At 27.8% G+C, this 72089-nt stretch overlaps 2 protein-coding genes and 1 long non-coding RNA gene across 5 annotated transcripts in view; 1 reads left to right on the top strand and 2 right to left on the bottom strand.

Annotated features, from left to right (window-relative positions):
• LOC100200068 (NADPH:adrenodoxin oxidoreductase, mitochondrial) overlaps nt 1-6839 on the top strand; it is a 44427-nt gene extending 37588 nt beyond the window's left edge. For 2 of the 3 annotated variants that reach the window (XM_065803622.1, XM_065803621.1), the window contains exons 14-15: nt 2063-2116; nt 6692-6839. In XM_065803622.1, coding sequence (XP_065659694.1) covers nt 2063-2116; nt 6692-6831 — 194 coding nt within the window. In that variant the 3' untranslated portion in view covers nt 6832-6839. Of the gene's footprint in view, nt 1-2062; nt 2118-6691 lie in introns of those variants that run through there. The other variant, XR_010640111.1, reaches the window with a different exon arrangement.
• A 10132-nt stretch (nt 6840-16971) lies between these two features.
• On the bottom strand, nt 16972-19917 carry LOC136083806 (uncharacterized). Its single transcript, XR_010640109.1, has 2 exons — nt 17463-19917; nt 16972-17151 (listed from the first exon to the last, which is right to left on the bottom strand). It is a non-coding gene; the product is annotated as an uncharacterized LOC136083806 (long non-coding RNA).
• Nucleotides 19918-33123: 13206 nt separating this feature from the next.
• LOC100212021 (eukaryotic translation initiation factor 3 subunit L) lies at nt 33124-67693 on the bottom strand. The gene is made up of 16 exons (XM_065803620.1): nt 67374-67693; nt 58034-58116; nt 57920-57954; nt 53369-53448; nt 53200-53261; nt 51403-51466; nt 49965-50368; nt 39469-39639; nt 38698-38760; nt 37105-37275; nt 34716-34789; nt 34493-34550; nt 34323-34361; nt 33523-33615; nt 33316-33396; nt 33124-33211 (listed from the first exon to the last, which is right to left on the bottom strand). Exons 1-16 carry the CDS (start codon nt 67393-67395, stop codon nt 33173-33175), a joined length of 1539 nt encoding a protein of 512 aa, XP_065659692.1. The 5' UTR covers nt 67396-67693; the 3' UTR covers nt 33124-33172.
• Nucleotides 67694-72089: the final 4396 nt, after the last annotated feature.

The following is a 72089-nucleotide window of genomic DNA, read 5'->3' as shown; positions in this document are numbered from 1 at the left end:
CCTGTTTTACCTCGGCATGATGCTTTACTACATGTAGATTTCAAAACATTATGGCAACACGAGCGTTCTTGAAGTTTATTTGCTGCCCAAATATTCTTTCCACATGTACACTCTTCCTTACATTTATAGAATGCCTCAATTTGTTGTTGTATCTTGGATTTCCTTTCTTTATTTGCTTTTTCCTTTTTGGCGTTGTTTTCCTTGATTAAAGAAACCGTTTCCAATATTTTTCCCCCTCCATTGAGCCATGAACCTGGGTAACTCTAACATTTTCTTTTTTCAATTTAGGTGTTACTTTGGTTACAGGCAACAAGTTAGGTATTTCTTCCAGTGATATTGGTTTATCAGATATTGTTTGATAAGCTTCCATGGCACTTTCATATTTATGTTTCCAATATCTTGCTGAGCCACAGCAAACATCTTTTGGAGATGAAACTGTTACTGCTGTTGATATATGATCTTTTTCGGTATTTTCATAAATTCACAGCTCAGCTCGTAAAAAGAAAACAAAGCAAACACACTAAAGTGTGTTTTGAATGAGGTTTCGTGACAAAACTTTAAGCAGAATATTCATTTCATAACGTCGAGATGAAATTAAATGCAAATAACTTTTCTTTTTCTTTTTTTTTTATTAACTTTTGTTTTCCTATCATTCTGAGGTCCCTTAACCTAGCATTGTGTGGTGTAATGTAAAAAGTATAAAAGATAAGTGAACCAAATATTTAAAAATATATTCAACATGGAAAATAAATAATTTGTGTTGAAATTCATGATTACCTAAGCAATATTGCCAACAATATTACCTACTATTTAACCTGATATTCTGAAGTCCCTAATGAAAAAATAATGTCCTGAATATTTATCTAAAGACATATGAAAACTATAGTATAAAATTATTAAAACATTTTGGCAATCTAGCCGAAGTATTACTTTAACTCATAAAAGTGAAAACAAAGTATATGCTCAAATATTTGGAGCTTAGCAGGATCTTAAAAAACACCTAACATTCTGAGATCCCTTTACCTGTACAATCGCAACTTAATCAATAGGTTTTTTACAAGAAGACAATTGCAACTATTATTGCGCTAATATTTATTTAAATGATAATATTTTGCAAAAAATCACAGCAATCAGAGCACAGAGGCAGGAATACTTATTTTAGGGGCAGAAACCTTTATCTTAAATCCAATCATAAATTGTAATTAGGTTTTAAATTTTATTAATATACATTTTGGCACTCAAAAGATACAACCAAATAAAGTTTAGGACACTCTCATTTTAAATGTTCAGAAAAAAGATCAAAAAATGAAAAAAGATGCGGTTTTTAATTCATTTTGAAAAGTTTCAATTTCATGTCAACTTGCTGAAAAGAGTGGTTAAAATATTCTGAAGTAAAAATAACTTCAACTGAAAACCTTTAAAAAAGAGCAGTGTGGTATATAATAAGTTATTTTTTATATAAACACTTCTACAACTTGTGGTAATGGCAACATTCCTGTCACAGACTTTCAAAATTGTACCACAAGGTTATATTCTAGGTTCCATGTTGTTTTTGTACCTATAGTATTATTTACCTATATTAATGATCTTCCCAACAACCTCTAAACAGCCTACAACAACCTTACCTCTAAACTGGCTTTGTTAAAGATACAACTATATACTCCAGTGTTGATAAAAATTTATCACTTTTTGATTGGTTAGAACAGGCAGCCAATCAATGTGATTTTTTTTGGTGTTAGCAGTGATTGGTAAATTTTAATTTTTTTTTGGTCTTACTAAGTCCTCTACTTTACATTTTTTTAAATTATTTTTCTATACTTCCAGGTGCTTAATACGAGATGGGGTGGGGAAAAAGGGTGTGTGGGAATTTTGTCCAAATCTAAAAAATGGGTGAGAGGGGATTATAGGTGGTCTTAATAAATGGATGGGTGCAAATTTTCCGATTTTATTTTGATCAGTGATAATATAATTGTTTAATATCATAAAAAATATATAAAATAATATCATAACATTACTAATGATTAATTATTTATAGTTAAATGTTTTCTTTGTATCTTATAAGGAATAATACAAGATAAATTTGACACCAATGTTGAAGAGTATATGAAATTAAAAGGTTTGTGTCTTTTTTTTATTATTATTAAGGTCCTTATTATTTTTAATAAATTTTCTTATTTATTTTTTTTTATTATTAATAGTAATAATAATCATAAAGTTTTAGTTTTCTTTCTTATTATTATTACAGTTTTTTTTTTCTTTTTTATTATAATTAATATGGTTATAAAGTTGTAAATTAGTCCACTAGGCTTATAATTTTGATTGGTAGGAGAAGGAAGCCTAAAAAAACAATTTTTTTATATTGTGGTGCTTGAATAAAATGGCGGGGCTTTTGATATATATATTTTTTAATCACCAAGACAGTTGTAGTAGATTTGTAGTGAACCTATTTAGGCATTTTGAGCGGTTCATTGAAGTTTTGCTCATCAACTACTAAGTGAACCATTAGAGGCATCCGCTATAAGTGGCCAGCGGATAACTTTTCAACATGTGGTATAGTGGCTAGTCATCGGCCAGCTAATTTTAATGCCACTTTTAGCTATACAATGTTTGCTTGGAACATGGCCTATTTCAAATACGCAGTCTTCTATTCTGCTTAAATCAGAAAAAGTAGAAGGCCAGTTTAAAAAACGCATATTTTGTCAGATGGACAATCTTTCTCAAATATTTTAATTATTGAGCTATTAATTTCAATTAAATCTATGGGATAAAATTTTTGCTTTAACTTAATTGAAATATCTACCAAACTTCATTAAACTTTGTATACTTAATTAAAATATCTACTAAACTTTACTAAACTTTGTATACTTAATTGAGGCTTCTTTTTAGTAATAAATAGTAATCATGGCTAATAAATGCTGTGTTTATTGAAAACAAAGCAACATTTATTAACCTTCGTAATTATATATTACTAAGATGATTTTAGAAAGATATGGGTTATATTTTTCAGTAGATATTTTTGGGATATTCATGGACTGAACAAAAAATAAAAATACAAATTCTCAAATCTAAGATTTAAAAGTATTAAAATAGTGAAACACAAAATGATGAAAAATGTGAAACAAAAAATTCTTATTTTTTTCTGTCTTTTTTAAAGCCAACAATGTTATCTGCAGCAGGTTGCATCTTTCTGATGTTATTAAAATAAATATTTGAAATAATAGTGTGTATAATTTCTTTTCCACGATTTTAGTGATTTAAATGGTTGGTAACCTTCTCTACTGCCAAGAACTAACTTTGCTGCTTTACAGCGTTGCATTTGAAACTGATAAATAACATCAAATACATGATCTAGCATAGCAAAACTATTTCTAAATATATACATATTATAAAACATATTCTAAAAGGGATAATGATGGAGTTGTTAGTCCACCTCTGGACAATTTATTTAAATAATTTTACTCATTCATTTATAATGTTACCATTTATTCTTGCCATGATAAGAAGCCAACACTCTCTGATTGCTTGGAGGGGGTATTTGAGCTTGAAAAGGATCTCACTTCTGCTACTGCATGGGGCTCACAGTGGCTGGTGAACTTTAATTCAGATAAAACTCAATTTTTTTCAGCCAATTGTTATCTCAATAATTTAGATCTTTCTATATTTATGAATGGTAATGTACTTAATGAGTCATCTGCCCTTCATCTTCTAGGATTAACTCTTCCGATCTTTCTTGGAAACCATATATCAAATCTGTTGCAAAATTAGCATCTGCTAAAGTTGCATCTCTTTATCGAGCTCGACACTTTCTTACTTTGGATTCTATTCTCTATTTCTATAAATCTCAAATCCGGCCTTGTATGGAATATTGTTGCCATATCTGGGGCGGATCTAATGATACCTTTTCTCTTTTAGACAAGGTGCAAAAATGCATAAACAAACATAGTTGGACCTGCTCTTGCAGCCAACCTCTAACCATTATCACATTGTCGTAATGTTGCTTCTCTTTTTTTTCTTCTACAAATATAATGGACACTGCTCTAAAGAGCTAGCGTCTCTTGTGCCATCTACTAAAATTCATTATCGTGTTACTCATCATTCAATTAAGTCATTTTTCTGTGACTATTTCTTAGTGCTCCAAAAACTCTTATTCGTCTAGTTTTTTTCCTCAAACATCAGTTCTTTGGAATTCGCTTCCTTCATCTTGTTTTCCTGATTCATATAATTTGCAATCTTTTAAGTTGTCTGTCAATCTTTATCTTGCTCTACAATCTTCATCTTTTCTCTTCCAGTAACTTCCAACTCTAATTAGTGGTTGCTTGCAGCCTTGTTGGGAAAAAAAAATTCGACTCCTGTTGACAATGTTGAGTACAAAACAATTTGCAACATATTTTAAACTTCTTAATCAGTTTTTTGGCAATAAAACCAGCAATATAACTAGTAGCTTCACATCTGATAAAGTCACACAATCTAAATCTCTTTCTTTGATCTGATCCATCAACCATCAAGAATCTAGTATGTTGTGTATCTTCAACAGCATTAATATCATTTTCAAAAATTTGAGTTCCTTCCTTTATTAAACTTTTTATTTGGATTATCTTCTCACTATAAATAACATCATTTAAACTGACAAGGAACCTGCCACCACTCATTTGGCAGTATTGTCCAAATCTTCTTTCTAAAAGATCACTTTGAAAATGACCAGTCAATATAAATTGATAATTATCTTCCAACAGATCTTCTATTAATGAAGCTTGAAATGATAAAGTTCTTTGTAGTGCTGATGATGTTTGAGGAGATAATGTATATTTCTCAAAATTTGGAATTTTTGGTGTTTTTCCGTTTATTTAACTAGTCAGCAAAAGCGAAACTAGTTAAATAGTCGAAAAAAACTCAGGTTTTTTATGATTAATAATAGCAGCATTTCCAAGATGGTTATTAGAAAACTGATTTTTTGAATTTGTAATTGTCCACCATTTATTAAAGAGTTAAGAAAGATGCAATATCCGAATGGTCGGGAAAATATGGCTTTATTGCTGCTGCTGTAGTTTCATGGAAGATACCTAAAGCAACATTTTGCTTGCAAATTCTAGGATGGACAACTTTGTTATTTATTTTCGGTGCTTTTTTTAAACATGCATCCAACAGGCTGTCTTTTTCTAACAAATCATGAAATATTTCTATGATATTTCTCCTAGTTGAACGTGAATTTCATCTTTAAAAGCTGAAAAATGAAATTCTGGAAAAACAAACCTTTTTTTTTTTATTAAGTTGTTTCGAATGTCTTTAATCAGATGCACTATGTCAAAGAATAGCTAAATCATTTGTGATTGTGCATTAATAAACATATTATTTGGTTTTTTACTGTGTGTATCTAACAACTTTGCAAAAGAGGAAACATTTGAAGCATGATTGTCATAAACAACACTTCGAATATAAAAGTATTTTTTATTAAAGATTGAATCAAGTTAAGAATTACTAATCACTGTTTAATTTTATTATTGGAACTGCTTTGATGACACAAAATATATATTCTTTTAAAAAAACTACGATGAAAGAAATGAAACTTCTATAACATTCATTTTCTTCAATAATCCCATCAGAATTGTTACATCTCCACCAGAATCGTTACATCTCCATCTACACCAGAATCGTTACATCTCCACCAGAATATTCTGCACATTTTTGCAAATACATTTCATCAAAAATTATTATAAGATCTTTTGATAAGCTCCCATTTTCATGTAACAATTTCAAAACTTTCAAAGAATCAATTTCACCTGCTTTAAGATTGCCTAACAGTGATATAGACGGAAGAGGGAATTCCTTCAGCAGCAAATGATAAGTTTGCAATAATGTGTAATGTAACACCAAGGCAAATTGAAGCATGTTTGAAGAATAAATTTTTTTATTTGGTGATTTTTAAGTTCTTCAAGAATAGAAGACAACTTTTCTTTTTCCATGCTAAAATGTAAATTGAAGATTTTCAGCATACTCCTTCTCTTAAACATTCATTGTGAAGCTGTTACTATGCTAGCCGGATATATTGTAGGAACAAGCTTTGAATTATACAACAAACGAAATTGTTTTGCTGATGCTCCTTAGTGTATCAAATTCTAATCAAAATGTTTTAAATAGATCACAGATAGTTTAGTTACAGTTCAGAAATTCTGTTTACAAACCTAACCCATAACTTTCTTAAGTCATCATCTTTTGGAAAACCAAAAACTGGAACTACTTTACCACCATTATAATTAGAGGTACAACCAACAATACAGCATTTATTAGCCATTATTATTAATAACTAAAAAGTAGCGACAAGTAACAATACAAAGCTCGGTGAAGTTTAGTAAAGTTTATCAATCTAACGCAAAAACTTTTATCCCGTGCCAGATTTACTTAAAATTTATAGCACAATAATCAAAATATTTTGAGAAAGTTTTTTCATATGATGGAGTATACGTTTTTTCGATTTAAGCATAATTGAAGGCCGTGTATTTAAGTAGGCCATGCTTGGAATGTTATCGTAAAAAAAAAATTTGAATCTTTTGCGTACCTGTGCAAAATTTGATATGATCAAAATGCGTTTAAATATTTTTTTATGATAATGGAGGTAGGTAATAATGATTCTAAGCATATAGGCTTGGCAAATTTGTAAATAATTTTTAACGACGATCCCAATTTTTATTTAAAGGTATCAAATATGTTTCATTTGATGGCTACAAGCAGATTGATTTCGAAGAAGTTAAGAGAGGAAACCTAAGCAAAAAACCACGAGAAAAAATTGTTTCACTTAGTGAAATGTTAGATTATGCATTTAAAAATAATAAATAAAAGTTTTAATAATTTTAATTATTTTAATAAAAAAAAAAAACTGTAAAATCGCTTAAGTTCGGTCACCATGTAACTTCGGTCATTTAAGAAAAAATAGAAAAAAGCATGCTAAACTCAAATTTTACAAACTTTTTTTCTCAAATAATATTTGTAATTAGTTCGTAAATATTAATCTATAAAAAAAATAATGTTTATTTGCAAACTGCTGAAATAATTCTTTAGCAAAACATCAATTTGAAAAAATGCATAGTATTAAAATCTAAAATAAGCAAATTATTAAAATAAATGATCATATTTAATCTTAGTAATATTAAGAATCACCAAATTAATTATATTTACAAAAAAAAAAATTTTAATTTTTGAAAATTAATTACTTTTTTTATAAAAATTAGTAAAATTTTGAAGTACTCTAACTTCGGTCATTCACGGATAAACAATGAAGGAGACAATTAGCAGTAATATTTTGAAATGTTAATAAGTGTTGCGAATGTAAAATTTACCGTTAACTTTACCTGTAAATTTACTAGTAAATTTTGACATTTTAAAAATGGATTCACACCATGATATTTTATTTGAATAAAAAATTTGTTCATAATTTCAAAAATAACTGACGGTTCTTTGAGTTCTAAAAAATTTCAGGCTTGTGATATTTTGTTTGGAAATAAAATTACAACTCAACGACAATTATGGATGCGTTGTGAATCCTGAAGCGATTGGTTGTGTGGATCTTGCTGTTCTACTATTGTAAACGATACGTGCAAGAATTGCCAATAAACATACAAAGATTTTATTAACCAGTGGCGTAGCAAATGTAATAATGGTCAAAGTAATAAAATAGTTGACTAATTACAATAAAAATTCAAAATAATACTACTTATATTTAAAAAGATCTTTTTTTTTCGAGCCCGGGGCGACGCCCTCCTTAGTTATGGTATTACCTGAATTTATATCATAATTTAACAATAAAACAACATTTAAAAATAGTTTTCATTACTTGTGATGTTAAGTTTGTAATACGTTATTAGTATTTATATAGTAGTCGAACTTATGAGGTGGTATTGAAAGTTAGGTCAAAGAAGATGTTTTCATTTTAGACAAAATATTGAGCACAGGTTTTCATTTTTTTATTTTTACAACATAAATTATTAATATAAATACATATTCTGTATGTTTCAGGAGAAAAAAATTGAAAATTTTTTATTTATGTGTGATAAATGTTCAAAGCTTAAGTGACCGAACTTAGGCGATTTTACGGTAATACTTTTATAACAACAATTATAACACTTCAATAAACCGAATTGATATAAAACGTTATATTGACGCCAGTATTATGTCGGGTACCGACTGAGAGGTTTTTACTTGTCTGTTAATATGATGGGTAATACAATTAAATTCATTAAATGACCTGAAAGCTTTAGGTCATTTTGATTATTGCGTATTATTTATTGTATTATTGCGCGTTCCTATAAACCGGACAAAATGTCTATATTTTTATCTCGTCTCATATTTGTTTCAGTAAAAAGAGAAAGTCTTTCTCTTTCTACTGAAACAAATATGCGAGGAGAAAAAAATGTTTTTTAAAACAAAGTTTTCTTCTCAGATACTTGCTAACGTGTAAACAAATATCCGAGAAAGAAAAAACATTTTTAAGGTTGATATGCAAATCAACCTTAAAAAAGTGACACTAAAGCAAGCGATAAAAAAAATTAATAACGTTTCAAGAAAAGCTCAAAAAATTGGTGAATCCCTGAAATTCAACTGAAAAATAAATGATTATTGTCTATAGGTATATAATAAATAACTATCGTCTATATTACCCATGGGTAAAAACCGTTCAAGTTTTAATTTAAAGGCGCATGTTTAAAAGGTATTGGGAAACTCAAAAAGTTATTTTTGACACTGCATTTTAATTTTAAAGTGTTGTTTCTGAAATCTTGTAAAAGCACCCCAGATTAATTTTTTTTTTAATTTAGTTAAGAATTACTTTAGTTGAAAAACTAGGAAATTCACTAGATTTCATAATAATGTTAGCATTTTCTGATTAGGGGCTGTTTGTGATCAATATGGCTCAAAGGTGTACTTCTTTTTGATTAGGGGCTGGCTATGATCAATATGCCTCAAAAGTGTACTTCATTTTAAAGGTGGTTTTTTTGGTGCCTCTAGTCAAAGTACCTATAAACAAAGATGTAATAAAGCTCTGAATAAGGAAGTTCACAAAGCTAGATTGAACCATAAAGCAAAAATATCTAGAAAGAATGTTATAATAAACCAGAAGTCCTTATGGTATTATCACAGAGTACTGCGGAAAAGCATTTAACTAGGAGGTTCACGTTTCCTTTCTTACCAATATCCTTTATTGGGCTAGAGCCGGCGTCGAACCGCGGACCTTTGGGTTCTGAACTTTAACCACTGCGGCACAGCTGCTCAAGTTTTGTCAGTAAAAAAAAAAATTACAATGGAAACTATGCTGTTATTCATTTTAATGAGTATTTTTAATGAGAATCCTTTGGTTATTGTTTATAACTTTTGACTTTGCTTTATACACAAAGGTGTATAAAGCAAATTCAAAAGTTATAAACAATAGTCAAAGGGTTCAGTTATAGATAAAACTCAAATGAAACTATTCTTGTTTCTCGTGTATAAGATTTTACTTAAGGTGGCTCATATATAATGGAAAGTCAATTTTTTTTCAAAAAATGAACGTAAGATGTTATATAAAATTAAATTCTTTTACGTGGTATAACTTTTATTTTAGAGATTATTTACTCCCTAGCGATGCCCTTAGCAACCTTTATTATTATTATTATTTTTTATTGAAAACTTGTAAACTTTAAGTCATTTATCTTTTGTATCCTTGAAAGTTTGTGTCATTTATCTCTATTACTTTTTTAATGTTGCCTTATACGTCCAAATTGTTATATATTCAACTATTAAAAGTGTCGTTGATAATGCACATAGAAAGCTTTTTTATTAATTATTTTTAACTATGTACTAGTTGTTTTTTTTTATTTATAAAATTATTTAAAATTTTATTCAAATTTGTTGCAATTGTTTTTATTTATAAACTTTATAATAGTCAAAGAAATGATAACAATATAAAGCAAATGCCAAGACAGAAGAAAAAATGTCACATTATTTAATAGATATAAAAATACCTCTTCACCATTTGGTGGAGAATGAAAATTGATAACCAATTCTTTAAATTAATTAATTATTACTAGCCATTTGGAGAAGTCTTAAAATAAAATGTGCAAATGATTAAACTATTTACACAATGGAAAAGTCAATAGGTGCTACCCTTCATCATTGCACAAACTTTTTAAACTCAAATGAGCGATATTTGTTCTGCGCACCTGGGGGAATTCGTGGTGTAGTTAAAAGAAAAGTAAAGATAACAAACGCACCAAAAGGATTAATTTACTTGTGTGGATGTATTCTATATTACCAAAGGTTTTTCAAGAACTTTCAAATAAAGAGCTGCGCAAGGGCATCCATGGGGAAACACAAAATGCTAATATGTCCCTTAATACTATTATCCAGATGAAATGTCCAAGACAAGTATTTGTAAAATGTTCTACAATTACATATTCAAAATTCAATAAAAAGAGCCTCAAATAAAAGCAAAAAACCGAAAGCTATAAAGAAAAGTTTATTAGATTAAAGCAAAAAACTGAAGGCTATAAAATAAGGCTTATTAGATAAAGAGTTCATAAAGAGGAAGGAGAAAGTTATTTTTAAGGAGGATTTTAGCAATAAAAATAAATTCTGTTTCTTTATTTTTAATTTTTTTGCACTTCATTTTTTAAGAAAATTTTAGCAAGAAAAGCATCGTAACTTAAGAAATACTTGCGATAATTGCTTGAGATTTTTAGGGTTCATTAATAAATTTTATAATTAAGAGTTTTTTCAAATAAAAAATATTGCTTCCACTAAAAGTTACGCTTCAGAACAACTGTATTTTGTTTAAACCTGCTATTAAGCTGTTACTTATCAGTAATATTGCTAGGATCTGAGTTTTTTTTTTTTTTTCAGGTTATTAAGGTGCTCCCAGAAGTCCTTACGGTCTTTTCGCGGAGCACCACGGGAAAGCATGTAATTAGAGGTTCACGCCTTCTTCCTTATCAATATCGTTTATTGGGCTAGAGCCAGCGTCGAACCTCGGTCCTCTGGGTTCTCAGCCAGAACTCTAACCACTGCGCCACGGCTGCTTACCAAGCGTTGCTATGATTGTGAAAATGGCTAATGAAGGTTTTCAGGTTTAAATAAAAACTCGTAAGTTTATTTTTTAAAATTAGGATCATAAGCTTAATAGCAAATTTAAACAAAATAATTAATTATTTTAGGTGCCCCAAGAAGTCCCTACGGTCTTATCACAGAGCACCACGGAAAAGCATTTGAAAGGAAGTTCACGTCTCCTTCCTAACCGATATTATTAAGTTTGCCCAAAGGTGGCGCACTGTGGAAAATAAAGGTCTGTTCCGATCAAAAATCAATAACTTTTTGGTTACGAAAGATTATATGTTGGAATTTTTCACAAATGTAAAGGTGTATAAGACGGTTCTAAGGAAATATTTTTTATAAATAAAATTTAAATTTTTATAAAAAATTTAAATATAAAATTTGTATATAAAAATCAAAAACTTCAAAATTGTCATTTTTATTTTATTTTTAACTAGACATGTTTTTTTTAATTATATGAAAAAATTTTAAAAGTATTCGAAACAGCAAAAAATACATAAAATGTTTATTTAATTTGAAAATATATTCATATTGAATTTATATATATATAAAAAAACATTCGTACGTTATAATCTTTACGGGATTCTTGCGCATCTTCTGAAAGTTGACTGATAGGCAGTACTGCAAGATGTTTTATGATATTTTTTTGGTGAAGTAAAATTTTGTATACTGAAGAAGGCATGTAGTACCAGTTATAATTACTCACATAAATGTAGGAAGCTTCTGTAGCATATGTACCAGAACATTCAGCATTTATCATAACACCTGAGGAGCGAGCTTGTAAAATTATGTGAAGTCGCTTAATCAAATTTTCATTTACTCCAGTGGTTTCAGAAAAGCAGCTTACATGGTAAAAAAAATCTCCTTGCAGTATTACCATCATTGGTTTTAACACTTACTTGTTTTGGCTTGTCGACGATTAACCCTAGCTGCTCACGAAAACGTTTCTGTACAAAGGTCTTCTTCTCTTTCTTTTGTGTTTTTTTTCCTTCACTTTTAGCTGACCATGTTTGGAAAGACAAGTTGTAGGAAATATGTAATATCATTTCCATATACTGAATTCAGGTATGTCGACAGTCTGTTTTGAGACGAACTTTCATTTTCATGCATAGCAGACTCTTTAGTCAAATCTTTCATTTATTGTGGAGTAGCTCCACATATTGCGCATATTGTACAGAAGGCATATCCGTTAATACCTAAGCCACTTTTCCATCTATCATTATTAAAAAAAGTTCATTTTTCACTTGTATTCCTTTACAACTTTTGTTAATTATAGATGGCCGTAAAGAGTATATTTGGCTTTTTATTTCGTCTACAACAAACTTAGTTTTTTCAGAAGTCTCTTTGTAAAATTCTATGCATATAGGGCGACAAAAACGTACGGACGAAGGAGCCAGATTTTGCCAAACAATTGTGCAAGTTACCTCATCAACTAATCTGATCAGCACTAAATAACTAATAAATAAATTTGCATCAGAAATCAGTTCAGAATCTCTGGAAGTTTCTGCTTGTACTCGCTTTAGCCAGAGGAGCCATAACAACCCCATTTACCATACAAAATTAAATGTTTAAGTTTATTATTGTACATGGAATCTATAGTCAAAAATTCTATCTACAGTTTGATCCAATAAATCTTGCAGTTCCATAATTTTTGTATGTGTGTTTGTAATTTCTATTGCAGAAGATAGTGGATAGCAGGTCTGTTTAATTTCTTGTAATTTTTAATATGGTGGGAATAATGAACATTTTTTTTACGTCTGTCAACTTCCTCCATAATTAGTATAAATAGTAAGTTTTAGTTAAATCTAAATCAACAAACACTCTGAGTGCTTTTTCATCCGTTAAACGTTTGTGTTTTCCATAAAACTCGAAACAGAGATCTTTTTTTTTTTTCCGCCAATCTTTATTGCTTCCACGAGCTTTTCTTCCATTTCTTCTCCTATTGAGCGTAATGCCTGAAGATATTCATTAAAGATGTGCTCGAATCCAATTTTCTTAACTAATGTGGAGTTTTTACTTTTTTTATTGGTCTCTGATAAATCTCCATAAACATGCACGGTCTCAAATGGTCACATTTTTCAAATGATGTAGATGGCGTGGGGTCTGTTATTGCGTTTTTTGATTTCGGTAAAAATACAATACATTCAGAATCTAACCAATACATACACTATATATATCAGAATATAACCAATTACTGTTGTTAGATAAAAAAAAGCTTCCACTTTCGGTGACGCCTTGGTCCATCCATAAACCGACGGAATAATGTCTTTGAATATGATGAAACAAAAGCTACCCTGAGAAAGTTGATAACTTTCTTTTAAAATTATTGATAGTGTCTCAATTAACCTTCATCTATCAAAATAGGAAAGTAACAGTTTACGTTTTAAATACTTAAAAGTTTTCATTTTAAAAAGTAACCGAAGTATTTAGTTTCGAATGTAAATTTGTTGCAGTGATATAAATTTTTCAACTCTTTACATATTATTATTTAAATGATGCAGTGTTCAAAAATTGCGGATAACAGTTTCACCGCAAAAATGATAATAAAAAATAATAGAATGCATGTCCATCAAAGTTAATTCTCAATATAAAATTAACAAAAAAAAACTTACGCAAAACTATTGTTATAAACAGATATGGTCTAAAACCACGATAAAAAGAGGTTTTCTGTTTTCACTTTTTTATCAAAAGTTTGACATTCTAACACCTAGTGTAATACTGTCCGCTGTCTCTATGCCAGCCTTCTAACTCGACTTCTTTTAACTTTCTCTCTAATATCCTTCATTCTTCTAAAAATCACTTACCTTTGGTCTGCGAAGGGGTTGTAATGCTATATAGTAAGCTGAACTTGTCTTCGTGGGCCTTGGTATGTAGCTTCTATATGGCAATTATTCAAAGAAGGATAAACCACATGGAGGGAAAACGCATGGAAAGAAGGTATTAAATAAAATAGTATGTTAGTTGTATTTTTATATTCACTTTTTTGCAGTGCAGTCTGAAAAAGCTTTCTTAATTATTATTCTCGTTATATGATCTATATTTAAATTATTTGAAATTGTGGTTTTTGATCTGTAAAATGATCTGTAAAATAGAAATTTTGATGTTAATAATTGTTAAATTACTATTTAAATATTTATTTTTATTTATATAAATTGATTAATTTTGATTGTAACTTTTAAAATGAAATACTACTACTGAAAGTTTTCCTCAGGTTCATGCCTTGGTTTCGGTTTCAATCTAACCTTGAATTTTAAATGTACCTACATCTGAATCTTCCAGTGCTGTGCTGGACGATTGGATAGATGTTTTCAAAGTTCCCTGGAAAAGCTGCCAGTTAAAATCATGAATTTACTCCTCAAAAACGCTCCTCTTTTGCCACAAAAAACACAAAAATATAATGATGAGGGTCATTTGTGATGATATACTTTCATACTTGTTTATAAAAAATCTATAAAAATTCAAAGTTTTTTCATATTACCTGCAATGTACTCTTTAACTTTATCTACTTCTAACCTACACTTTCTTTTATATCACTACATCCTGATTATCTGTAACTGTATACTCTACATGTTCGCTCTATAGAGCGAACTTGAGAGTATACAGTTGTATCTCTGAATGAAAAATTGTATGTATACATACAATTTTTCAACATTACTTTCTTCTCTTTTTTTTTTAACTGTAAATAATGATTTATTAATCTGATCTAATTATTATTTAGATTTATCGCAAAAATGAACCCAGAAAAAGGAAATTAAATCGAAAAAAAAGATGCAGAACTTTCTCCATAAAATTCACGGTTTCCGCATTTCATTTTTTTCATTCAAATTAACGGAAAAACTCCGTTAATTCAGCAAATAGACAGTTATTTAACTCATTTTTTACAGAGTTTACGCGAAAGTCAAAAATAAATGAATATAATTTATATGTTTTTATAAAAATGTAATTCTAAAAAAGTAAGAAACTACTCGTATTTTAAATGATAAAAAATTATAATATAATACACATTAAGTAATAATAGTTATAATAAATATAAACAAGTTATATTATTTTATAGTAGTTACTATGTATATTATATTTTATATAATATTTATGATAATAAATACTATTTTATTATGACAAATTATACTATATTATAAAAGTTATTATATATATTATAAAAGTTATTATATATATTATAAAAGTTATAGTAAATATAAACGAAACGTTTATTGATGCTCTGTCCTCTCAAACAGCGCTAGCTCGTTTACAAAACTCAAAACTTTTGGGTGAGGTCCGACATACTGCTTTTTCCGTTGATTTTTACGGTAAATAGAAACAACGAAAACCGTTAATTTTTACGAAGAAAGCACCGTCACTTTGTTGCCTGACATTCTCCGTTGAATCTACGGCGAATTTTTTTAACAGTGTAACTTTTGTCCTAAACAACTAAACTAATAACTTTTGTCCACATCGTATGCATCATTAGGCATTAGTTTTTGACATTACTTTTAATTCCTCCCATAAAAATCCGATAAGAGAAAGTGATCTTATGATTGGGGAGGCTAAATCGTTTCATTTAATGTTTGATCGTTTTCGAACTCAGTCAAATAACTTAAACCAGTTTTTTAAAAATATGTTTTAGATTTGAGCATCAATTCATTTTCTTTTAAATAAACGAATAGCTTATCTTTAACCCATCTTTCCGACGGTGCAACATTATTTTTAAGTGTACAAGTAAATTTTTACAAGTAAATTTCATTTATTTTTTATTTTTTTTACAAGTAAATTTTTGTTATTACTCCCTCTATTTTCACAAAGCCACCTGTGTCAATCTAACCAAAACAGCCACACACCTTAATACCACATCCACCATATTTTACAGTCGATAATACACACTATTTTATCATAAATACAACGATATTTTTTTTCTAGACAAACCATCTTATTTAAAAACCAAAAATTTAAAACTTTGACACATTGGTCTTTGTTTATGGTCCACTTTTTCTGTATTATTATTCTTGTGATTTTTACCAAAGCATTTTAACCAAATTACTTTTAAATTATTTAATAGTGCAAAAAATAAACATAAAAAATAGTTAAAAAAAAATAGGTTTTTTAAAAAAGTTAACAACATTCGAATTATTATGCACGGTAGTGTACAGTGGCATTGGAAGGTCGCGAAAGTTAGGGGGGTGGGGCTAAAAACATATGTTAAGAAGGAAATCAGTTTCGTATGATACAGCAAAATAAACTAAAATGATCTATTTATTCAATTATTTATTACACGCAACATGATTAATCATCTCTTTAACGTGATTAAAAAATAATTAGTATGCGATAGCCCAGTGAAAAAGCGCACATGGGATACGCGTGGATTTTTTCCACATGTAACCCATGTGGGGATTATTATTTTGTCCCATGTGGGTTTCATATGGTAAATCCCACATGGATTCCATATGGTAAATCCCATATGGGATACGCGTGGGTTTTTACCACATGTAACCCATATGGGGATTATTATTTTGTCCCATGTGGGTTTCATATGGTAAATCCCACATGGGTTTTATGTGGTAAATCCTACATGGGATATAGGTGGAAAATACGACATGTTATAGATCTTAAATGCCACATATTTTAATCCAAATGGTATAAAAGTAGTCAATACTAGACAAATGAAAGTCCGAATGCTTCTATGATAATTTTAAAAATTCTTTCAATTTAAAAATTACTTAAATAGTAATTTAAAATTAATCATCGAAGCTTTCAGAGAGGCTTAACTTAATCTGGTATTTGCTACTTTATCCCATTCGGTATTCAAAACGTGTAGCATTTTTGATCTTTTACATGTGATGTTTTCCACCTATAACCTATGTGGGATTTACCTTAAACTATTATGACGAAATTTTATAAAATTAAAAAACGTGTTGCAAAATGAATTTATTTAAAAATAAATGCTATTAATCAATACATCCAAAACGAATATTAAAAATATTATTTTTTCTTTTGCGATTTACACGCCGTTTTTTGTCAATTGAATTAATTAAATCGCTTCGGCTTATATATATCGGTTTTTAGTATCTTCTAACTTTCTTCAAACATTTTCTAAAAAAAAAAAATATATAAATACAAATATATATAAATATAAATATAAATATAAATATAAATATATATATATATATATATATATATTTATATAGTGATATATTTATATAGAGAGAGAGAGAGAGAGAGAGAGAGAGAGAGAGAGAGAGAGAAAGAGAGAAAGAGAGAAAGAGAGAGAGAGAGAGAGAGAGAGAGAGAGAGCAATTTTAATAAGGAACCTTATTAGTCGAGCAATTTTAATTATTAGCCAGTTTGAAGTCATTAATGACTACAATATTTCACAAATAATTATTTCCTAATTTATTACTTACAATGACTAACGTTTATGCGTAATTGAACACATATTATGCGTAATGATCTTGAACCCATGAGGAGAATCCTGAAAAAAAGTGATCAATAAGGAAAAGTAGTTAAACAAAAAAACGAAAACAAAAATGTAAAAACCTACTTTTTCAATGATGTAGACTTCTATAATAACAGGCCTTGACATCGCGCAAAATGCCGTAAAAACTGAAGGCCGATTAAACTTTCACTTTTACTTATATTGATATATTTTTATATTAGGTAGGGTGTAATGGCAGCCTATGTTTTCTAATAATAATCTCTAGTAAAAACGGAAATATAAAAAGAAAACCAAAAAATTGTTAAAAGATAATCATATTTTTCGTATTTCAAATTTCATTAAGAATATTTATGTAATATTAAATAGTATCAATAACAAGCAGAACCATAACAAAGTATATATCTATATATTAGAAAGATAACTGTATTTTTAATTTTTTTTGCTAAAAATGGTAACAATAAAAATCACCAACAATAAAAAACACCAATAAAAGTTGATTCAAGCAAAAAAAAAGTTTTATCAATATATCTCAACAGGGTTAAAGTCCTTATACTTGGCAACTTGTAGTCAATACACATACAATCATATAAACTTCGTCGCATAGCAAAATACTCACATATGCTCTACATATAATATCTGAAGTATATAAAACTTCACCAACATTAACTTTTCTCATAGCATTAAGGTGTTCGAATAGAATATTTGATTGAAGCGAACTTTCTTTATTTTTTAAAAATCTAACTGCTTCAAATAAAGCTGATTTTGTTTTTATTAACTTTAATTTGTTTACAGCTAAATATGAAATATTACAAATTGTGCCATTATGGTTAGCTACAAATGAATAATCATTGAAAATTACTAAAATAAATAATGAAACACCAAGTTTGTACATTTTTGATTGTATGTGTAAACTTTTTTTATTAAGCTGGAAAACAATAACATCGTTATTATCACTTAACAAAGATTGAATATCGTCAAATATAATTTCATCCTTTTTTAGAAAATCATTTAACTCATCTGGTAAAATGCTTCGAAAACCGCTTGAAGTTACATTTTTTCTAACTTTACTTGCTGGTGTGGCTAAACAACTAGGCGGAATATTTTAAAAACAGATGGTGGGTTTAAAGGTCGTTGCTTTCCATATTTGCTTTCAAAAGGTGCTTCATTTGGCCAATGCAGTTGACATAATGCTGTATAGTCTGTAACAATAAAACCAGTTCTTGGGATAGCTTCACTACATCTTTTTCTCTCCTCTAGATTCTTCGGGAATTTATAAATTAATATTTTTGTCGTAGTTGAGTATTGATATTTTTGTTGTAGTTGTAATTGATATTGTAGTTGTATAAATTGATATTTTTGTTGTAGTTGAGATAGTTCGACTTGCAAAGAGATACACAGCATTTTAAAGGCATTTTTAAGGCATTTTAATTATTAAAAAAACTTATCGTTAGTTTGACAATATTATTACCTTACAAAGTTAACGCCTTGAACCTTACATCAACATCAAGACAATAACAACGTTATTGTCTTGATGTTGGGCTATCTAATTTATAAACCAATCACATTTTAAAGATTTATTAAAAAAGCGCGAACACAAACTTTCATCTAATGTTAAAAGATGAAAATGTTAACACAGTATTAGGAATTGGCCTTCAGTTTAACAACTTTGTTGCGCGATGTCAAGGCCTGTTATTATAGAAGGCCGCGGTCACACATAATATAATATTCTGAAACTAATAAACAAACATCTAAATTTCTATAAGTAAATTTATTCTTTGATCATTGCCTTCATATACTATCTTATTTTCATATCATAATCTATTATGGAATTATTTATATAACATATCACAACAATATTATTAAATTTGTGATGTTCAAATATCATATGAACATTCTCTAACATGTTCATATGATATTTGAATCTAGTTCTTGAGTATATTATCTGCAAACAATTGACTGATGCAAGTTCTAATGTTGTCAAAAACCAAGCATGCATGCATGGGACACTGCAGTGTCCCACAAAGAAATGCAGGTTTGAAAGTCAAATTTTCTTTATTAAAAAAAAAAAAAAAAAATAGGGAGGAGATAAGGAGGTTTCTGTAACTTTTTTTAGGCTCCAAAACTTTTAACTTTATATATAATAAGGTTCATAAAACTTAAGGGACTAACGAAGTACATTGAGGAACAAAAACAGGATATTTACTGAAACTTTTAAATTTTTAATCTGGAGTACCACAGTGTAATTGGGAATAAAGTCTTTGGGTCCAGTATTCAAAGTAATATGATCTAAAGTAATATATAAATTAAATAAAATGCTTTAAAATGCATGCAGTTATACATATAACTCCTGATAGTTAACTATATGTATAACTAGTTATACATAAAATTTATTATATAAACTTATTTTTTAAGGTTATGCTTGAACAAATTAGAACCAATTAATTCAAATTCAAGATTTAGTTCAAGTTCAGGTTATTTGTTCATTGTTTTTTCACTATTTTATATTTATTTGTTCAAATTTTTTAACTAGTACTAATTCTTACTACAGTAAGAATATTTATCATTGTTGAACGTGATTTTATTAGTAACTTAATTTTACTATCAACATATTTTGACAACACCCTTTAAATTTGTCACCTTAAACCCATGTGGGTAATCCCACATGGGTTACATGTGGGTAATCCCACATGGGTTACATGTGGGAACCATATGGTATTTACACACATGGGAAATCCCACGTGGGTTTCCTGTGGGATTTGCATGGGAATTAATTTAAAAGCTGGAAACTAAAAAAAAACTAAAAAAAAAATTTTTAAATCGACATTGCATTGCGTTACGTTTATTTTGTGAGAAATTATTTTATATTAATAAAGAGAATGGCAAGCAAGTATGTAAGTACCGCGAATAATTTTTATCTTTCCTTATAGAAATAAGATTAAGATTTGTGCAAATAGACGTATTATTAGGATAATATTATAGTTATTTGAATATAGATCTTGAGTAAATTATTTGCAAACAAATAACTGATGCAAGTTGAAATGTTGTCAAAAACCAATCTTGCATGCATGGGACACTGCAGTGTCCCACAAAGAAATGCAGGTTTGAAAGTCAAAGAATTCCTAATTTTCTCTATTAAAAAAGAAAAAAATAGGATGGGTTTCTGTAACTTTTTTTATGCTCCAAAACTTTTAACTTTAGATATAATAAGGTCCTTAAGACTTAAGAGACTTACGAACTACATTGAGAAACAAAAACAGGATGTTTACAGAAACTTTTCAATTTTTAATCTGGAGTACCACAGTGTTATTGATAATAAAGCTTCTGGATCCAGTTTTCAAAGTAATATGATCTAAGTAATGTTTAAATAAAATAATATGCTTTAAAATGCATATAGTTATACATATAACTCCTGATAGTTAATTATATGTATAACTATTTATACATATAATTTGTTATAAAAACTTATTTTTTAAGGTTATGCTTGAATAAATTAGTACCAATTAATTCAAATTCAAGATTTAGTTAAAGTTCAAGTTAATGTTTTTATTTATTCATTGTTTTTGTTAATTTTATATTTATTTGTTCAAATTTATCAGTTAGTACTATATTTTACTACAGTAAGAATGTTTATCATTGTTGAACGTGATTTTATGTTGTTATTGATGTTAAATTTATTACGTTTCCATAACTCAGATTGAATCTTAACTGAATTATTGAAAGCTTTGTAGGGGTTTGTTGTATATCAAATGGTGTTGTAAATAAAGTAAAAGTAATATATATATATATATATATATATATATATATATATATATATATATATATATATATATATAAATATAACATTAAAACAATAAAATTGATACAAAATTTCACTTTAAAACGAATACCATTAACATTGTGATGATAATAGCATTAGGAAACTAGTATTTATGTATTATTATTATACTATAAATAAATAGTTTTTTAATTCATTTTATAAAATGGAGACTGACAACTGATAATTAATGGAAATAAATACAAATTATAAAAATCATGTATTTTTACTAAATACTATATTAATGCTAGTCTACAAAGTTAAAATCAATTTAGAGCATTGTTATTAGTTCTTTTGCGATTCGCACTTCCACTTCTGTCTCTCAAATTTGTAAAATAGGTGGTCAAAGCTTGCTCAATAGGTAGGTTCTCAGCATAACAATGCTTTTTTCTTACACTTTCTAAAGAGAAATATGGCAAATTGATTACTTATTTTACTTAAATTGTAGGGTCATCTATGCATAATGATGTCAGATGATGACCCGGTTTGTTGAACAACTTCACCCTTTATCAAACTCAGTCAATTTTTTGCCATTTCCCATTGAAAATGATGTCAGTTTTTGTTATCGTATTATGATGGTATATCTGAATTTTTAATATAATATAAAAAATGCATATACCATCAATTTTTTTCTGGTTCAGTTATACATTTATTCTCAACAGTACTAAAAGTAAAAAAAAAAATGCGTAAATTGTTCTTTCAGATAAGCAAGCTAATTTCTGAATTTAAATTGTTTTTCCTATGATCCTCTACAGTTTTAAGCAACAAAAGCAAGAAGTTTTTAGACCACATTGTTGGTGTAAATACCTCTAAAACCTGCTCATAGCTAGCATAAATTGTTTTACTTTTTTTTAAAATAAAATATTTTACTTTTTTTTTTAATTCAATTTTTTAATTGACATTATTTTGGTCTCAACATCTCCTCCCCATTGTCAATTATTGTTAAACTCACACTGCCCCTCTATCTACTGGCATCATTTATGGATAATCCCATAGCCTAAATACTATATATATATATATATATATATATATAATATATATATATATATATATATATATATATATATATATATCTCTTTCTCTCTCTCTCTCTCTCTCTCTCTCTCTCTCTCTATATATATATATATATATATATATATATATATATATATATATATATATATATATATATATATATATATATATATATATATATATTTATATTTATATTTATATTTATATTTATATATATTTGTATTTATATTTTTTTTTTTTTAGAAAATGTTTGAAGAAAGTTAGAAGATACTAAAAACCGATATATATAAGCCGAAGCGATTTAATTAATTCAATTGACAAAAAACGGCGTGTAAATCGCAAAAGAAAAAATAATATTTTTAATATTCGTTTTGGATGTATTGATTAATAGCATTTATTTTTAAATAAATTTATTTTGCAACACGTTTTTTAATTTTATAAAATTTCGTCATAATAGTTTAAGGTAAATCCCACATAGTTTATAGGTGGAAAACATCACATGTAAAAGATCAAAAATGCTACACGTTTTGAATACCGAATGGGATAAAGTAGCAAATACCAGATTAAGTTAAGCCTCTCTGAAAGCTTCGATGATTAATTTTAAATTACTATTTAAGTAATTTTTAAATTGAAAGAATTTTTAAAATTATCATAGAAGCATTCGGACTTTCATTTGTCTAGTATTGACTACTTTTATACCATTTGGATTAAAATATGTGGCATTTAAGATCTATAACATGTCGTATTTTCCACCTATATCCCATGTAGGATTTACCACATAAAACCCATGTGGGATTTACCATATGAAACCCACATGGGACAAAATAATAATCCCCACATGGGTTACATGTGGAAAAAATCCACGCGTATCCCATGTGCGCTTTTTCACTGGGAATGGGGCTAAATGCAGTGTCCGCCCCCCCCCGTGTTTTAATTGGGGGGGGGGGGAGCTATCGCTCCTTCCGCCCCCTTCCCCTCCCTATTCCTACGCCAGTGGTAGTAATGTACATATATATTGATAACATTCGATGAAGTTTCAAAAATGCAATGCAATAGTATCTTGAGCCGAAGGAAAACTTCGAATAACTGACGAAGTGTTTGACAACGGGGGAAAAAAATTACTTCGAATAAACAAAATTTCGAATAACTGCTGGTTCAAATAACTGATGGATATCTACATGAGTTTGTTAAGGTGGTAAGGCTATAAAAAACAATTTTTTTAAAAAGTCATAGGGCCCTTAATTTTTTGTGTGTAAAAACGGTTATAGAGATTAAGGCCACGCGATTAACCGAACCGAACCGTTCTTTCGGTTAAAACCGAACTAAGAAAACCGAATCGAACCGAACCGATAAAAATATTTTAAATAATCAACCGAACTGAACCGAAACCGAAAAAAGCTGAAAAACCTATATAAAAATTTTAAAAATTATAAGTAATTATAAATTATAAATTATATAGTTTTATATTTTTTTAATAAACTTTATTTATGAAAGTTTAATATTATTAAACCACAGAAAAAAAATAAGTCAAAAAGATGAGATTGTAAACATAACTCCAAAATAGTCGTAAACAGTTGCCGCTAAACTATATCAAATGTTGCGGACCAAGAAGAATATTGGCTATTAACAGTTTTTGATACCATTGTACTGTAACATGTGAGTAAATTGAACTTTTTTTCTAAACTGTTGTAATTTTTTATTTTACTTAAAAATTAAAATATATTGTATAATATTTTTATTATAGAACGTTGCTTTTTAATTTAGATAAATAATAAAACAAATAAGTTTTACTGTTTAACATATATTTATTTTTCATAATAGCTTGACAAACATACAAACAATTGTAAACTTTAAATTTGAATAAGCCTTCAATTAAATTTATTTGTGAATATACTTTAAATATAATTTGTGATTTACTTTGTCTTTAAACTAACTTTAACAATTTCTAATCTTATACTACTTGTTATCAACTTAGTTATCTGTTACTTGACCAAAACAAATATGTATATATGTTTATTTTATTTAATTTTTTTTTAGTCCGGTCATACAAGCAATTTATACTTTATTGAAATTGAAGATGCCGAAAGAAAGTGGTATTTGGCAATTCTTTGAAAAGCTGAATAAATTTGAAGCTAAATGTAAAATTTGCTTTAAATCTTACAAAATAAACTGTGGCAGTACTTCAACAATAACCAGCCATGTTAAAACCAAACATGAAACATCTTGGAAGGAACATCTTTTAAAAACCATAGAGGCACCTAATAAACGAAAGTTTGATATAAAAAAAGACGACAAAACAACAACAATTGAAAGTAGTATATTAAAAAATCAAAAATATGGGTTAAATGATCCAAAGCAATTAAAGTTTGACTTAGATTTAACAAAGTTTGTCTGCACTCTAGGTCTACCTTTTGAAGTTTTGGATAATAAAGGAGCTCAAGAATTTATCGATGAATAAATAATAATAATAAAAAAATAATAAATTCACTGTCAAATCTGCATCAACATTTAGACGTCATAAACTTCCAATGTTGTATGACAAAGTTAAGGAAGGGTTACAACTAGAATTTGTCAAAGATTTTCCAAATGTGACTGGAGTTAGTTTTACAACAGATCTCTGGACAAGTCGAAACAATGATTCCTTCATGAGTCTTACAATTCACTACATTAATTCAGATTTTAATTTATTGAGTTTTCTCATTGCTTGCACACCATTTACTGGTAGACACACTGGGGTAGCAATCGCAGTAAACCTGGGTACTTTTATTGCTAATTTAACTTAAATGAAGAAGTGCACAGAGCCTGCGTTAATGACAATGGCAGCAACATTGTTTTAGCTGCTAAAGAAAGTGATGAAATTAACTCAGAGTTGCGCTGCAACGATCACACAATCCAGCTATTGAACTTTCAAAAGCAATTAAAAACTGCACAGATTTAGCATCACACGCACAAGAATCTCTCTACTGCTAAGCTTCAAGGTGCATGCGAAGAACTTGGAATTAAGGCCAAGAAATTGATTGTTTCGTGTATAACACGATGGAATTCTGAGTACATGTGCATAAAGTCAGTCCTTCAACTCAAAGAAGCGATCAAAACACTTGCAAAATCAAATGAAGAATTTGAAAGGTGATGCCCCTCAGATGATCAATGGAAGACATTAGAATACAGCATGCCGTTTCTTGAAAAAATTTACAACATTTCAGTAGGTTTATTAGCTGATAAAAGACCAACAATCCAAGATGTAATACCTGAATTATATTCCTTGCACCAAGAACTACTTGCCCAGCAAAATCACAAAGACAAAGCAACAAGAATTTTTATAAAAATGCTGATAAGTGAACTACAGGAAAGATATCCTCTCAATGGTGCTGAGCAGCTGATTAATTGTTATGCTAATTTTTTAGATCCGCGTTACAAAGGCCTGCATTTAATTGAATATAAAAAAATTGATGGTATAAAAGAAGCATTATTGACGCAGGAAAAAGCAAAAAAAAAGAAAAATTTCCAATCACAAGTAATAAAATAGACAATGAAAGCAATCCAAATACTAAAGTTAATCACCACGAGTTGCTTAAAAAAAGACTAAAACAAGATATTTCAGCACGCAGCGCTTCGACGACAACTAAATTGAGTTTAGAAATTGAGCATTATTTAGGAGCCGAAACAGCAGACGAAAAAACAAATGTTTTAGAATGGTGGAAAATAATAAAGTTACAGTACCCAATTCTATCTGATTATGCACGAAAATACCTGTGTATAACAGCAACTTCTGCAACATCAGAGAGAGTTTTTTCAACTGCCGGTAATGTCGTAACCGCCAGAAGAACCACATTGGCCATTGAAAATGTCGAGAAAATTGTTTACATAAAAGAAAACATTAAAAAAATAAAAATTAATTTATAATTGGGTATTTTAAAAAAAATTATATTTTAAAGTTGTAAAATATATATATAAATAATTATCTTTAAAACCATATTTTGTTTTTAATCGAACCGAACCAAACCGAACCGAATTTTGTTTTAAACCGAACCGGAAAAAAACCGAACCGATGGGTTTAAGTTTAAAATCGAATCGAAAAAAACCGAACCGAAAAAAACCTTAACCGCGTGAGATAGCATCTTTTTAGTAAAAAGTTTTTAAAAAAATTATTACTACCAATTCAAAATGGCCGAAAAAATACTAAAGATTGCATAGTTTAAATGTTTTTTTGTAACAACATTACTTCATACAGAATAAACAATTTTAATGGCGTTTGGTAGGATTGAGTATCATCATTGTATAAATCATTTAACAGAAGGATTTTTTATACTAAATTAAACTTTAGTTTTTAGAACAGTTTTAACAATACAATAACAATTAGGGTAAAAATATTTTAAAATTTAGACTTTATTACATAAAATTTTAAGTTATTTGATGTTTAAGAACAAACGCAAGACTTAAATTAAGCAACTACTATATGTGAATACATCCTGAAAATTTCAAGTTAAAAAAATATTGCCATGTCAAGAAATCACGTTTTGAAATTAACTATAGAAGACAAAACTTGAAACGGCACCAGTAACCACCAACAACCACCAGCTTTATAAACACCAATAGCTTCCTTTTCTTCCAAATTATCAAGATGTCCTTTCTTTTGGGAGCAGACACCTTTTCTGCGCTGTTTATCATTAGCACTCGTCTTTTTGTTTATTCGATTTATTCGTGAATTATCTAGTTTATTAGCTATGTTTTTCAAAATAACTCCGCTCAAACCGAAATGCTCTAAAACTGTAAGTACACCATTGCAACCATTATTGTAATGAACGTACAATCATTTCAATAATATTTCTGCCAACAAAAATTGTTTTTGGCACGCGTGACTATATGATACTATTTAGTCCTTCATTGAGATTTTGGGTTTTTCCGTGTAAACATTTTTCCAGCAAAGTATCGCTTGTCAAATCTTTAAAAATAGGTTGCAGAAGCGTTTTTTTACCAAAAAGGTATTGTATTGGATGGCTTATAAGCTTACTGTCCTTTGGATCAGTACCTACACCAACTAGTAGCTTCTCGGGGGCAATATTGATGACGTTCATAAGAATTATGCTTATCAGTAAAATGAAACAGAATAGCGTAAATGGCTTTCTTCATTGCATTAATATTATCGATGTTATTTCTGATTGCCATAAAAATTCTACATGGAGTCAATACGCTTATTAGTTAATTTTACTTTTCCTGAAATTGGGATTTTAGTACCCTTGTAAGATTTCACAAGGTCTCTCAACCTAGTTTCAAAACGCATTTGAACGCGTTCAATGCACTCAAGTTTTATTGGTACTATATTCTGAAGCATATAAGGGTCTGATTTGACAACATTATTGAATGTCATTGCTCAGAAGATTTTTCGTGATTTATCTGGCAGTGGTGGTCCAGCTTCCATATCTGATAACCCAAAGTATCTTTCTTTTTTCCCCACAACCTACATCCAAAACAATGCTTTGATTTCACCTAAATGTCTATACACTTGTCTCCAGATATTGAAGTAATGACCCTATGCAATGAGGAATGTCCCCGCTTCTGCCATGAACAGTCGATTGAAACATGAGTGCAAATTATATTTTCAGTTGTCTATTTTTAGAACTTGTTTAGATGCATTTTTCATACTACTTTCTGCTGCACTTTTATAGGCAATCATTACTTTTTTGTTAAGTTGCTTAAAAGGGAAAGATGATAAACATTTTTTTTTTTTAAGTTTTTTTTAAGTTTAGTTTTAGTTTACATTATTTACATGTCGTGATTTACATGTAATATATAAATATATAAACTTGGAATCTGGAAGAAGATCATAACGATCTTGTCGCCAGAACCATATAAAAATTACAATATAAATATAATATAAGATAATACAAGTAGATTATGACAAAATAACAATCCAAAACATTTCAAATAATAAATCGTTAAAATAATATCTCAAAAATATTTCAATATATGATCCGTTGAAAAAATAATATTCTTTAATTTGTTTTTAAAAACAGAAAAAGAGATAGATGAATCAAAATTAGGCTATACAATTTTATTCCAGAGATAAGGTAATCTATACAAAATTGATTAAACTTTGTTTGACTAAAGGGTTCTTTTAAATAGTTTTTATTTCGCAAACTATATTTATTCTTTTCTTTAAAGGTAAATAGATCTTTAAAAACATGTAATAAAGGGTTGTTCATACAACAAAACGTAAAACATAAAGTATTATACAAATTAAGTTCAAAAACGTTTAATACATTCATATCTTTGAATAAAGGTTTTGTATTTGAAAAACGATTTAAAAAATGTATTATTCGCATTGCATGTTTCTGATGGCGGTAAAGACATTGCAATTTACTTTTGCCTGTACTTCCCCAGGCAATATTTGCATAGTTTATATAGCTATGAATAAATGAGTAGTATAGTTGTTTTAAATTATTTTTATTTAAATAATTTCTGGCCTTATAGAGGATTCCAATACTTTTTGCAACTTTTGTTGATATATAATCAATATGAGCTTTCCATGTCATATTTTCGTCAAGATAAATACCTAGGAATTTTAAAACGGAATCTTTTTTTATTTCTACTTCATCAATATAAAGTTTTGGTAAATCATTAGGCAAAAAACGCTTTTTTGTTGAGGAGTGGAAAAGGATCCACTTTGTTTTGTCAATATTTAAGGTTAGTTTGTTGCATTTAAACCAAGTCGAAATTTTTATAAGTTCTCGTTCATATTTAAGAAAAGTTTGTTAATGTCTTTGTTTGATAAAAATAAATTTGTATCGTCTGCAAACATGATGCTCATAAGGTTCGAGGCCTTATTTAGATCGTTGATGTATACTAAAAAGAGAAGTGGACCAAGTATAGAACCCTGTGGAACACCACATTTTATTTCAATTAATGTTTTATTTTGAAAATCAATAGGAAGCAAATCTTCTCCGTGGTAGACGAATTGCTTTCTATTTGACAAGTAGCTTTTATACCATTTGATCAATTGACCAGTTATTCCGTAGAACTCAAGTTTTTTAAGTAGGATATCATGGTTGACTGTATCAAAAGCCTTTGATAAATCGACAAAAACACCAAGTGTATATTGTGATTTAGCAAAAGAATTTGAGACTTCACGCGTAAACTGAATAATGGCTTGTTCAGTTGAACTATTTTTTTTAAAGCCGAATTGATTTTTATATAGTAAATTATTTGAAATCAGGTAGTTGTATGTCTTTTCAAAGATGATTTTTTCTAAAATTTTTGAAAATGTAGGAAGAATAGAAATAGGGCGATAATTATTGACGTTTGATTTTTCTCCGTCTTTATAAATCGGAATAACTTTAGCAATTTTTAATAGGTCAGGGAAAACCCCTTGCTGTATAGATGTTTTAAAAACTTTAAATATAATGTTTTTCAAACTTTCAAAGCAATCTATAATTATGTTCCCGTTTATTCCATCGGCACCGATTGCTTTGTGTCTTTTTAGAGATTTGAAGGCTCTTTCTAACTCTTCAATTGATAAATCTAGGAATAAGTCATGGGGAGAAAGTAAATTATTAGAAGTTGTCAAAAAATCATTAAAGGAAATATTCGTAGAAGGAATCCTATCAGCCAGCCTACTTCCGACATCAGTAAAGTATTTATTAAATTCTTCCGCTATTTCATTTGGTTCATATACACATAAATTGTTTATTTTAATCATTTTCGGAAGAAAATTTGAACAGGTTTTCTGATTCCCCGTTATTTCTTTTAATATTTTCCATATTTGTTTTGAGTCATTTTATTATATTTAGTAATAAGATTAGAGTAATAATTTTTTTTCAGGTTTTTACGAATTTTTTCAAATAGAGTTTTGTAGTTTTTATATATGCGTAAATTAGCATGAGATTTTGTTTTTAAATATTTTATATACAAATTTTGTTTAATTTTTGAAGATTTTTTAAGACCCTTGGTAATTCAAGGACTTTTTAAGGTTTTTGGTTTTAAGGTTATTTCGAAAACGGGAAAATTTGCATCGCACATCGAGAAGAATGTATTAAAGAACTTATTATAGATTACATTTATGTCTTCATTAAAATTTATATGCTTCCAGTTTAACATTGATAATTGATACTTAAACGTTTCTAAATTTTTTTTGTTAAAAATACGTTTTTTTATAGTTTGACTTTTGATAGTGTTAGGAGTTAAAATTGTGTTGATTGTTAGAAAAATGGGAAAGTGGTCTGATATATCTGTTTTTATAATGCCTTTTTGTATGTTATTGTTATATACATCTGTTGTTAAAATATTGTCTATTAGGGTGATTGAGTTTTCTGTTATTCGAGTAGGCCGGTTGATAAGCGGTATTGCTCCTGATACAAATATTTCATCATAAAATTTTTTTATTTTCGCTATATCGTAAGCAATCCATATTTAAATCGCCAATTACAAAGTTTTTTTTCTTTTCTTTGTTACCTTTATGAAAAATATTGTGTTTTAAGTATAAGCTTAAATTTTCTGACGCACCACCAGGTGGTCTATAACAACAACTTAGTAGAATGCTTTTGCTTTTAAACTTATCGCTTTTATTGTTTAAAATTTCAATTGTAACGATTTCTATATCGCCATCAGAAACGCACAAATCATTTTTTTCAATTGTCTTTCTAATAAAATTTCAATTTATTCCAGTTTATTCAATTGTCTTTCTAATAAAATTATTTCAAAACTAGGAAGATGGAAGTTAGAGTTATTATTAAGCTCATTTTGTGAACACCAAGTTTCCGTTAAACAAATAATATCAAAATAGATTTTAGTTTCCTCAATAAAATGTTGAAGATATTCAAAATTTTTGTTCATACTTCTTATATTTATGTGGACGATTCTGATTTTTTTGTTTTCATCGCCATTTTTAGAAAGAAATTCTTTTAAGTCACTAGCATAATGATAAAAACAATCTATTTTTGAGTCATTAAAATAATTAACATCTGGATCTATGTTTTCATCAGATCCAATGTATTTGTTTCCGAAGTTGAAAATAAGTGATTCATAGTCCTCCATTTTACATTTTTTGTTGTTATCATTTTGTGTATACTAAATAAGATTTAAAAGAATTTCTTATACTTCTGAGGCGCGCGTTACAAGTTTGGTATATATAACTTTAGCAAACTTACCCTCAGCTCGAAGTTCTTTTGCTTTTGTAAATAAAAGTCGTCTTTTTTCGATTGTGTAATTGCTATAGTCTTCGTTTATATATATTTTTTCGTTCCATAGTTTTCTTTTTTTATATTCATTTAATACGATTTCTCTATCTTTATAGTTAAGAAACTTTACCACGATAGTTCTTTTTCTTTTTCCAGATTCGTGCTTCTTCCCAGTCCAGTAAACATTTCAAATTCATGATAGAAGAAAACCTCTCCATGGCAGCAAAACCACAACTTATTTCTCGAAATCTAACGATAGCACGAGCGTTCACATCATATCCTTGACGGCCTTGGGTAGCAGCTTTACTTGATTCAACTGTGTTTGTTGAAGTATAAACAGTCTTCATCCTACCACAAATGGAACAGGATATCATGATACAATGTGAAAAACCTTTTCTTTTTTCTTTGATATCAGTAACATTGACATCTCATGCACAATCAGGACAAGCAAGCTCCTTACATATATTTGCTAAGGCATTGAAATGAGTAATAATAAAAAAATTATTTTCATCAATCTCACATTGCATAAAAGGCTTATTGCCTGCATTAAGAATAGAAGAAAGCTTTTTTGCAGAGCTAGATTGATTTTTCAAAGTGTCATAAATACTATCACAATTCACAATAACTAAGGGCGTTGTTATGAAACTTTAGAATAACCTGTTTATTGGTTGAGAGAAACACAAATATATTACTATACGAATTTTTGAATTTTCCAAGCACAAGCACAATGCTAAAAAAAGTAATTCTAAGAAAAAAAAATTATAATTTTTTAGAGCCCTAACACCTTAAGGAAAATTCATGGGCAATGAAAATTGCTTCGAATAAGCGCCAGTTCGAACAACCGGGAGTTTACTATGAATTTTGGTTCGAAAAATAATTTTAAATCAAAATTGTTATATTATCATATACATAAAAAGGTTTAAGCTTTAAGTTCTTTTTTATATGGATTATGTAATAGTTTCATGAAACATAAAATAGAGCCCAGGAACTGCATAAAAAAAAATTGCTTAAAACTAGTAATTGGGAATGTGTTTAAAAAACTTTTTAAATGCAAACAATTTTTATTCAAACTGCCACTTTAATATAAGTCTAGTTGCTGCTTTATATTGCTGCTTTAAGAAAAGTTACTTAAACTATTAACTATGCAAAATGAACCGTTGCCAGACATTTCAGGTGTCACTATAAACCAAATAAAAAATCCATAGTACCACTACATTTGCAGAATAAAAAAAATTCTATGTGGTAATTATAAGAGTAACCCAATAAAACTATTACTTTTGCCAGTTAATGTTTATTAAGGTTAATAAAATGTGTTTACTAGGCAATTTAGGTATCCATATCAACCCAAAATTAAAACTAATGTCACCATTAAAACCGCAATCCTCAAATAAGTAAAGAGTGCAAAAATGGCTCTTAAATCTTTTTTAAAAGTGAATTCTGGCCCACTGTGCGTTTGTGAGTCTGGTAAAATGGCTGTCACTCATATTTTAAATAACATTTCAGTAAGATAGGAACTTTCTAAAGTATATATTTTATAAACTAGCACTTTTAAAACTTAATTCTTTTTAATCACGAGAATACTTAAGATAACTTGTAATAATTTCCTGCAAATAAAAATAAACTAAATGTTTAGAGAATTTTATTTTTTACATTCGATGTTCATTTTTGAAATTCAATTCATACATGTTGCTGACTTTTCCACATACTTTTCGTGAACTAAATTAAAAAAAAAACAACAAATGTTTAAAACTAAATGCCACTGGTATATTAATAAACGCACTTGTATGCTAGTTAAAAATTTAATTGAAATAAAAGTTCACCTCATCGATCTTTAAAATTTGTCGAATAAAAAAATCGCCGTATCGCCGAGCAACTTTAGTGTCTGCTATATGAATCATATCCTTGAATAAAAAAAAATTTACACTATTAATGATAAGTAAATAATAATCAGAAATAAATCATATTAAATATTTTGTATTTAAAAAATTAATATTGAATAATAAAAAAAAACTTTGTAACGGACTCACATTTCCAATAAAAAAGTCTGTTTCTGGCGAAGATTGGAATTCTCCATTTAAAGCATCATTTCCTTTCGTCCATACTAAAGTACGCTGTTTATGCTGAAGAAAAATAAAATTCTCAAAATATTTAGATTTAAATTACTTTCATTGCATATTATATACCATTATTATATTCCCAATGATACCCTCAAATTTTGTAAAAACAACTTTATTTCCGTCAAAAGATTGATTTCCTACTGTTTTTATTTATAAAGCAGCAGTTTTGGAATGTTTCAAAGACAGCCATGAATCAGTATCTTCTAAAAACAACTTAGTATCAAAACGTTTCGAAAACAGAATGGAACCAGAACATTTTAAAACATCGAATCAAAATGTTTCTAAGATACGAGGCTGTATCTTGGAAACATTTTGATTCAATGTTTTAATATCGGAACGTTTTGAAAACAGAATGGAATCAGAACATTTAAAATATTACACGAAAATGTTTCTAAGACACAAGGCTGTGTTTGGAACACTTTAGTTTGTTCATTAAAGCCATTTCTGACTTAAAAAATTAAAAAAGAAAAATTAGTATATATTTCTTGTCTCATGGCAGACTTGTATTTATTAGCTACAACTCAAATAAAAATTTCTGAATTCTTGTTTATTGTATAGCCTTTATATAATTATAATTCTGTATTTTACTTAATTACATTAAGTAAATAAGGTTTAAGTTAGCTGTGAGTTGTAATGCACAGTGTACATAAAACACTTATATCATAAAACAGAACACATACCTTACGCAAATATATATATATATATTATACCTTAAAACAGAGTAGTGCTGTTTGCAATGTACCTTCATCCTACGCATAAATATTAAGTTTTACACAATTCAAAACATTATTGGGATTATTTATAGATAATACTTTGAACTGTGTAAAATATTTTAAAAACTTTCGGTTATTAGAATTTAATTTAAAATTAAATTTCATACCAATTCAGATAGAGATGCAAGTTTAGATAAAGACATAGTAGTGTACAATTTCAGATAGCTAAATAAACAAAGTTTGATAAAGACATAGTAGTGTACAAATTCAGATAGCTGGATAAAAAAAAAATTAAATCTAAAAAAATTCTTATATTTCCATATTAAAACATTGTAACACTTACTAATAACAGATATAATCATATTCAAGCATTTTAATGCATTTTAATACCTTCTAATTACAGGTATAATACTTTGCTGTTGCACTTCAACCATAAACATTCTAAGTTGCAAATTGAATGGATCCTAAAAAAAAGTTCAACTACACCATATATAAAAAAATTTGCTACCAATGGTTATATTTTAAACAACAAACTTTACATCCCTTATGCAACCCTTTGCATCATATATATTACTTTGATACACGATGGAACATTCCCTGATTACAATGGTCAAAAATATCATAATTTTGTTTATGAGCTATTTAATTAAATGTAGTTTGAACTACAATATAAAACTCCAAAGTCTGAGACATCTTTTATATGTTTTATACATCTTTTATAAGATTGATTTGATTTTTTTTTCAGCATAGTATTTCTTAAAATATACATATGTGTAAAACTAATTTGATTCTTTTATAAGATTGATTGACACTACAATATAAAAGTTTGAGACATCTTTTATATGTACTAATTATACAGATTGATTTCCTACTGTTTTTATTTATAAAACATATTTATAAAGTAGATATAGTTTTATATTTAAATTGAATGTGTATTTAGAATATTTTTAATTCGTGCAATAGCAAAGGGTTGCATGGCTATAAATAAATTTTACAATTAAAAAAGCAAAGGATTTTCTGTTGCAGTGCAGACAAACAAAGTATAGCAAAGAAATACAAAGGATAAATGAAGACTGAAGCGACCAATTATTCCATAATAATATATTTTAAGGCAATAGAATTCAAGTTAAAATTGATAGTAATTTGAGCAATCCTGAATATTCTTTAGATATCGATGCTTCAAGTAATATTACTTTTAAAACTAGTGACCAGTCTATTTAAACAATTTACGATAAATATCTGCAAAAACAAGCAGTTAAAATTGAAATTGCTATTTTAAAAAGAAATCTATTTAAAACATTAACAAGTCTTGACAACTGTTTTTGGCAACATCGCCTTCATCATTTGATTTCCCTCATATATAAATTCTTCCAGTTTATCAAGTGTACCACCTAGTATCTTTATGCCAATGAAGTACATTTTAGCTTCTGAAGTTAAAAATAGAAATATTTTATTGGTTTAACACCAGCTCAACTTACAAGCCAACATGATTTTCTTGGAAAATTAAATCTTGCCTACTGGAACAGTTCAAGAAAAGTTAAAACTTCTAACAATTTATCTAAGTAATAAAAAAAAAGTTACATTATTTAAGTTGACTCTTACTCATGTTAAATTATTTAAAGAAAGTGAAGTTTTCAAAAGAAAGTTGTCTTTTAAACATTAAAAAATATTTGTGTTTCTATTGACTGTACAAAGTTTTGATTTGAGGCTCTGAAAAACTATGCTCAACAATGAAAAAGACACATTCATTATACAAGCATCAATGAACAATGAAATGTCACACTGTTGTGATACCCTAATGATGCAGCTTGTTGTGTATCAGACATGTATGAGTGAGCTGACTACTGATGTTGATCTTAAATATGGTATAATGAAACATCTGCCAGGCACATTTCTTGTAAATAATGGTTTTACAAGCAAGCATTGACTTTTACAAAAACAAGCTACCATTATTATTCTACGATTTTTGGATAAACAAGAAAAAATTACTAAAGAAGCAATAATGTTGACAAAAAGAACTGCTAAAGTCAGAAACTATATAGAAAGTATTGACAATTTCAGAAAGATTTAATGATTTCAGAAAAAACTAAGTAAAACTCAGCACATCTGAAACTGTTAAATTTACCTAGAATTGTGCCAATGAAATTATCATTTTTTCATGTGACAGACAATACAGATAGTGAATGTGAATTAGATCAAAAGCATAATGCTGCAATCCAGTATGTCTGCTTGAACTTGATGTTTTGAAAAACTTTTATGAAAATAAGTTTTATGAAATTAAGTCAACTTTAATTTCAAATGGCGAATTGAAAGAAATTTATATTGAAATAAAGCTTTACTACAAAGATCTTCTTAACAAAAATGTCTTTTGAAGTGAATGAAATTAAATTTAAAAAAAAAAAAATTTAAATTAAAATTTTGATAGCTTTTAATTTCATGTTGATTTCATGCTAATAACCATTGCTGCTATTTTTTTGAACAACAATTGATAAACTATATAATGTATAAAATTACCATTATAATTAATAACATGTTGATAACAGCATGATATAATTGACAGATATTTGATACCTCTGTGAAACTAAACCTCACAATATGATTAGTGTACTTACTAATCATATTATCAAGGTATTCCAAATAGTTAAACTTTCCATTCATTTCAAATTCAAATAGAATTTTAGTGGTATATATATTTTTAGAGGATTATAGTGAGTTATATTTTTTTAGCATTTGTATTTTTTCAATAGAGAGTAAACAAAACGAAACTAAAAAAACTTACTAGGTGTGAATTAGCAGGAGAGGAGTCATAGTTTGGAGGTATCGGAGATATGAATTTTGGACAAGAGTATGAAAAGCATTCCTCAAACACAGATGTATCACCTTTTTGCATTTTCAACATTTTATCAAGCATCTTTTCCCGAAGGTATTGGTTAATACTCTCATCAATTCTCTAACAATCAAAGTAATAAAAAAATCTTTACAATTGATTTTATATAAAAAATTCTAAATTTTTTTGTCTACATAATAAAATAATACATGAAATTCAAATTTACTCTAAAACCTAAATAAAAGCAGCATAGTATTTCTTAAAATATACATATATGTGTAAAATTAATTGCATTTTCCAGGTTTTTTAAGGGCCTCAACTTGAAAAAATATAAAAATTTTCAAAATCATTGCCTTCCATATTGAAATAAACATTAACTTAAAAATTGTGATTTTTCTTGATGTTACATTTAACCTTTAGGAAAACTTTTATAGGCCTTAAAAAACCTAATGAAGAATTATCCTATATTAATATAAATTAAAATCATCCCCTCAATTTTTAAAACAAATTCCTATATCAATTAACAATAGACTAAATCAAAACTCTTCTAATGAAAATATTTTTAACTCTTCTAAACAAGTGTATAAAAAACTCTTAAAAAAAGCGAATTTAAAAATTTTGAGCTGAAATTTGAAAAAAATATTGCAAAAAAGCACAATAGAAATATAATTTGGTTCAACTTTTTTGAAACATTGCTGTATATAGGCAAAAAAATCTGTCGTAAAAAAAAAAGGTCATCAACTTCTGAATTTGGGTGGTGCCCAAATAAAGTTGATGCTGTCGAAAACAGTCTAGAATAGCCCTGTGTGTGTGTGTGTGTGTGTGTGTGTATGTATATATATATATATATATATATATATATATATATATATATATATATATATATATATATACATACATATCTATATATACATACCTATAGTAATGGACTTAGATATACAGTTTGTGGTAAAAAATAGATCTTCAATTGTCTGTGGTATTTAAACTGACAAAATTAAGTCAACAGATTATAACAAAACGCATTAATTTAATTGCGGAAACTAATTAGGATTAAAAAACCACAAAAACGCAAATTAAAAGACTATAATGTTTTTAAAAACATTCTGAATGTTTTATTTTTATTTTTTTACTGTAAAACATGCGCGGAAGTGTTGCTACATCGACTATCTTATAGTCAGACTTGCAATGGGGTGTTGCTACATCAACTGAGGGTTTGGTTAGGGCAGACAGTCTATCAAATAATAAAGGTAAAAAAAAAAAATTAAAAAAAAAACTTTTTTTTTCTAGTCTTTAAAATAATTTTTTTTTAAAAACAATCTAAAATTGACATTTTATGGTAGACTATATATATATATATATATATATATATATATATATATATATATATATATATATATATATATATATATTATATATAAAGAATTGAAAATAATCTTTAACAAAGTTTGAAAATTAAATCTTCAAAACAATCTTTTATCATGACAAACTAAATCTTAAACATTCAACTTATTGCTAATAAAATGTGTAACTGAATGCAAAACATACCTGTGGGCAAAGTACCAGACATATGCACACTAAAGTGTACATTTGTTCAGTTTTTTTTTTAATCTAAAAAAGAAAAAATTATTGCCAAAAAATTTATAATTAAACCATATAACTTATTTTATTACTATATTATGAGATAGCAGACAAATAAAACTTTTATTTCAAAAAAAATTCTACTATCTGCTACTAGACTACATTCTACTATTACAAAAAATAACTACTATTTACTACTATCTCTTTATTTAAACCATAAGTTAAATTAAGATTTCAAAAATACTTGATTTAATAATTTTGTTGACATATTAAAAATATGCTATAATCTAAAAACAAAATATACAAATTTATATGAGCATATATATGAATATATATATATATATATATATATATATATATATATATATATATATATATATATATATATATATATATATATATATATATTTTAAATATATATACTTTGCTTGGAACTATAAAATAAAATATAAAAAGAATTTACATAATTTAGTATAAAAAATGCTCTGTAAATTGTAATATATAATCTTTATATATTATTTTATTATTATTATACTAAAAAATTCATTAAATTCAAACTAAATCTTTTTTTACCTAATTGCAAAACATATTTTGTTAATTAGCTTATTTAAAACTTATAGTAAACACTGAATCTATATAATGCAAATAATAATTACAATAGAGATCCCCGAGCTTACCTCTAATTTATGCAAATATTTTAATTCACAATTCTTTCAGACATGAAAATTTATAACTCACTTGTTCAAATTGATAAGACTTTGTTTGTATCACTTGTTTGGCACGTTGAACATAAGAAAGAACACTAACAAAACTTCTAATAGCATCTTCATATCGCCGCATCATCATGTAAGCAAATCCAACATAATAATATGTTGTTACTTGGCATGCTGGTACTCGTGAATACAAGCTCTAAACGGAACAAGTTAAAAATGCTAAAAAGCAACATTTATGCATTTTAAATTATTTTAAATAAATCTAAGTTAGAATTATATTGTAATTAAAATTATATTGTAAAAAAATTTTGATTTTTTTGCAAATCAAACTTCATATTTTTCTTCATTTCACTTATGCAGAAAAAAAACTTGAGTTTATGACAGATGCTAGTATGAATTCTTTAAAATAATAAACATTTTGCTTTTAAATTTTTTTTTTACATAATCACAACTCAATTGAAACTTTAAAACAATTTTATTCTTCCAAAAAGAGTTAGAGCTATAAATAATAGTCAAAATTAATGTTTCTGCTATTAAATCACAGGTTTACAAATAAAAAAAGCATTTAAATTATAAACTATTGTGTCTACAGATGTATATTAAAATTTACAAAGCTTATTGTAAACTTATATAAAAACAAATGGTAATTTATTATTGCAAAACTGTGTGCTGCTCTTGCTAAGCCAAGCCCTAAACTTTTCTTTTTAGTGTTAAAACTCATTGAATTTTTTTTTTAATTTGTAGCCAATGACAACCTAAATCCCCAAAATTGCAAAAAGGCTACATAGAATTTTTTCTTGGCTAATGCCCTAATTACAAAAATGAAAGTTGTTAAACACATTGTAAATTTTGCAAACTATTCTTGTAACCATAAAATAGTAAAAAAGTTAATTCAAAACTTTTGCGAGTCAAGCCCCACATAAGACATATTTCAGATCTTAGCACTGAATTCCCTGCATATGAATTTTTAGTAAACTATTTCAACAACAAATTTACAAAACACTTCAACGATTCATCAATATTATAAAATTAAACTAATAAATATGTCATTTTAAATACAACTGAGTAATTACATGATAACAACTCAATCGAAATTATAAAATTTTTATTCTTGCAAAAATGTTTACTAGTAAAGCTATAAATGATAATCGATACCAGTGATTGTTTTTGCTATAAGATCATATGTTTACATATAAACACACTTGAAGCAACGATAATAAAATTATAAACTAATGTGTCTACAGATGTATATTAAAATTTACAAAGCTTATTGTAAACTTATATAAAAACAAATGGTAATTTTTTTATTGCAAAACTGTGTGCTGCTCTTGCTATAAGTCATAAGAACAAGGTCAGTGATTGTATTTGCATTGAAAATAACTATCAGTAAAACTAAGAGTTATCAATATAATTAATTCAATTTAAAAAAATAATTTAATAAACAATTCTTTAATATTGTTCTTGTTATAGAAATGCAAGACATTTTTTATACTTGTACTAGACTGAGCTAATTAAAGCTCATAGAGCTCATAAAGCTCATCAAATATGATATGGTTGGCAGTGAGAGATCCCTTTAATATATGTAATTAAAAAATAAGAGTTTTTAAATACATCTTAAATTCTAAAAATTAGTCTTTTTCCAATAAAAAGTGAAACAAAAGTCAAACCCCACATTAGACAATTTTTAGATTACTCAACACTGAGTTAATGATTTGCATATGAACATTTAGTTGTTTTTTTTTAATAAAAAACTTAAAAAAAAGAAAAAAGAAAAAATTATTAAACACTTGAATGACTCATCAATATTATAAAATTAAACTAATAAATATGTCATTTTAAATACAATTGAGTAATTAAATGTTAACAACTCAATCGAAATTATAAAATTTTTATTCTTGCAAAAATGTTTACTAGTAAAGCTATAAATGATAATCAATACCAGTGATTGTTTTTGCTATAAAATCACGTTTACATATAAACACACTTGAAGCAGCGATAATAAAATTGTAAACTATTGTCTACAGATGTATATTAAAATTTACAAAGCTTATTGTAAACTTATATAAAAACATATGGTAATTTTTTTATTGCAAAACTATGTGCTGCTCTTGCTATAAGTCATAAGAACAAGGTCAGTGATTGTATTTGCATTGATCAAACTTTAATGACATTTGCTAGTACCACATTTGACCCATTATAAAGATTCCCAACTGCTGAGACATTGTGTTCATATTAAAGTAAATGTTTAAAAAAAAAACGTTTGAGTTAAATTTTTTTGATTAAAACTTAACAATAAATGTATATCAATAAAAACTAAAAATGTTGTTTTATTCAAAGCTCACCTTTCTCCATTTTACTTAGGTTTTCAAAGTCTCTATAATATAATTTGCAATCTACAGACTAGATAATTTTATTCAAGTGCATTTAATTTATAAAATTTTTAGTTTATTATATCAATGTATTTTTTTTATTAAAGATAACAAAGTGTTTTTTCTCTCACAATCAGTAAATCCTAATTATTTGTATAATTTTTTACCCCAAAACATATTCAAAATAAAATAATATATTTAACTTTCAGATTTTAGTAACACAACTTGTTTTGAACAATTTTTTTTTTTAAAGTAAGCATTGTTTATTGATTGTATTTGTAAACAAGATTTTTAGATTGTTATATTTACTTTTTATAGAGTGTTATAATTTAGGTGACCAATGTCCTCCTGTTTTGTGCAAGAGCTAAATGAAATTAGGATTTTATAGATGAACTCCTACACAAAAACTGCTCGCCTTATCATTTATTCCGAATCTTTTTTTTATTTAAACAAAGAGGTTTTTTTTAAAATTTTATGTAGACTCAGGGCTTGTGATGAAGCGAGCGTGATTGCACTCCGCTCGTAAAACGCGCCCATAAACGGTATTTTCAAACATTCTAGGTGCGATAAACAACGCTCGTTCAGCTTATAACAAGCGTATAAAATAACGCTCGTCCAATAGTTCAGGATTATTTTTTTATTTTCATAAAATTTTTAAAAAAGATTTTTTATTAAAGATATTCTATTATCAAAGCACTAATATAAAATATAAAAAGCACTACATCGTTCTCTTTTGCACTAACATAATGAACGAGCAGTTTGAAGTCGTTAATAGTTACTAATTTCAATTATGGAATATGCACATGGAAACACAATGCGAATACAAAAATGCGCAAATAAAATAAGAATAGAAAATTAGAAAACCATTATAAGAAAATTGAAACTGCAGAGTATTTTTAATCTTGTGAAAATATCAAGTAAGATTTATGTGATTTATTGTTTGTAATATTCCACACATCGTTTATAATAAAAATAAATATTATTAATAGAGTAATTTTTAAAATTAGTTTTTGTTCATAGTATAGGTTTTTTATTAACTATTTTTTATTTCAACTCAAATTTAAAATGATTCTGTTGTTTAGAATGTTTGCAATCACATTCGAAAAGGAAACAAAGTAATGATGTAAACATTTATTAAATGGAAAGTTATGATTCTTATTTATTATTATTTCTAATTGTGTTATTTTTTTAAGATAAAAAAAAATGTAATTTTAAAAAGAAATTTTAGAAAAAAATTAAATAATTAAATTTGAATAAAAAATATCAAGAAATATAAAAACCATTAACTGTTAATTAAGTTTACAGCGTAACATTTTAAAATACATATATCAAAACAATGAATCAAAACACTAAATTATACTTCAATACTAAATCAATAAGAAGTTGCGTTTTTGTTTGATATTATTATTTTATAACATAAATAGTTAAAAATAAAATCGCGATCTGACAATAAACAAGAAGTTTAAAAATCTACTTCGTTGAAGTAGTTTCATGAGTGTGATACTAATTCAAACATTTTTTGACGAAAGAACTATGCAACAAATAAAAAAAGATATAAAAAATAAATTAATAAAATAAATTATAAAAAAATATAATAAATTTTCATGATCGCGCTCGCCGACGTTATCTCGAGCGCGCATAATCACGCTTGATGAAAACACATTCTAATTTTACGAGCGCGATATAACACGCTTGACGATTTTCTTCATCACAAGCCCTGTAGACTGTTTATTGCTAGGAATTTTATTTCTCTCATCAAAACAATGTTTTGAATAAAAATTAACTTGGATAAACCACATTACTTATTAGGGATATTTGATAACCCGCTACATTTTTAAACTGTTGATTATTATGTTGATTTTTTAAAAATATAAACTGTTGATTATTATGTTGATTTTTTCTATTTTCACCAATAATAATTTAAGAGAACTAAAGTCAGAACTAAAGAACAGAGCAAAGTAACAATTTTTTTTAAAAGTATTTATTAGTATAAATTTATCATTTAGTCTTAATCAAAACAGTTTAGCACAAAAGCTTTTTTTTAAACATTTTCTTTAATATGAACACAACTTGTCTAAGCAGTGAGGAATCTCTTTAATAATTATAGTTAAAAAAATGAGTTTTTAAATACATCTTGATTCTAAAAATTAGTCTTTTAACCATAAAAAGTGAAACAGAAAGTTTAGTGAGTAAAGCCCCATATAAAATAATTTTCAGATTTTAACACCAAGTTTATTTTTTGCATATGAACTTTTAGTAAAATTTTTTAATGAAAAAAAATTATTAAACACTTGAATGACTCATCAATAATATAAAATTAAACAGCTAAATTTGTCATTTCAAATACAAAAGCTATAAATGATAATCAATACAAGTGATTGCTTTTGCTATAAAATCACATGTTTACATATAAACACACTTGAAGCAGCGATAATAAAACTGTAAACTATTGTCTACAAATCTATATTAAAATTTACAAAGCTTATTGTAAATTTATATAAAAACAAATGGTAATTTTTTTATTGCAAAACTGTGTGCTGCTTTAAGTCTATATGACTTAAATCAGCACACAGTTTTGCAATAAAAAAATTTCAATAAAATTGGAATAAAATTTTCAATAAAAATATTTGCAAATAAAAATAAAAATACAAATAAAAATACAAATAAAAATACAAATAAAAAAATTTGCAATAAAAAAATATAAACAAGGTCAGTGATTATATTTGCATTGAAAGTAAATATCAGTAAAATTAAGAGTTATTATCAATATAAGTAATTCAATAAAAATTTATTACTTTATAAACAACTCTTTAATATTATTGTTGTTATAGAAATGCAAGGCATTTTTGATGCTTGAACTAGACTGAGCAATCAAAGCCCATAGAGAAATATGATATTCTAACAAAATCTCTGTAGAGGAGGTAATACAAACAAGCAAACAAACAAACAAAAAAGACTTAACTTTACTAATAACAGACAATAAATAAAGATTTAATTTAAGGAGAAAAAACCATACCTCTGGTAAAACCTTACAATACCTTTGGTAGAAATGTAAAGTGGTAAAAACAAGAGTGATAAACATTAAGAGTGAAAAATAATTTAGTATTAATATGAAACTTTTTAATAAATTTAATATAAATAATCTAAGACAAATAGAAAAAATGATATCATCAAATGATAAACGATAAAAGAGTGATAAAGTGAAATGTACTTATAACATAAACTAATCTAGTTTATGTTGTTGTTATAAGACAATAAGTAGAAAATATGATATTAGAATGTCAATCAAAACATTATGGCTTTGATAAACTTTGATGCTGTTATAGATACCAATTTCGAATTATGTTAACCAATCAAAATGTAACCGAAAAACAACAACAACAAATAAAGCATTCTGAACGCGCAAAATCTAAAACTAGCCTAAAAATTAAATAACATAATAGTTAAAAAAAAATTAAAATTAGTATAAACATTTAATTAAAGATGGGAAAAAAAAAAAATAAGTATAATGAAATATAGAAACAACAATAAAAGCAATCTAAGTAAAAAAAAAAAAAAAAGCAACAACAAATCTATATAACAAAAACAGAATATCTCATGCAACACAAAAAAAGTTTTTTTTGTAGACCTGTGTAATTGGACCATTTTCTGTATAGGAATTACCTTGGCTACCTTAAAAGCTTCTAGAAAAATTTTTGAAAATATTATTTATCATTGCGCACAGAGGTTTGGAGATAATGTAAGATACCAGTTTTAGAAGAAATGCTGGTAGACAATTGGGACCAAGGCTTTTATTAATTTTTTGTCTTGAATAATCCCAAAATAGCAAACAATAAATAAATAATAAATAGCAAAATGATCTTTTTTTAAAATGCTAAAAAAACAATAGTTTTTATGCAATAAAATTTTGAATAATATTTATATAAAATGATTAGTATTTTTAAAATTTTTATAAAATTTTGCTTCTTGTGAATACCATATTGACTTTTTATGAATATTTATACATTTTTTTGGATAATATAAGGGATCTTTTAAATATTTAAGGGTCAGGGTAACAACATCAGTTTTTACTATATCTAATAACATCTGTCCGAGAACATCTGAAATTTCATTGATGTCTAATAACATCTAGTTGCATTGGTTTGACAAGCTTTTAACTGATCCGTTAGTAATTTTGAGTAAATCAATGTCAAAAACTGCTATGTTCCTACCGTAAAAATTTATTAGTATTAATTGATAATATTCACCCATGATAACATAAGTATTTGCCTTAAGTATCACTATCTGCAACTAAAAAATGTTTCATTCTTCATTGAAAAATAAATACCCCCAAAATGCAGTTAGAACCTTGTCATAGTGAAATGTCACATCTTCACTATGACAAGGTTCTAACTGTGGTTATAACAATAGTTAGCAACATTTTAGCTACTTTTAAATTTTGTAACTGAAGCAATAGTGTAATAAATGGTAATTACCATATTATCTAAAAAGATTTGACCGCTATATTATATTTAAAAACCATTACGTTATGGTTTAAAAGCTTTCATCGCATCCTGTCATTTTATAGGAGAAGAACCACTGGTTAGTAATCTCGGCCCTGGAGAGACACAAAAGAAAATACAGTCTTAAATTGTGCAAGTTTAAATCTTTGATTTAACATTCAAAACTCTAGAAGTTGATGTGCTAGTGCCAGCATTTTTTCTGTTAGGTTTTTTCATTAAATTCGACATTAGCACAAATCATAGGTTTATTTCAATCATGAATAGATAATTTTAGCACAGCAATGTTAGAAAAAGGAACTAACTTGTAGTTAAAAAGCTTTGCTGTTAAGCAATAGTCCTTGAAGTCTTGTGGAGTTATTTGAATATTATATTTATAATGATAAGGATTTTTTCCAATAACTTGTTTGAGGGTCATTATCAATTAAAGTGGACTATAAAAACCAGCTATCTTTGTGAGCTTTTTAATTTAATTATGCGCATGAGCCACATTCTGGACATAGATGACTGGGTGACTGGGAATTAAGTATTTTGAAGTGTTTAAGTTAATGCTAGTAGTTTCCCTTTAAAAATGTAACACTATTTGATATTATACTGTTCTGATTTTGAGGGATGCAGCAATCAGACCAAGTAACTAAGTTGCTCATGTTATCCTCTACCACAACATCCAATATCTTGCAAAAGATACTTATGAAAAGTTAATATTTAGAAAAATGCTTGCCAATATTGCCAACCATTGATTCAGTCCATAATGCTCAGTATTGTTGATCATTTGTTGTATAATATGCTGCCAAGTTAATCACACTTTGCTTACTCTCATTAAAAATAGTTTCATTTCCAACATTGCGATTTCAATTTATAGGACTTTTAAAAGTCATTTAAAGTTATTTTAAAATTCTTTTTTTATTTATAATACAGCTTGCTTTTTAACATTGCTAATAAACATTTCATTACAAAATGTTCAATTTTTTAAATATTACTAATGTATATGATGCAGTATATTAAAATTATATTCATCAACTATATTCAAAATTATACATTTATTAACTGACCGTTAGAGATGGGTTATAAACATGTATGACTGACCGTTTGGGGCTAGACACAGTTAAACATCCTTACATTGACTGACAGTTAAGGATATGCGCAGCAAAATGTACTTACATCAACCAACGACAAGTTTGTGAAAAGACTGAATTGTCATTATTAAATTTAAAAAAAGAGTTTTGCTTCATAAAAGTCATTAATTTTTGTTTTTAATAGTTATTTTAACATTGATAGAAACCAGTACTTTTTTTAAATATAAAACAGTAAATATTAGCGTTTTTGTGATATATATTTTTTTACATCAACAAACTAAAATACTATATGTTAATATTAAAGTCAATGTTTTTATACAATTTTTGATGAGCATGAAATTCTTCATCTTAAACTATTTAACAGAAAAAAATTTGAAATATTCTGCAGTTAGAGTTTACCCTGACCTGTTAGTTGGAACTTTTTCAAACTAAATATTAGTTAACTAAACCTGCAGAAAGAACTTTGGCACATTGGCAGCTTGCTTATTTTATGCTAGATCGCAGTAAATTTTAGTTTATTTTGTTTGTCATGATACAAATAGTCCAATAAAGTCAAAATCTTAATTTTTCGAAAAAATGTCAGTTAGAACCTTGTCAAACCAACATAACGATCTGTGTAAAAAGTATAAAATTACTACAGATTTAGTTACATCTTTTTAATTATCTAAGTATAACAATATCAGTGCAACTACATCTGGAGATTTTACAGATTTAGTTACATCTTATGTCATAATTATGTTAAGAATAACCACATATGTACAACTAGATTTGTGAAGTCTACAGATATAGTCACATCTCTTCAATTACATTAAATATAACTGCAGGATTTATTAAAATATTAAATTATAATGCATTATATTAACCAGATGTAGTTCCATATATGGTTTTTTCCGATGTAGTTACACCTGGAGGAAATTCTTCCAGATGTTATTGGACTATTGGAGAAAAATTACCAGATGTAGTTACATTTTCCTGAAAATGTTGTTAGAGGTCATTGAATTTCCAGATGATATCAGACAGATGTTGTTGAAGTTAAGATAAAGATGATTGTAGACAAAAATGATTATCTTGGACTACTCTACAGCTGTAGTAAACTTTTACCATTTGTATATATTTTCTAATTCACTCCCAACTAGGCTGCAAGCAACTACTACTAAGTTGGGAATTACTAGAAAATGAAGAATATAGTTAAAGAGCAAGGAAACAGTTGACAGAAGACTTGAAAAGTTGTAGGTTGTATGAGTCAGGAAAACATGAAGATGGGAGAGAGTTCAAAGGGTTGAAACGCAGGAAAAAAAAACAGATAAAAGTTTTTTGAGCATGTTTTTAGAGACTCAAGGTCGTGACTTTGCTTAATAAAGAGTCAAGTGATAGTGAATTTTAGTTGATAGAACTAGAGATGATAGCTCCTTTCATCAGCGATCATGATGGGAGAAATGCTCAAGCTTGGCAGACAAAGCAGTCCAACGATGTTAGACTTGCTTTATATATATATATATATATATATATATATATATATATATATATATATATATATATATATATATATATATATATATATATATATATATATATATATATATATATATTGTTGTCTTTGGGAAGAGAGGAAGGAAAAAAGTGATTCTTACACCAACACATACGTCACTTTTAATTACTTTTGACTTTCGTCTAACATTTTTGTGTTGGACGAAAGTCAAAACCATTAATTTAATTACAAATTAATTGTTATATAAAAAAACCACAAAAACGCAAATTTAATTGACCAGAATGTTTTTAAAAACATTCTGAATGTTTTTAAAACATTCTGAATGTTTTTAACAATATAAACAATGTTTTTATTTTTATTTTTTTTAATAAAATGTTTTTATTTTTATTTTTCTTACTGTAAATCATGCGCGGAGTGTTGCTACATCAACTATCTTATAGCCTGACTCGCAAGGGAGTGCTGCTACATCGACTGACAAATAGCCTGACTCGCAAGGGAGTGCTGCTACATCGACTGACAAATAGCCTGACTCGCAAGGGAGTGCTGCTACATCGACTGACAAATAGCCTGACCCGCAAGGGAGTGTTGCTACATCGACTGAGGGTTTGGTTGGGGCAGGCAGTCTATCATTATTAAAAAAAAAAAATTCCGGTCTTGCATTTTAATTTTTACTTTTTGTCAACAAAATATGGAAAAAACTTTCGGACAACATCTAAGGGTTCTATATATATATATATATATATATATATATATATATATATATATATATATATATATATATATATATATATATATATATATATATATATATATATATATATATATATATATATATATATTCATTTATGTAATTAAAAATGCTGATGGGAAGTCAAACCATATTTTAGAAAATTAAATTTACAAAAATGTATCTAAAAACCTTAAAATCTTGAATTACTAAATTTATATTTAACTTCAAATTTAATTTTTTAACACTTTGTAATCTCTTTCTAATCTCTAATATATTGAAGTACTTTGAACACTTTGTAATCTCTGCACTACATTGAAATGCTTTTAATATTTTTCATAATAATATAAAATAAAGTCACCTTTTTATTGAGGTCAACATTTCCTAAAACTTTTATTGCTTGATAATAATCACCAAGTAAGGAGTGCAAGCGTAACAGGCCTATTAGACTAAAATAACCAAGCATTTTATATAGCGGCAATTTCCCATACTCCCCTGCAACTGTATCAGGGTCTTCATCATTCCCAAAAACCTCAAGTTGTTCATTAATTCGTGATGTTTCAACTAGACAATATAATACATTTAGAACACTGTGAACATTCCAAACTTTATAAACATTTTCTTTTAATGATATCATTTCATCTTCAGTCTTGTTCATGATTTTAGCGCGGAACTGACAAAAAGCTTGAAACTGATAAATAAACTCATCAATGATGTCCCACATCCATTGATTAGGAAGTACAAGAGTAGAAGGTGCCGTTTCATCTAAATTAAATAATTACAATTTGATTTTGATGTTCCATATGTTTATATATTTGTCAATTATCAAATATATTTTTCTTTAACCTATACATTTATACAACCCATTTGATTAAAGATTAGATAATTTTGCTAAGTCTACATAAACCGTGTTTTTATTTTTGCTGAATTATGCAGTAAATGTAATAATTTAATACCAAACTAGGTTGCAATAGGGATTATCAAAAAGATTATCTGTCAATATTATTGCTAATGGATTTTCAGTAAGATTATTTAAAAATATTTGATTTAACACTATATGATAAACATGATTTAGGAGGACTGCTATAATAAATATATTTTCTTACATTAGCAATGATAACAATATAAGATTAACAAAAATCTTTAGACCAGGGATGCCAAGTCCCAAAAATTAATCCGGATTTGAAAGTCACAAAAAGATTACTTCTTCCTAGTTTTTTGCATCAAGCTCTAAAAATATAAAAAAGCTTATGGACAACTAATGGGAAAAAAATTAAGACATTTAGGGAGAGGTTTAGAGATATTTAAAGGAACAATCGAACTCAGAGCCTTTAGGTATAATGGCGACAAGGACACTGGGACTCCAGTTTAAAAAACAATGTTCTAAGTCATTAAATCTCATGAAATTTTTTATTATAGCCGATCATAAGTCAACCAACATTAGAGTTTCCTGACACCAGAGACCAGGAAAAAAAGAGATATAAATCCAGAGTCCTTTTGGGACTTCGCATCTCTGGTTTAGACTGCACAAAAAAAAGTGCAAAATTAGTTCTATTCAAAAGTTCAAAGAGTTTGAATTAATATTACAATAATTTTATTTAAAAATAACCTTTAATGATTAATATTAAATCAATAGTCTTTGTTTGAATAAAATTTTATATCTAATATGTTACAGTATGACAAACGTTCAATTCAAACGCTCAATGACAAAAATTCAATACCTCAATATATAATATTTGCTGAATTCATTTACAATTGAAAGAATCCTATAAAAAATAATTATATAACTATAAACTCACCAAGTATGTAATTAAAAAGTTCACAGTAATTATAATATGATGCATAGCGATGTTCCATTGTAGGCTAAAAATATAGGTATAATTTATTATTAAATAAAAATAAGTTTAAATTATTACAAGAGTCAAATTAAGATTTTGAATTGCGATGGGCCAAAGCCATTTAGCGATCTTATATATATCTTATAGTGTTCATATCATAAATAATCCTTTAAAAATAAGTTTCATGTTAATTAAACTTTTTAGAACAATTTATTACCGAGATAATAGCAAATAACTAAATAACTTTTAACGCCTTTTTTTTTCTCTCGAAGGTAAGTTCCAGCTTGTTTACTTTTTTTTCTAAAAAAATACTGATCCGATTAATGTCCTTTTGTAGTTGATGTGTAGTAATGACGTCAATACAAAAAAAGTTTTTTCAAATAACTAAAACTCAAGTTCTAAAAGTTATGTTTGGGTTTTGCCTTAGTTCTGCAATTAATTCTTATGTAGAAGAATGCCTTTATATAAAACTTTTTATAAAATGTATAACAGAATAAAAAAAAAAATACAATCAATAAGTAAACGCTTTAAAAGTTAACTTACATTTATTTTATTTTAAAAACAAAACTAATATTAATGCTATAAATATAAGATATATAAATTTAAAAATCATACTGAAAAATAAGTTTTGCTAATAAAACCTTTGACATGAAAATACTTTTTTTTATTTTTTATTTTTATCTAGTAAGATATAGTGAAAATACATTTGATTTCATGGTAATTGAAAACGAAATATTTAAATGGAAATGAAAATAAAACAAAGTAGAAAAGCGGAAATCTTTATTTACAATTTTTATTTTGTTAACCCTCCAGCTGAATTAAAATGTTTCATGTGCACACCTTTTTATTAAAGGGGAAAAAACAATCTAATGGGAAAAACCAAATCTAATCTTATTGTGTAAATTGTTTAAAAAACTCTGCGGTAAATAAATTTATTATTCAAATCAGATATTTTTACAACGGAAAAATCTATGCAGATTCATGGAGTTAATATCTTAGGAGTATATCATGTAGGAGTAATATCATGGAGTTTACCTCTCAATTGAGAGTATAATGGCAAAGCAAGAAATGTCTTTTGTTAATATCTCAGTAAATAAATTGTTTTGATAATTTTAATAAACTCAAAACTTATTTTTTAATGTTTATTTACAAAATAAACATAACTTGTCTTCGCAATTAGGAAACTCTTTAAAAGTATATTATTTAAAGCAATTGCGATCAATAATTTTTATGAACTTTATAAAACATCTGTTTTATAAAAATAATGTTTAAGACAATAGTTATGAGAGTCTTATGGAAAAACTTTTTTGTTGCTTGGCTATTTTTGTTGCCAATAATTTGCTGTTTTTCTGCAAAAAATTTCGCAATCTCATAGATTTGAGTTAACTTGTCCCTTGTATTATACAAACAAATTTAATACATATAAATAAAAAATTGAACCTTTAAAACTATTGTACTTAACTGAATTTAGACAAAAAAGCACAAATTTATATAAGTAATAAAATAATTATCATAATTATATAAGCAACTATCAAGAATTTGTCATCTTAAAATATTCTTAAAAATTTATGCAGTCAGAAAATAAAATAAAATTTTTTTTTTTCATTTTTTCTTAATACTTTCTGTAAATGTTGTCAAATTATTAAGATTAACAAAGAAATTTAAAATTTTGCAAAAGTTTGAATTGAAAGTTTGATGATAATAATTCGTATACTAAACTCTCACTAATATTTTAATGGGCACAATAATTAAAATAACCTTTAACTTGGAGTAAATATGTCTGTAGTATAACTCTTTGTATAAAGTCAAGAATAATTTATCTAAAATTAAATAATTATTTTGAATGATTTTTTAAAATGAGATAAAAAAAAAGAAAAGAAATAAACTGTATTTGTTAACAAAAAAAAAAAAAAAAAAAAAAAAAAACCTCCATCAACAAGAGGTGAGATATCTTCAGCTTCAGGCCAGGCACTTTTCATAAAATACTGCTCTGTTAGCTTATTGAATCTAGGAAAAAAATAATTTTCATCTCTATTATAGAAATATATATAATATACTTTTTATAATAAATAAGATTTATTAATAAATAAGATTTTTTTCTTACTAGTAAAAATTTAAGCAACTTACAAAGCTTCTGTTGAAACATAGTTTCAACAGAAGCTTTGTAACAGAAGCTTTGTAACACAAGCTTTGTAGCACAAGTGATCAAGTTAAATTGATGTTGATTTTTTGTTAAAAACTCAGTCTTTATTTTACTAGATTTGTTTTCATTTTTAATTTAAAAACATTGAATAAACTTATTAGTTAAAAAAAAATTGAATAATTTTAAATTTTATCAATAACTTTAAAAAAACTTATGGAAGGTCAGAATTTGAAGATCTCAAATATCTGAAATATTTCTCATCTGTTGAATTACGCTATGTAAGAAATTTTCACTTTTGTTCTATTCCTGGGTTGAAAGTGTGTTTTCCTAACCCGTTAGGTCAAGAACAAAAAGGAAATCGCTGTTATTCCAGAAAACCAGGACAATGAAATTTGGAAAATCATGTTTCTATAATTCTCCTAAACACTCTAGAATGTTCAAGAAACTTCCAGAACTTTCTAGAAACTCTCAGAACTTCCTAGAACATAAAATAAAAGTATAAAAGCACAGGTATCTTGAACCAAGATTCCAATTTATGCTATTGCAGACAGGAAGGAAAATGATTCGTAGTTAAAGAGAAGTTATTTATTTGATATGGCATCAAGAGTTTGTTCATATCCAGCTGATTCATTCTGCTAAGTGTGTGGACAATTCTTAAAGACACGAGTGAAAAAGTATACCATGGAAGCAAGCCATATAATGTGCCAGGCCTACAAGGCATACTTGTAGTCAGGGACCAGGACAAATCTTGGGCACCGCATTTCACATGCGAATATTGCAAGAAAACACTTAAAGGTAAACTGAACAGTTGCTTCTCGCTTAGATGTATTTTAATTTATTTTCAGATAGTGAGGCAAACAATGGAGATATGGACTACAATTGCACAAATGAAGTTGGGGATAGAAAACTGTACTTCCCTAACTAGAAAAACATAAACAATTTAATTAGGGACCTCGGGCTTACGAAATCAAATGCTGAGTTTTTGATATCCAGAGTTTTTTGTTGTGAAGAGCAATCTGAAATAAGAGCCATTAATAGAACCTCATAAAGAGCTTATGCCACTGCTGCACATCAAGTTAGGTCGCATTAAGCAATTTGTCACTGCTCTTGACAAGGAGTCAACAGCATTTCAATATTTCCAAGATCGTTTCCCAAAGCTGTCTGAGGCTAAGGTCAGGACTGGTATATTCGTTGGACCACAGGCAAGCCCTTTCATCTAGATATATTGGACTTTGAACCTAGTTACTAAGGACAGTACAACGAAAACATGATGAGGGACTACATTTAGGGGCTACTTAGAGAGAGTGATTCACAGTACATCTAAAAAATCGTAAATCTAGAAAATCTAAATGTTTCTGAACCTTGAAGAGTGGTTTCCGACTGTATTTGTCTACTCCTTGTGCAATTTTTGTTTTTACCTCATCATAACAACGAAAATGAAAAAAAAATCGTTAAATTTTTCCAAAAAAACGGGTTTTCTTTGTGATGTTGTCTTGTAAGTAAAGTTTGTGCTTAATGAAGTCATTTTTTCACAATGGCTAAGTCCTTTGACTTTGCCCATTAGCCAATATTGTCATAGGTAAATTCTATATTGATCACACTAAACAGCTTGGCTCTAGCACCAGACACTGCTGACAAAAAGCTTAAAACTTCTGTCCTTTTCATTCTCATAATCAGATAATTAACTTTGCGACTCATTTTCTAGATTTTATCACAGTTTCTCTAAGTTCATACTGCACAACATTGCACAGCATAACATTGTGCACAGTTTCTCCATGTTCTGCTTTAGGTGGCTCGGACCATGCTGTGATCTGATAAACCTTTCATTGATTCAACATATCATTGCACTTCTTACTACTACTATAAGGCTGATTGGGATTTCATTTACAATTTTCTGATGATCTTTAAGCTTATGTCTTTTATCCCTATACTTAAAAATGTGCCTCATTTACAATGTTCTGGATATAGGCAGGAACATAAGCTTTTATTCCATTTTTGGTTTCAAGTCAAACCTCACTCTACCTAATGGTTTTCTCCTTTTGTGCAACTGCTATTTCTAATCAAAATCATTTCTTTTATCTTTTTCACATGAACATGTCTATGGAGAAAAAAACAGTTATGGATTAACTAATAATTAAGGATTAACTTGTTGTTTTAGAAAAAACAGATTAATCTTTAGTTATACATCCAAATAAATTGGGCTTTCGTTTCCAAGGTTATTTCTCACTTAAACTCTTCTACAGGTTGTGGTCCTGGTAAAACTCCTATCACAATATTACAAAAGTGTTTTTCAGAATTCTCTTTAATACAATCTAAACTATTAAATAAGAGAAATGAATCTTGTTTTCTTGTCTGCTAGAAATTAACATCTTTGGTTCCAATTTTTAAGAACTATGGAGATCACTCTAGCCCACCTAACTATCACTAAATAGTGAATTTCATAAGTACGAACTTGCGTAAGTGCCAACTAGCATAAGTGCAAAGCGATTGCAAAAACTGGTACAAGCACATACTGGAATAAGTACGAACTGGCATAAGTGCCCCGAAAGAATTTCCAAACACTGGCATAAGTGCGAATCAGTTGCAACAACTGGTGTAAATGTGAACTGGCATAAGTGCACCAAAAAAAAATCGTTAACATTGGCATAAGTGCAAACTGGCATAAGTGCAAAATGCCAATTCACACTTATGTTAATATTTGTAACTTTATTCAGTGCACTTATGCCAGTTTTTGTAACTGCTTCACACTTATGCAATGTTTGCAAATTCTTTTGGCGCACTTATGCACTTATTTGTGCAACGCTTTGCACTTATGCCAGTTCACACTTATTTGGCCACCTGTGATATTCCTGTTGATATGAGTGGAACACTATATTAATAAATGCAATACTCTTACTTTCGTTTTACATCTTCTCAGATTATCGAGTCTTTTATCAGACATTGAGTCTTTCGCTTTACATCTTCTCAGATTATCTTTCACTACTGACCTCCAATGGAAGCCACGTATACAACCCATTTCAAAATTTGATTTGTTTAGGTTATCTCTTTATTGTACTATTTTCTTTCTCCAGATTCGATAACTCCAAATTTTATAAATGTTATAAAATGTTACTCTTAACCTTGATAGTTCATCTTGTATGAGGTTACTTGTTACTGCAGGGTTCATAGCAGTTTTGAAAATCCATTTTCCCTGAGTTTTCTCTGATATTCCTATATTTTTAAGTATTTTTTCCCTGAGTTTGTGCAGTGGAAAGTATATATTTTTCCCTGTTTATGTTGAAGGATATATTACTTTCGCAACTGAATCCTTGTTCCTAAAACATATAGTTACTATAGTAATCCATTTATCTAAACATATAGCTGCTATATATTATAAATGTTACAAACATTGGCATAAGTGCGAATTGGCATAAGTGCGAACTGGCATAAGTGCGAATTGGCATAAGTGCGAACTTGCCAATTCGCCACTTATGCCAATTTGCACTTATGCCAATGTTTGCAAATTCTTTCGGCGCACTTATGCTAATTCGCGCTTGTGCCAGTTCGCACTTATGCCAGTTTTTGCAATTGGTTCGCACTTATGCCAGTTCGCACTTATGCCAATGTTTGCAAATTCTTTCGGCGCACTTATGCCAGTTCGCGCTTGTGCCAGTTCGCACTTATGCCAGTTTTTGCAATTGTTTCGCACTTATGCCAGTTCGCACTTATGCCGATGTGCACTTATGCCAATGTTTGCAAATTCTTTTGGCGCACTTATGCCAGTTCGCGCTTGTGCTAGTTCGCAATTATGCCAGTTTTTGCAAGTGATTCGCACTTATGCCAGTTCGCGCTTGTGCCAGTTCGCACTTATGCCAGTTCGCACTTATGCCAGTCGCACTTATGCAGATTCGCAGTTATGAAATTCGCACTTATTCAGTCGCCCCATTTTAAAGATTTTAAAGAAAAATACCCTGACTTTTCCAGGTATTCCCTGAATACCTGGAAAAGTCAGGTTATTAAAAAAAACTTAAAACTGAACTTTTCTACTTTTAAAACTAATTTACTAAAACAAGAAAAAGTTGCCAAAGCTTGTCATAAAAAATTTGTCATAAAAAGCTTGTAATAAAAAGCTTGTCATAAAAAATTTGTCATAAAAAAGCTTGTCATAAAAAGTTTGAAAATATTTGGCTATGAAATATAACCCAAAAATATAAATGATAAATAATTCAAAATAAATGATATAAATGAAATATGTATGATAAACAAGATAAAATGCAAAATGAGATAAAAATGAATCAAATTATAATAAAAAATCAAATGAGAAATACAAATGAGAAATGATATTAAACTTCATACCCTTCATCATAAATCTGCTGTATTTCATAGACATTCTAAAATAAAAAAAGTTAATAAAATTTTTAATATACTAATATTTAATAAATTTTGCTAGATTTTGAAATAACTACATACCCTATCACAAATTTGTTTGTAAAAATAAATAATGAATTTTTGCACAACTTCTGATACAACATATCCAGGAACCATTTGTTCCCCTAAAAAAAAAATTAAATGGTTTTTAATAAAAACTCTTTTGTCAAAAAACTTAGAAATTTAGCACATTTGCATTCATAACTTTATCTATTTCAGTACTATTAAGAAATGAAAAAGAAGAACTATTAAGAAATGAAAAAGAAGAAATGAAAAAGTGAAGAAAAAGAACTAGAATCAGAAGTGACAAACTATTGCAATTACAGTGTCTTACATTGATACAATACAATATTATAAATTAAAATATATTTATATTATCCTCTTAAAAATTTTTTGGAAATAGACTTAAAAAAGCCATTTAAAAATTAAAAAAAAAGTAAATAGTAAATGATAATTAAAACCAATATAAATCCTAAGATAAATTTCATTTTTAAATCTGATAAATTTCAATTATTTTTTTAACAAAAAAAGAACAAGTGCTCAACAATTGAGCCTAATGACCAATCAACAATCACCCATGATGACCATAGTGACTATAACTGTTATCTTTAATTCATGAATCTCTTCAAAAAAATAAAGATAAAGTATTAAACTTTTATGATATTAAGTAAATAAATTAATATACTTTTTTTATTTGTTACTCTCTAATTTTTTTAAAATAAAAAATCATTTTTAGTTGCAAAGCCGCAATTAAAAATTTAACAAATTTAACATTCATATATACAAATGTCAATAAAAGAAACAAATTTGTTTACATCAAACATTTTTAAAAATAGTTGAATAAAAAAAAAAAAGAAAGAAAATAAACATTCCGTAAGAGTATTTCTACATTTATTAAACATATAACTCGTTTTGTGGTAATTAATAGTATTGCAGTAGTTTAATGTTTATAATAAAAATTATTCTTTAAAAAATAAAAAATTAAAGAAAATTTTATGACGTCAAATTTATGTTATGCATTAAACATTTTTTTAATTCAAACAAGGCCTGTAACTACATATAGAGTAAATTAATTAGCATTACATTGCATTATAGAAAACATTGATTTGATTGTTAAAAAATGTAATATAATGTTAGAATTGTCAAGTGTTAAGGAAAACGTAGAAAAATCAATGGATTGTCTTTAGAAATGTAAAAATTTCAATGAATAATTCTTATCGTGCTATGGTTAGTATTAAGACAACATTTTGTGTCGAAAAATAATTTTATAAGATTAAGTAACTGAACAATAGGTAACCAGGTAATATAAATTTATTATTGAAATTACAGGGTAAGGACTTATAAATGTCCGATAGTTTTTGTGTAGAAAAACTAGAGGACTGTTTTGATTTATAAAAAAATCATATTTTTCTGAAAGCTACATTAATAGAGTAAAACCAGGTCAAACCGCACACCATATCATCATTCAGCACACTGATCAAAATTATCAAGTAAAAACTAAACGGATATGGCTATGAGAAAAATAAAATAGTTTCAAACACATAACTATCTCCTCTATTCGAATTGATAAAATTATATGCCAATTCAACTCCATTTTTTTTAAAAATAAAACTTTAATGGGGAGATAAAATTTTTTAAATACTTTTTATTGTTGCAAACAAAATAGCGCTTGAACCGAAACTGACATAAAATTTTAGCACTATCTTGTTGGAAATTTAATTTTTATTCTTATAGTATAATTTTTATGCAGTTAGAACAAAAAGTTAAATAAAAAATCGAAAAAGTAAAAAAAACTATTTTTTCTGAGAAAACCGCACACTCGATTAATTACTTAGTTTAGTTTTTTGCAAGTGAATAAGCGCCTATCTTTATCTAATTAACTAAATGCTAATTCCGGTTTAATTAAAAATGAACTATAATGTTATTTGTTCATATAATCATCTTTTACTCATTAAAAACCAATTATTATATTATTCCTCAATATAATCATCACTCACTCAATTCAATTTAACTCACTTACTTTAACATGTGAACTAAAAAAACAAAAGCATACAAGGACGATAATATACTAGCTGCATTAACTGATATGAAAGAAAATAAAACATCATGAGAAAAGCTGCATTCAAAACATGGCATTCCAGTCTCAACCCTCAAAGATCACAAAAATAACAACAAAGGCTTCCATGGCTCAGGTACAACAACGGTACTCTCAAATAAAACAGAAAGATTGATGGTGCATGCGCTCTAACTTGGTGACTGGGGTTATGGTTTAACCTGAAATGAAATCCTAGAATTTGTATGCTAACTTAAACACGAAGATCAATTGCATTTATTCAAAAATGGCAAGCCTGGTAAAGACTGGTTTTATGCCTTTATGAAGAGATGGTCAAAAGAAATTTCAACAAGAAAAATGGATAACTTAGCATCTAAAAGAGCCACTTCTTGTACGCCAGAAACAATTGATCATTATTTTGAATGGGTAGCCAACATCAACAGACTGGCAAACTTTTGGGTTGCATATTTGGAATTATGATGAAACAGGTTTTTCAGGTGATCAATGCAAAGCAACCATAGTGTGTCGAAAAGGGACAAGACGTGCATTTAAACTTACTGGTAACAATTAAAAAATTCATTATACTGCAAACAATTGCTGTAACGTTGATAGGTATTTTTCACCACCATTTATGACATACAAAGCCAAAAGAAACTTTTGTCCTAACAGGGCAAGAGATGGTTTAATTGGCACCAAATATTCAATTTCAAAATCAGGTTGGATGGAGCATGATACGTTTATTAAATGGCTGAAAGAAGTATTTATACCTGAAACTGAGCAAATTGGTAGTATTCATATTTTAGTATTAGATGAGCATACAACTCACATAACTTTGGAAGCAGTATTATACATAACTTTGGAAGCGGTATATATAATATAAGCGGTAAAACATAATACAATCTTGATTTGTCTACCAGAGAATTCTTCACATATTCTACAACCATCAGATAGAGGTGTCTATTGTCATGTCAAACAAGCATAGAAAGAAATTCTTAAAAAGTATTACAAAGACTCAAAATGTAAGAATTAAGATAAACAAAATTTTCCACCATTGCTCGCACTGCTGAACGAGAGTGGTTAATGTCTTACATGCTTGCATGCAATTGCTGGTTTCCAGTACACTGGCTTATTTCCACTTGATAAAAACAACATAAATCATAAGGCATTAGCAATCACACAAACGTTTAATCCACCTTAATTAACTTTAAAAGTTTACACAGCACCTACACCATCTTGCTCAGACACAGCTTCATTATCTTCAACAGCCGCCGCAGCACCTACTCCAACTACACACCGATGACCATCTTTCTCAACTACACCAGCTTCAAGTTTTGATAGGTATCAAGCATGTGTTGAGCGATGCAAAACCGGATCTAGATAGAGTTGAAGCAGTTTTTTCAAGCCAGAAATCAATTGCATGTTAAGATATCAAAGCAGTGCAACATGTTAAAACTTGGTGGAAAATGTATTACAGAAGAAAATGTAATCGAGTTCGTCAAACAAAAGGTGAAAGCAACAAAGGAAGCTGTTAAAGTTGCTAAACTTAACGCAAAGCGTAAACTCTTTATGCTTTGCGTTAAGCCACACAACTTTTTTTTTTACATTTAATATTTTCGATAATTTTATAATTTTTTTTTTAACATATATTTATATTATCTTATGTAGTTTTTTATTACCTATCTAATAAAAAAAAATGAAAAATAAAAAAATTATTTAATTTTTATTGATAAGTGTGCGGTTTGACCTGGTTTTACTCTGTATAATGCAAAAACTAATTGATTTCAAATCTTTCTCCTTTTTCTTTGATCTAAATTCTCTTGGAAAAGTAATCACAGCTGGCATGGAGGACTGGCATGTCAGGAATTTCATTCCAAATTTTGACTAAAAGAACCTTTGAAATCATTAAAATTACTGCATTTCACATTTTTCAGTTCTTACAAAATGTAATGAAAGATGCAAAGAAATCCAAAAGATTTAAATCTGGAATGCTGGCGGGCCATTCTGACACCTGAATGATACAAGTGAAATTTTTCTCACCATACTTGAATGGTTTTTGCTATATGTTGCAAGGAGAGAATCTTGCTGAAAGGTATATGGACAATTACTAAATATTTTATCCGCATGAGATGGTTACATAACAATTATATAATCTGGTGATTGGCTACACAAGCAATAACTAAATTTAAAACTAAATAGTTTAAAGGATGGAATGCTTTAATTTAAAAAAAAAACTATTTTTAATTTACAAGCAATATAAATAAATATTTTATAATACTTAAATATCAGCGGGAGAAAATCTTCATATTTTAAAGCAATAATCCATCTTATACACAATTCAGAATTCTTAAGAGGAAATTTCTTTTATTTAGATTGTGAATTTCTAAGGCTCATGCAGGATTCCCGCATAGTCTCTGGGACCAGCATGGAAATAATATATATATATATATATATATATATATATATATATATATATATATATATATATATATATATATATATATATATATATATATCTATATATATATATATATATATATATATATATATATATATACATATATATATATATATATATATATATATATATATATATATATATATATATATATATATATATATATATATATATATATGTATATATATATGTATATATATATGTATATATATATGTATATATATAAGTATATATAACTCCTAATATAATTTAACCAATACAATAAAAAATTTATGTCAAGCAAAATAACAACTTCAAAAAAAGTTTTTATTTCTGAAAAGATTTGTAACAAAATATTACAAAAAGTAGTGCTAAATAACATAATATATATCTATATAATAATATTGAACTTAATAGTAGGAGAAGTAGTAGTGCCCTTTCGAGCCTGTTTGACACAGAACTCTTGGCAGCCATTGCAACCAAGGTAATGACGAGAAAGAGTTGCAGCAGCTTTGTTTTATAAGAAAACGTGAACGAAAGTGTATGCAAATATCTAAGGTACGTAAACATCAAATTATGTATTGTTAAAACATACTAAAACATATTTCAAGTTTTACAGTTTTACTTTTGCTTAAAAATTGCATTGCGTCAACCTCTTCTTAATTTTTGATCTACAGCATTATTTTTTCTAAGAAAATTTTTTATATAGTTTTAAAATTTCTATCGTCAACGTTCCAGCATGGCCAAGTGGTTAGCGCATTGAGCTTCTGAACAAAAAAGCCGTGGGTCGAATCCAACCACTGGCAACCTTTTTTTAAATTTTTTTTTAGATTTTAATATACAAAATACTTGTGAAGTTTTATAAAGACTATATACAAACATATCTAACGATATTATACACTTTAACAAACAAAAAGATTTTTAAAAGCTAAAAATGCTAAAATCACTAAAAAACCGAGGGATATTCGTTGTGTATGTGTAATGATTGAGATACTTATGTTATTTTAGTTTTACATTTCAAGTTTTTTTACAACTAAGTTAAGTTGGTGCAGGAAAAATGAGCATACAACATGTTAATATATCGAATATAAAATCTATAAAACTGTAAAGTTGTTTTGTTTTGTATTTTAAATAACAAAAATTAAAAAATAAAGCAAGCTGATTTGAACATGCCATGCAGCGACCTCAACTTTTTTTAAACAGTAAGGGGGTTTAAAAAGTTTTATATAAGAATATAATTGAAAATTCTAATATTATACTTAAAAAGCATTTTATTAAATTAAATACTTTTAAAAGTTATCAAAGAAATTTAGAATTTTACAGCTATTTTACCATGTCTCTATTAGACATTCTAAACCGAGTTCGCAACAACGACAGAATTTTGATAACCATCAAAATAGTATTATACTCCATATCGTGTATAATAAATCTATAAAAATGAGAAAACTTGTGAATTTTATTTGAACAAATATAAAAACTGTTTTGCTATACAAATATTTTTTTGCTATAAACATTGCTATAATTATTATAGATATATACTATAATAAAAGTTTTGCTATAAATATTGTTATAAGCACAGCAAGATCGAAAAATATTCAAAATTTATTATGGGAGATCTTTAATCCCCCAAAACAACACTGATGACAGCGCACTAAACCACTGAGCTATCAATGATATGTGTTTAGGAGAAAAACAAACCTAATTATAAATCTTTTATAAGCTCTAGGTATGCTGAAAGGGAGTGTATGTTAAATTTTTTCTCTTAAAGCAATTTTCTTAAATGAATTATTTTACGTAAAAATATTGAAGTAAACAAATCATAGGTACAGAAGGTCCGGAAAGCTAGGATATATATAAGGAAAAAGTATAGAAAAGGTCAGTGTGGAATAGACCAACAAAGACATATTTTTACGGGTCAGATCAGCTAGTATATGTGTGTGTATATATATATATATATATATATATATATATATATATATATATATATATATATATATATATATATATATATATATATATATATATATATATCTTAAAATATAGTTATTTTTGTTCTTCAGAAAAAAATAATTTGTAAATAATGTTTTTTATAAAACTGTTTTACTAGTGTCTGGGCTTTCCTGTTTTGGATATTTTTAACATAATTGTATAATTTTCTTGATATTGTCAACTATCTGCAGACTTGTTTTTATTATATTTGTGGTCACTTCATTGGGTCAAAACAGATATTATTGGGTGGGACCAAGTAATGAACTAGATATGCTAGGTACTTAGGGATCTAAAAGATTTTAATATCACAAGATTTTATCAAATATCATATATTAACTCTTTTAATGCAGTAAGCCACAATCATGGTTTTTCCCTTAAAGTGCAGCAAGCCACAATCATGGCTTTTAAAGTTATCTTAAAAACTCTGATCTTTAAAGCTAAAATATTGGTTTTGTGATTTATAAATAGAACCACTAAACAAGGCATAATTTTTTTTTTTTTTGATATTTTATTTATAAATGTTTTACTGTGAAAAAAATCACTTGTTTTTTATTGTTTTTGTTTTTTAAGTTAAATTTTTCTTAAAATTTTAGAGACTGAATGATATATTTTAATATATATAAATAATAACTAGTCTTTGACGCAATAAAAAATCTTAAATGGTCTTTGAAAAAAATATAAAAACTAATACTAAACATAAAGAATGCCAAAATTAACAAATTTATAATTCGTTTTTGCTATCTTTAGATTTGTTAGAAAAAACCATTATTAAGAAAAGTTAAATTTTACTTCTTACTATTTATTAGGTTGAACATATTTTAATTACAGAATAAAAAATTAAAGTTTGTAGTTTTTTATGTTTTGGCTATGAAGCCAAAACATAAAAAATGATGGTTTAAAGTTGCGAAAGGTGCCTTAAAAGGATTTGTAAATTTTTTAGACAATAGCGACTTATCACCATGTATAATTCCTTGGTATTGTGAAAACCATCTTCACATTTTTTCCATACTTATTTTGTTTTAAAAAAAAAACTACAGTTAGTTTAAGCATTTTCTGACCATCAGAGCAATGTGAAAGTTTAAAAGCAGTTCTGCAAGTTGCATTCTGTAAAAAAACCATCATAAAACAAATATACATACTTATACTTTTCAGCAAACTTCTTAATGGACCATGGATATTTTTAACTTATCTAGTTAGTAAACAATGGTTTGAAAATAATTTTAAATTGTAAATCTAATCCACTGCATTATTTTCTAGAACAACAGATTTTTTGGGTTATCCACTTTTAACAAATATTTTAGAACCAGTTACAAAACTATGCTTCATTGTTGACCAGCTTACCAACATAAATACTGCTTGACTTAATGCAGAAGAAAATGTGATAGTGGTGTAGTGGTAGAGCGCTTGCTTCATAAGCAAAAGGTTCCGAGTTCAATCCCCACCATGTCCCTGGTAGTACCGTGCTCAACTTGTTTTTCTGCGCAGCGGCCTTGTTTGTCAGGGTTCATGTTTCAGAGTTATAGAGTTGAGAGAGGGTTATAACCACAATTAAGTAGCCTCTTTGTCTGTAGAGGCCTTCTGGGCCTTGGGGAGGTGAATTAACAAAAAAAAATGTCTTAAATCAGCAATAAATAACACACTTATCCTAGAGACAGAATATACAAGATTACATAATATAAATAGTGATGATCTAATGGGAATGTTTAATGATGCCAAAGGTAGATCCCCTGATGCAGAAATATATTCTATAAATATAAATCATTACAAAATAAGATCAAAAAAGAATGGGACTGTTGATTATCTGGAAAGTCTTGATAAATTCTAATAAGAAAAGTTAGTTAAGTGGTCTTGGGAAAGGACATGTAAAAAAGAAATTGCTTACAGCATGCTTAAATTAGAGCTGAGATTTCGAAAAGACTTTCAAAAAATGGATGAAAAGAAAAAAAGTTAGAGAAAAAGCTGCCTATAATAACACTATATCTTACTGGGAAAAGGATGAAACATATAATGAAGCAGCTGACTATGAAATAAAAAAAAAAAAGACCCAGCATGCCCTGTTGCCAGATATAAAAATTTGCGTTAAGATAAACATATTTTTGACCACAGTTTCTTCAACAAATTCATATATTTAAAAATTGTTACTTAAAACCTCATAACTTTTTTTTGAATTGTCCGATTTTGATAATTTTTTCAACTTTTTAATTATTGCATTAATGCTCTTTCCAATGTTATATAACAATTAATACAATATTTAATCATTAAAAAAAATATTGAATCATTTAAAAAATTATACATCACATACCTAGCTTAGGTCCTTACACTTTAATGATTTTAATTGAATAACATTAATTTGACACTCATTTGTTTGCAGACAACACTGAGGTGTTGTCTGAAAAGAATTTTGTGTCAAATTAAAAATAAAATTTCAAAATGTTGGAGAAGCCTTAAGAGTGGTTTAGTCAAAATGGTCTTATGTTAAAGGCAAGTAAGTTAATTTCAATGCTTATTAAATTATCTAAATAAATAAATAAAAATACAATTAACCTAAGTTTTTCCTAACCTGAACATAGATTGAATGATTTGGCATTTAAACTATGTGAAATTGAAATATCTAGGTTATAATTTTTTGAGTTTTAAACAGTATATTTTATATATTGAATATATTAAATATATTAAATTATACATTAAATAGTATTGATATGGTAAATTAACAAAATTGATTATCAATTAAATAAATTTATTAGCAAATAATTTTAAAAAGCACCTAATTACTAACCATATTAAAAATCTGTGAATCAAAGATGAAAACTAATTCGCGTCGGACAAAATATTTTTAATAAATCATCAAATGTTATCAGTTTATAATCAAATATATCAAGAAAACAATGATTTTAAAATTAAATTACCTAATTCATCATCAATAATCATTTTTTTCTTTTCTTCTTTGAGTATTCTTCTTTTGTGTAAAGTGGAGTTTTAGTGTTGTGAAAAACTCAATGAGGACTAAGGTTAAAACGTGTGTAAAAGAACCCTTTTGACGTGATTGAAGTGGTAGATGCCGTTGTTGTTGCCGATGTTGATAAAACGAAAAAAAAACACTGGCATTCGTCTGAACTGTGGTGTGAAAAGTATTAGAATCAAAGCAAAAAATTAACCCAAGTTTACATTTTTAATCATTATATTAGACACAAATCACTTTTTTTTTTCTATGTTAGAAACAAAATCCATCAGTATTTAGTAAAACCCCCTTTTGCCTTAACAAGTCGTTCTCAAACCTCTTTGGCATTCCAGAAATCAATATTTGGCAGATTTCCTGCATCTCTGTACCCGTCTATTAGTGCATTGATCAGAGCTACTCTTGTTATTGGTTTTCTGGCTGCAATTCTGCGCTTAACAATCATCCAAAAAATTTTAATAGGATTCATGTCAGGCGATGAGGCAGACAATCCAACACTGCGACGTTGTTTCGCTGTAGATACTGCTTGATGAAACGGGCTGTTTGACAAGGTGAACCGCCTTGTTGGAATATTGCTACCCAGTTAGAAAACAATTTAAAAGCTCTGGTAGCAGTTTTTTTAGCAACACCTTGATATACTATTGCTGTCTTATTGTGCTATAACAGTCTTCTATATACAGTCTACATTATGGACTGGGATCATAAATGCTGTATGCTTCACAGTTTTTACCAGACAGTCGGGAAAGTATTCCTAACCAGAATAACATCGAACGTACTGGCTCTTGTTGTCAAAGAACTAAAATATTGACTTATCACTAAAACACACACATAAATCATTTGCCGAATGTTTATAGAACAACGTACTGAATGTCTGTTCATCTTAAATTAAATAGTTAAACTCTATAAGATAGTTTTAAATTTAAAAGAGTTTTAATCCATCCAAAATTACTTAGTTATCTTTTTCCAGCCTTCTTTACTCCAACCCTTTTGCAGGACTGCCTACTGTAAACGGCGAGTCTTCTGCTTCTCATTGGGCAAATATCTTGCAACGTCAGCAAGCAGTGTAGCCAGTCTAGATAAGGTGGTGTCAAATGCAGCGCACAGAAGCTTTCTTGAAAGGTTGTTTAATCACATCCTGGAACTGTTTCTTGGTTTATCTATGCAATGTTTATGTTTTCTCTATAATATAGCCAAAATTTTGATAAATAAGAGCGCCAAGCAAAGTTGTTGTTCCAGGCGGCATGACGGCGGCTCTGTTTTTTATAGGTATAAACGTAACAACAATACGTTACTTACCAACTTTATATGAAAGTATTCTCTAAATAAATCAAATTGTTCCCCGATAGCATTTTTTTATAGTAACTGAAATTAAAAAGGAAATCAAATCAGAGTTACTCTATTAAATAAATTAAATATATTATGATAACCGTCAAATAAGAAAAAAATCGTTGTGATTCTTAAATTTTTCACACCACTGTATTTTCCGTATCAAATAGCTCGCTTTCATTTAGCACAGCTAAAATGAGAAAAGTGATCAAGAAGGTATGAGTTTTTTCATACTCCATGAACCTATGAATCAACTTATGTTTTGGTAAAGTTTGTATGAACTATATAAAAATTAAATTTGTATATTTTTGTTTTATTACATATATATTTTACAAATATTTTTGTAAATACATTGAATACAATGTGATTGCAAGTAATGATTCAAACATCACAGTTAATATAACTATATAAAAATTATTTAAATTGTTTTTTAATGTAGAACTATTTTTTTGTTGATATTTTTATGTTTATAGAACTAATGTTTTCATCGAAACCCCTAAAAAAACTTGTTATTCTAAGCTCCTTGATAGTTACAGTTTATATATATATATATATATATATATATATATATATATATATATATATATATATATATATATATATATATATATATATATATATATATATATATTATAATTTTATTTAGGTATCAGAGCACCGCGGATAAGCATTTAATAGGAAGTTTAAGCCTTCTTCCTAACCAATGTCGCAAAACTTGCCTAAAGTTAGGGTTTGAATCACGGCTGCATAATATTAGTTAAACTACGGCTGCATAAAACTAGATGTTGGTAGAATTAAGGTACCTTATTTTTTTGTTAATTAGAGTGAAATAATATATATATTTATCTTAAACCATATGTTAGTTTTTTTTCAGCTCAGTATTTGCATTTGACAAAAGGTTTTCAATTGTCGTTAAGAAGCAGAACAAGTATTTGTCATCAAACATCATAGTTTTAAAGCTGTTTAGAAGCTATTTAGAAGGTTGTTTATATAAATTAGAAAAAAAATTGAGCAAGTACGGAGCCTTGGGGTTTTCAAGCGGTTTTAGGAACAGTGAAAGGTCGTTAAGAAACTTTCAAATGAAGTTTTTGGGCAATGAATTCTAGATGCAATACCAGCACCAATGTTGGAAAAGTAATTGTTGAACCGCTTTAGAGATATCACTCTATTCACATAATTCTTTTTTTTTATTCGTTATCCTAGAAGAAATTTTGTTAGAATTAACTTTTTACCAATTATTTCCTTCATAATGTTTTTTTATCATATTTTTTTAAAAATGTCCATTTAATTCTTGTAGTTGGCTGGATTAATATATATATATATATATATATATATATATATATATATATATATATATATATATATATATATATATATATATATATATATATATATATATATTAACATCTTTGCTTCCAACCAGGCTGCAAGCAACCACTATTAGAGTTGGAAGTAACTGGAAGAGAAAAGATGAAGTTTAGAGAGCAAGATAACGATTGACAGACGACTTAAAAGATTGCAAATTATATGAATCAGAAAAACAAGATGAAGGAAGCAAATTCCAAAGAACTGATATTCGAGCAAAAAAACTAGACGAATAAGCGTTTTTGGAGCACTTAGGAACAGTCACAGAAAAAGGATGAGACTTAATAGAATGACAAGTAACACGAGAATGAATTTTAGTAATGGCACAAGAGTCGCTAGCTCTTAAGCGCAGTGACCATTATAGTATTTGCAGAAAAGAGAAAGAAAGCAATATTACAAGTGATAATGGTTTTCCAAGAAAGTAAGAGTTAACCCAAGAAAATGAAGGGTAGATGACTCATTGAGTACATTATTGTTCATAAATATAGGAAAATCTAAATTATTGCAATAACGATTGGCAGAAAAAAATTGAGTTTTATCTAAACTAAAGTTCACCAGCCACTTTGAGCCCCATGCCGTAGCAGAAGTGAGATCTTTTTCAAGCTCAAATACCCCCTCCAAGCAATCAGAGAGTGTTGGCTTCTTATCATGACAAGAAGAAATGGTTATATCATCAGCAAACAATGCCTACCTTAGATATGAGAATATCTAGAAGATCGTTAATGTAAACTAAAAAGAGTATAAGGCCAAGGATCGAATTTGAGGAACCCCTGAAATTACAGAAAATGAAGAAGAGTGCTGTCCATCGAGGACAACTGTTATACTACGATTGGAAAGGAAGAATTTAATAATCTTAAAGATGTCACCTGATACACTGTAAGAAGAAAGCTTATGGAAAAGACCAGCATGTCAAACTATATAAAAAGCTTTAGAAATGTCAAGAGCGATGGCCTTAACCTCTCCACCTTTATCTAATGCACAATAAAACCTATCGCTTATTACTGTTAGCAAATCAGCTGTAGAACAACAAGATCAAAATCCATATTGATGATCAGATAGTAAGTTATTAGATTCAAGATTAGAGGTTAAGTGTTTGTTAACTGAAGATTCAAAAACCTTGCTTATGATAGGTAGAAGACTAATAGGGCGGTAGTTAGACGAATCAGATCGCTCTCCAGAAATTTTGAAAGTAGGGATAACAGATGCTGCTTTCCATCTGGCTGGAAAACAAGACTCTGATAAGCACTTGTTTAATAGTTTTGAAAGTATAGACGATAGCCTCGGAGAACACATCTGCAAGACTATAACAGGCATGTTTTCCGAACCACAAGCTGTAGAAGAATCTAAGCAGAAAATCACTTAGATACTGAAGCTGGAGTGATGGAAATGTCAAGCAATGGATCAACCTGTTTGACGACTAACTCAGATAGAACATAACTAGTGGAACCAAGAGATGATATCAATGAAAAGTTCTTAGCAAACAATTCAGCTTTGTCTTTAGGTGAGGTGACAAAGTCAAAACCATACAAGAAAGGTGGCATAACAAGTTTGCCATTATTATTGATACTATTAAAGATTCTCCTGAAATCATGAGAGTCTAATTTTTGTGATGGAATACGAGATTTCATGACCTGAGAATAGCGGGATTTTGAACCCGCTATTCTTAGGTCATGAAATCTCGTATTTCATCACAAAATAAATAAACAGACGTCTGTTTTCTGGAGAATTGTTTTGCTGATAGATATGGAAGTAACGGTTTCGATTGGAAATTGCAGCAGCACAATTTGAGTAAAACCATAGCGACGAGTGAGGCTTGACCTGGAATCGTCAAGAGGGAATAAAAGATACTATGCAAGCCAAAAATCCATGAAGTTATGTAAGAGGTACATTTTTCAGCAGGAAGACGAAATATTTCCACCTAAGGGCCATCACAAAGGAAATCACAGAAAGAGTCATAGTGAGCTTTAAGGTAGTT

The sequence above is a fragment of the Hydra vulgaris genome, chromosome 08 (genome assembly GCF_038396675.1).
Source record: "Hydra vulgaris chromosome 08, alternate assembly HydraT2T_AEP".
NCBI classification, from domain to species: domain Eukaryota; kingdom Metazoa; phylum Cnidaria; class Hydrozoa; order Anthoathecata; family Hydridae; genus Hydra; species Hydra vulgaris.
This window is presented reverse-complemented; position numbering and strand designations above follow the sequence as displayed.

What these genes read in the sequence shown, in the direction of transcription:
- LOC100212021 (XM_065803620.1), bottom strand. Translation starts at nt 67,395, where the DNA reads ATGATTATTGATGATGAATTAG. An exon ending in ATGTTGACCTCAATAAAAAG is followed by an intron (nt 39,640 to 49,964) that starts GTGACTTTATTT and finishes TGTTCCGTTTAG; the next exon opens with AGCTTGTATTCACGAGTACC. An exon ending in CAGCACTACTCTGTTTTAAG is followed by an intron (nt 33,616 to 34,322) that starts GTATAATATATA and finishes ATTTTTCTTCAG; the next exon opens with CATAAACAGCGTACTTTAGT.